The sequence below is a fragment of the Alnus glutinosa genome, chromosome 3 (genome assembly GCF_958979055.1).
Source record: "Alnus glutinosa chromosome 3, dhAlnGlut1.1, whole genome shotgun sequence".
NCBI lineage: Eukaryota > Viridiplantae > Streptophyta > Magnoliopsida > Fagales > Betulaceae > Alnus > Alnus glutinosa.
In genome coordinates, this window is record NC_084888.1 from 18,153,532 (window position 1) to 18,225,620 (window position 72,089).

At 38.6% G+C, this 72,089-nt stretch overlaps 1 protein-coding gene and 1 non-coding gene across 2 annotated transcripts; one reads left to right on the forward strand and one right to left on the reverse strand.

Annotated features, from left to right (window-relative positions):
- Positions 1-37,937: 37,937 nt before the first annotated feature.
- LOC133865085 (small nucleolar RNA R71) lies at positions 37,938-38,044 on the reverse strand. The gene has a single exon (XR_009899618.1). It is a non-coding gene; the product is annotated as a small nucleolar RNA R71 (small nucleolar RNA).
- Positions 38,045-52,708: 14,664 nt separating this feature from the next.
- LOC133864788 (protein SMALL AUXIN UP-REGULATED RNA 51-like) lies at positions 52,709-53,520 on the forward strand. The gene has a single exon (XM_062301200.1). It carries the CDS (start codon positions 52,763-52,765, stop codon positions 53,282-53,284), a length of 522 nt encoding a protein of 173 aa, XP_062157184.1. The 5' UTR covers positions 52,709-52,762; the 3' UTR covers positions 53,285-53,520.
- The last annotated feature ends 18,569 nt before the right edge of the window (positions 53,521-72,089 follow it).

Here is a 72,089-nt window from a genome sequence, read left to right on the forward strand (position 1 = left end):
AGTATGAATCAAGTGAATGAGTGCTTAGATGAAATATGTATATATGTATATGGCTAACATGTGTGTGTTTACTGTGTGGTATAAGTGAGTGGTGTTTGAATAAAAATAAGTAGGTGCATGTGTATGTTGAATGTATGTGAATGAAATGATTGTGTGTGAATTATTATATATATATGTGTGTAGAAGTGATTATTTTGGTTACAAGGTGTATATGTTATGTAAAGTGTATGTGCATGTGTGTGAGTTATATGTAAAAATATGTGTATATATATATATACTAGATGGAGCTAACGGTTAATAAAAAAGAAGATATTTGATTATATTAGTACCACTTCATTACTCAATAAACTAAAATGGCGATCAATATCATAATTAAAAGAACCAAATATTAATACCATTACGTCATCAAATTTATAAATAGAAGTATTAGAAGGATTGTTATAATAATTTCTTGAGAATAAATATAGTGATAATAATAATTGTTTTGTGGTACCTTTAATTAATCTATTATTGCATGATTATGATTATGCAGTTTTGAGGATAACCGTTGAAGCAAACTAGTAAGTATCTCTATACTTTCTGAGAATGAAGCTGGTTGACTTTTCCTATAATATATGTTTACTGCTTTATTTACTTATTTGCGCATGTGACTTTGCATGTTTTATTATTTTTAATAATCTGTCTAATAACAAGCTGCTAGATCTAGATCCACAGTGGGTACATGATGCTTCACATGAGTTCCTAGGTTCTCAATGAATGAGGAGGTACCTGAAAAGAGAATAATAAATACAAAACTAGTGTACCTAGGTCACTGGGGAAACCGAGGTTTCCAGGAGCCTAGGCTCCTAAAGAATATAATTAAAACTTAAGTGAGGAAGCCTAGGCTTCAAATAAGACGCTAACCATGCCTAGGCCAACAGAGGAGAGGAAAAATGGCAATACCTTAAACTTTGCTTTTAAAACTATCATATTATTGCTTTATGATTATGTTTATATTCAACTTATGTCTATGACTCGCGACCATAGATTGTATATTGCGTATACATGTAATCATGAAACCATTGCAATATGTTGCATTTATTTAATAAATCAGCATTCGTATTATTATGGAAAACTATGGACTCACTTTAGTATTTTATGTTGTTGTCTTCTCCCTGTATTGTGTGATAATTCAGGCTATGAAGAAGAAGAATATCAGAACTATCCAGACTCTTAGATGGTTCCTGATACTGGTTTTGTGAGACTAGATTGCCTTCTTTTTGGGAACTACCCTATTGTAGTTCATTAACCTAGCTCAAGACAATATTTATAATTCTATAGTTATGTAGATATTTTGGCTTGTATGACTATTATGCCCTGTGAGGCATGACTACTACTACTTTGTATAATTATACTGACTGACTTACTATATCTATTTTGAGGTATTTCAGTAGAAGCTCTGAAGTGTCATTCAGTCTGTATTATATCTATATATAATCTGTTGCCAATATTTAACTCTGATAAGTTAGCAATGTCAAGTGAAAATTTAAAAAAAAATAAAAAATTCACTTACGCTTTTTGTAAAAGCGGGGCGTTACAGGCCCTATGGTAAAGGATTCCATTGAAGACCCGTTTAAGTAAGAGACTTGGTTGGGAAGCGTTCACGATGGGTTTTGTGTAAGAGTCATAGGGACGATCGCTGCATCGGGCTATGTGAGTGTTAATTTCTATGTACTAGCTTTGTCTTCTAAATAGTGGATATCCTGGGTTTGGCTGCCCCAAGGTGGTTTTTCTCTTCACAGAGTTTCCACTTTGGCAACAAAATATTTGTCTCTTTTAAATTTTGCAATTTAAATATTTTGTTGCACGCTATCACACACTTGATAAATTAGAAGTCATAATTTATTTTTCAACATTATTTAACACGATCCCTAGCAACAATGCCAAAAACTTGTTCTGCAAATATGTACATAAATAAATAGGTAAATAATTGTACATTTTACTTACAAGTGCACAAGATCAAAAAAAAATTGTATGGAAGGCAAATACGAGATCATCCCATGGGGATTGGTATAAATTATGCTTAAAGAGAATTTCCTAAACAAATATCTTGAATGAGATGAGATAAAATATTCAATATAAATAACAAGAAGAAAAGCTAAGGCTTCAATATCCACTGCTAATCATACTCAATTAAGATTTACAATATGCACAATACTACAATCATAACATGATGCTTAATGTTTACCAGCTACAAGGGCACGGTATCTACTCTTAAAGCTATTGATTTCTCTAAGAAACGAGTTTAGCATGGTATCTACTCTAACTCTTTTCTTCCTTGAAGGATTTAGCATGGTATCTACTAAATTGTTCTTCAAGAAAGCATAAAAATGTGGAAATCGGTAAACACACTTAGGCTGGAATATGGTATCTATTCCAGTTATCTTCACGTTGATTAATCCAAGAACTTGTGATGGGGTTCTTTCATTACTCTATTATGCCCAGGACTCGATCATCGAAATTGACTTAAATAACAAATCCATACCACAAGCATATGCTGGCCAAACACAAATATGTGAGGAATTCAAGAAAACAGGAATTAATCAAGTTAAGCATTAATTTATCAATTGTAGCAAGGCAAATTGAAAACTTAAAGAGACATGATTACGCTTCAACCGAGTCCTAACTAAAGTATTAGTTAAACATAATTCGGATAAAAATCATCCTCATAAGAAATAAAAAATGATAAGAAAAACTAGAGAAAACCTTCTTATTGAAGTAGGCTTTAATTCTTCCCAAAGCTTGTGTATTTTTTTCTTCAATGGCTAGAGGCCTATTTATTAAAGGAACCCTAGAAGCCCTAGGAATCCTAAAAAAATCGTAAATAAGTATTCTAGTCTGAGTAGAATAAGAACAACTCTTGTCCTTCTTTTAAATTCCAATCCAAGTTGAAAAAAGACTCATGTCGTGTACTATACATCCGCATGCGCTCGAGCCCAAGGAAAGTGTGCTCGAGTGTATGTGCGCTCAAGCCTAGATGATGAGGCTCTCTAAAAAATTGAAATGACTTCTAAAAGTAAAGTGTGTGCATAAGTGTCAATAAAAATTAAGGCACAGCGGAAAGTAAATGACACAAGGATTTTTGTTGACGAAGTGGAAACTCAGTTAAGAGAAAAACCACTCCGTGGCAGCCAAACCCAAGAATTCCACTATTCAGAAGACAAAGCTAGATACAAGATAGTAACACTCACATGTACCGATGCAGTGGTCGTACCTTGATCTCTGACGTGTAACCCAACACGAACGATTCCCAACCAGGTTCACCTACCTGAAGGGGTCTTCAATGGAACTCCTTACCTTAGAACCGACCTCTAAGATAGACTTCGATTTATAGCACAGCACACTTGAAAAACTGCTCTAGAGGAAATAACACGTCTCTGAGCTCTAATGGAATTCACACCGAATTCTTGGAGCTCTAAGTGCCCAAGGACCCCTATTTCTAGTCTAGGGGTCAGAATGAGCGTCAGGCAAAATAAGCCTGTGAGCCGTCCGGACGGTGGACCATGACCGTCCGGACAGACAACTGTGCGACAGGATTTTCTGAAATTTTCGCGGAGAAATCTTTCCTGTATAAGAACATCGTCCAGACGGACGCACGTCCGCTACAAGTAATTTCCATAACAGGCTTCGCGCGTCCGGACCAAGCGGTAGAAGCGTCCGGACGGCTAAACTTCAGCACGCAATTTCCGTATCTGATGCGGGTGCGTCCGGACCATAAGGAGGAGACGTCCGGAAAGCTGAAGTCGAATCGTCAATTACCATATACGATGCACCAGCGTCCGGACCACAGCTGTCAGATGTCCGGACGGTTCATTTTGAACTGTGATTCTTGCCTTACGGAGATACACGTCCGGACGGTATACCACATCGTCCGGACGGTTGATTGATCCTCCCTTTCTTGGAACTTGGAAAGAATCAGTGAACCGTTCGAGAAATGATAGGCGTCCGGACGTGCTACAGAAACGTCCGGACGGAGCAAGCTGGCACAGAAGCTTCTCGATACAGTGAAGTGTCCGGACGGAAGAAGCACTTTGACCAGACGGATGATGCTGGAGTGTCTGGAGTCCGGACGGGATGACACATCTTCCGGATGGCTAACAGGGAACTTTGAAATTCTTCTGACTTCACTCTGAACAGTGGAATCCCTATTTGCAGCATCCTTACATATAAGTGATTTTGTCCAAACACAGAATGAGGCCAAAATACTAACAAACTCCCCCTTTGACCATTATGGGACAAAAATCACTTGAACGGTTTGGAAATACATTCCCGGTCCAAAATGAAAATTACTCCCTTTTTGTCACAAAGGGACAAAGGGTAAACAGAGTAATAAAAACTAACTGTCATAAAAATTACTCCCCCTAACGATCTCAGAAGGACCCGGGAAACATAGTAATATAGGTTCAACAGTTGTTCATTTACAAATACTGAAAAGAATTGCTGAAGAAAACCTCCGAAGAGCGGGAGATCAGCAGAGTTAGGACCGTCACAAGGAAAGTAGCACATGCAGTATTTGTCTGAAAAACTAATCATAGAGCAAGTCAATATTATGAGAACATGGAGGTGATCGATAAGCATACCATAGACAAAAGTTACCCTGCCAAAATAAAGAAGAAAGCCTACTCAGCTCATGTAAAGCGTGTGTGTGCATGAAGACTCTTTTCCATAAGGTTTGCATTTTACAAAAAATGACAAGAAACCACCAGATTTTTAAACAAGAGAGAAGGTCAAAGATATATAAGCCAAAAGTCAAACCTTATAACTTGCTAGGGCCTAAACACCCTCATCTGATACACTCCCCCTAAGTGACAGCACATATTCAGTTTTACTTGTACCATGAAGGACAAGGTAAAATTTTTACTTGCTCATAGAGGGCAAGGTAAAATGAAGCACATAAGTAGTGATTAAACAATTTAAAACACAAAACTTTTGATGAATTACTGCTTGTGACTTATGATACTGCAGTCTGTAGGGAGTGCCAGAATTTATAGGTGCTAGGTTCAACTAGCCTGTGGTCATTTTTGGCCAAGAACCTCTTCTCTTATCCAAAAAATCTAGGAGCAAAGAGTCAGAGAAGGAAAAATACGCACCTTCGGGGAGTCTAGGATAGTGCATGAGGTCATCACATGAGACAAGTTACTATCAAACAGAACAAAGAGCAGGAAAAACTTTTGCACAAGTCAGACTAATGTTCTCACCCACATGTAAGCATAATATATCAATGCTCAACAAACTAGTAAGGCAGAGAGTATACACGAAATAGCTGACATACCTTGTGAAAGACTTAACCTGCGACGAAAAACACCCTTTTTTTTTTCTTTTTTTTTTTTTAATACAACATCATGCTATCAGAGGACAAAGAGTTCATCCTAGCATGGAAACATCATGTCTAGGACATGGCACAAACACCAATGGCTTTTCGAAGAGACTCAAACCTGCTACCATCTAGAGGTTTGGTAAGAATGTCAGCCAATTGATTTTCAGTGGGGATGAATGAGAGTGATACTACCTTGGATTCCATAAGATCACACAAGAAATGATGCCTGATGTCAATGTGCTTGGTCTGAGAATGCTGAACAGGATTCTTGGAAATATTGATTGCACTAGTATTATCACAGTTGATAATCATAGTATCTTGAGAGAATCCGTAGTCCCCTAACAATGTCTTCATCCATAATAATTGGGTACAACAGCTACCCGCAGCAATGTACTTAGCCTCAGCAGTGGAGAGAGATATGGAGGCTTGTTTCTTGCTCATCCAAGCTACAAGATTGTTCCCCACATAGAAACATCCTCCTGAGGCTCTTTTGATCATCAACATTTCCAGTCCAATCTGCATCAGAGTATCCTGTAACAACAAGATTTGTTTCTCTAGAATACCAAATGCCATAAGAAAGGATATCATTTACATACCTGATGATACGCTTTACTGCAGTAAGGTGGGATTCCTTAGGATTGGCTTGAAAACGAGCACAAACTCCCACACTGAAAGCAATGCCTGGTCGGCTGGCTGTAAGATACAGGAGGCTCCCTATCAAGCTTCTGTAAAGGGATGGGTCAACTGATTTTCCTGCAAGATCACTGCTAATCTTGATACTGGTGCTCATGGGAGTGCGAGCATGACTCTTTCCATCCAATCCAAACCTTTTGACCAGATCCTTGGCATATTTAGATAGAGAGATGAAGATGCCCTCAGCACTCCCATGAGCATGATTGGTGAGAGATGAAGATGCCCTCAGCAGTTTGCTTGACTTGGAGACTAAGAAAGTAGTTCAGCTCACCAATCATGCTCATTTCAACTCTTGCTTCATTTCTTCAGAGAACTCATGTGCAAGAGAGTCTAAAGTAGCTTCAAAAATGTTAGTATTTTGGCCTCATTTTGTGTTTGGACAAAATCACTTACATGTAAGGATGCTGCAAACAGGGATTCCACTGTTCAGAGTGAAGTCAGAAGAATTTTAAAGTTCCCTGTCAGCCGTCCGGACAATGTGTCATCCCGTCCGGATGCCAGACACTCCAGCATCATCCGTCCGGACGACGTGCTTCTTCCGTCCGGACACTTCACTGTATAGAGAAGCTTCTATGCCAGCTTGCTCCGTCCGAACGTTTCAGTAGCATGTCTGGACGCCTATCAGTTCTCGAACGGTTCACTGATTCTTTCCAAGTTCCAAGAAAGGGAAGATCAATCAACCGTCCGGACGATGTGGTATACCGTCCGGAAGTGTATCTCCGTAAGGCAAGAATCGCAGTTCAAAATGAACCGTCTGGACATCTGAAAGCTGTGGTCCAGACGCTGGTGCATCGTATATGGTAATTGACGATTCGACTTCAGCTTTCCGGACGTCTCCTCCTTATGGTCCGGACGCACCCGCATCAGATATGGAAATTGCGTGCTGAAGTTTAGCCGTCCGGACGCTTCTGCCCCTTGGTCCGAACGCGCGAAGCCTGTTATAGAAATTACTTGCAGCGGACATGCGTCCGTCCGTCCGGACGATCGAGCCATCCCGTTCGGACGATATTCTTATACAGGAAAGATTTCTCCGTGAAAATTTAGGAAAATCCTGTCGCACAGTTGTCCGTCCGGACGGTCATGGTCCACCGTCCGGACGGCTCACAGGCTTATTTTGCCTGACGCTCATTCTGACCCCCAGACTATAAATAGGGGTCCTCGGGCACTTAGAGTTGCAAGAATTCGGTGTGAATTCCATTAGAGCTCAGAGACGTGTTATTTCCTCTAGAGCCGTTTTTCAAGTGTGCTGCACTATAAATTGAAGTCTATCTTAGAGGTCGGCTCTAAGGTAAGGAGTTCCATTGAAGACCCCTTCAGGTAGGTGAACCTGGTTGGGAAGCGTTCGTGTTGGGTTACACGTCAAAGATCAAGGTACGGCCATTGCATCGGTACATGTGAGTGTTACTATCTTGTATCTAGCTTTGTCTTCTGAATAGTGGAATTCCTGGGTTTGGCTGCCCCGGAGTGGTTTTTCTCTTAACTGAGTTTCCACTTCGTCAACAAAAATCCTTGTGTCATTTACTTTCCGCTGTGCCTTAATTTTTGTTGACACTTATGCACACACTTTACTTTTAGAAGTCATTTCAATTTTTCAATTGGTATCAGAGCTTGGTACACTCTGAGAAAATTAATTTCTTGAGTGTTTTTATTTTGACTTCTATCATGTCTGAATTTAGTATGGATAATGTTGTTTCTATCTCTCATGATATGAATTTGCATAGAACCATGTTTACTAAGCCTATCATGTCTCATACTCAATCTGGTCCTAAAGGAAAAAGGGTAAGTCAATCTATACCTACTTGTTGTAATCACTGTGGTATTATTGGTCATACTCGTTCAAATTGTTTTCAAATTAGGTCACAAAAACCTTGGAAAAAAACCCTGATCCTTAGAAGAGATGAACCAGGTTTGGAAGAACAAGTTAGAATGTTGAGTGATCAAATGAAACTCATTAGCGAGAAGTTAGCATCCCTCACCCCTAATGAGCTAAAATCTGTCCTGGTTAACAATCAAAAATCTTCCAAACAAGTCTGGGTTAAAAAGGAAGATAATCTGTGTTTAGTCTCTCATACTACACTAAAAATTCTTGATACTTGTTTGTGGTATTTGGATAGTGGTTGTTCTAAGCACATGACAGGTGATAAGACTCTGCTCAAAGAAGTTCATATGGGAAAAGGCGGGCGAATCACCTATGGAGATGGGAGCCAATCCAGAGTCATCGGTAAAGGGATCATCAACATCCCAGGCCTCGGAACATCTCAAGAAGCCTTGTATGTTGAAGGGCTCAAGGCGAATCTCCTCAGCATCAGCCAATTCTGTGATAATGACTTGGTCGTGCAATTCTCCAAGAAGGAATGTAATATATTTGACAGCAGTGGCAGATGGCTCATGGGAGGAGAAAGAACTACTGACAATTACTATGGCCTTGTTGGTTTGACTGCAGACCCTCAGATCTTCTGCAACAAAGCAACCATAGATGACAGTGAGCTATGGCACCAGAGGTTAGGGCATCTCAATTTCTCCGATATGTTCAAAATTGCAGGCAAAGATGTTGTTAAAGGCCTGACCAAAATGGAGAAAACTGAAAAAGGAGTCTGTGGGGTGTGTCAGCTAGGGAAACAGACTCGAGCTGCTCATAAGAGGACCTCAGGTATTTGTACTTCCAGAAATCTAGAATTACTGCACATGGATCTCATGGGTCCCATTAGAACTGCTAGTCTAGGTGGGAAAAGATATATTCTGGTTATTGTAGATGATTTCTCTCGATTTACTTGGGCCATTCCTATTCGAGAAAAATTTGATGCTTTTGATGTAGCTCAGCATTTGTTCAAGAAAATTCAGGTTGAGCGAAATTGCCAGATTATGAGAATCCACAGTAATCATGGAAGAGAGTTCGAAAATTCCAAGTTTGAAGAATTTTCTCTCTTATGGAATCAAGCAGGAATTTTCCTCACCTATTACTCCTCAGCAAAATGGAGTTGTTGAAAGGAAGAACAGGGTAATTTAGGAGATGGCTCGTGTAATGATCCACTCAAAGAATCTTGCTCAACACTTCTGGGGAGAAGCTGTAAACACTGCCTGCCATATCATCAACAGAGTCTACCTTAGGCCTGAAACAAACAAAACTCCCTATGAAATTTGGCGAGGTAAGAAACCCACAGTGAAGTATTTCAAAACTTTTGGGAGTAAATGTTATATATTTCGTGACAGGAAAAATCTGGGGAAATTTGATACCAAGAGTGATGAAGGTATCTTCTTGGGATATTCCACAAACAGTCGACCTTATCGGGTCTTCAACAAAAGAACAGAGACTGTGATGGAATCAATAAATGTGATTGTTGATGATGAAGAAGTTCAGAGATCTATCAACGGGGAAGAAAAACAGATTGATTCAGTTGATTCTTCAGCACCTCCAACTGGTATCATTGAACCCCCTTCAAAAGAATCTCTAGATGAATCTTCTCCAACCACTTTGGGTTCCACTCCCATTACTTCCCAAGATGAGGATATTCCAGCTAATCCTCCTAGGCAATCACGAGTGAGGCACAATCATCCTCCTCAGCAGCTTCTTGGGAATTTAGATGAAGGGCGCAGATTGAGAAGCAGAGTCATTCAGCCTGCAAATGAAGTAGCAAATCAAGTCTCCTACAGCTGCTATCTTACTCAAACAGAGCCCAAGAAAGTAGATGAAGCCCTACAAGATGAAGGATGGGTATCTGCAATGCATGAAGAGCTACATCAGTTTACTAGAAATGATGTCTGGACCTTAGTTCCCCACCCTGCAGAACGGAATATCATAGGAACGAAGTGGATCTTCAAAAATAAAACTGATGAGCATGGTACTGTGGTTAGAAATAAGGCCCGTCTTGTTGTACAGGGATATACTCAGATAGAGGGAGTAGACTTTGATGAAACATTTGCCCCGGTTGCTAGGTTAGAATCCATTCGAATTCTTCTCTCTGTTGCCTGTCACCTTGATTTCAAATTGTACCAGATGGATGTAAAGAGTGCATTTATGAACGGTGTTCTTCAAGAAGAAGTCTATGTGGAACAGCCGAAGGGTTTTCAAGATCCTCATCATCCCCATCATGTGTACAAGCTGAAGAAGGCTCTTTTTGGGCTTAAACAGGCGCCTCGAGCATGGTATGAGCGTTTCACCACTTATCTCTTAAGCAAAGGTTTTGCAAGGGGCAAGCTGATCGAACCTTGTTCATCAGAAATCAAGGTACTCATAAACTGATTGCTCAAATATATGTTGATGATATCATTTTTGAAGCTACTTTAGACTCTCTTGCACATGAGTTCTCTGAAGAAATGAAGCAAGAGTTGAAATGAGCATGATTGGTGAGAGATGAAGATGCCCTCAGCAGTTTGCTTGACTTGGAGACTAAGAAAGTAGTTCAGCTCACCAATCATGCTCATTTCAACTCTTGCTTCATTTCTTCAGAGAACTCATGTGCAAGAGAGTCTAAAGTAGCTTCAAAAATGATATCATCAACATATATTTGAGCAATCAGTTTATGAGTACCTTGATTTCTGATGAACAAGGTTCGATCAGCTTGCCCCTTGCAAAACCTTTGCTTAAGAGATAAGTGGTGAAACGCTCATACCATGCTCGAGGCGCCTGTTTAAGCCCAAAAAGAGCCTTCTTCAGCTTGTACACATGATGGGGATGATGAGGATCTTGAAAACCCTTCGGCTGTTCCACATAGACTTCTTCTTGAAGAACACCGTTCATAAATGCACTCTTTACATCCATCTGGTACAATTTGAAATCAAGGTGACAGGCAACAGAGAGAAGAATTCGAATGGATTCTAACCTAGCAACCGGGGCAAATGTTTCATCAAAGTCTACTCCCTCTATCTGAGTATATCCCTGTACAACAAGACGGGCCTTATTTCTAACCACAGTACCATGCTCATCAGTTTTATTTTTGAAGATCCACTTCGTTCCTATGATATTCCGTTCTGCAGGGTGGGGAACCAAGGTCCAGACATCATTTCTAGTAAACTGATGTAGCTCTTCATGCATTGCAGATACCCATCCTTCATCTTGTAGGGCTTCATCTACTTTCTTGGGCTCTGTTTGAGTAAGATAGCAGCTGTAGGAGACTTGATTTGCTACTTCATTTGCAGGCTGAATGACTCTGCTTCTCAATCTGCGCCCTTCATCTAAATTCCCAAGAAGCTGCTGAGGAGGATGATTGTGCCTCACTCGTGATTGCCTAGGAGGATTAGCTGGAATATCCTCATCTTGGGAAGTAATGGGAGTGGAACCCAAAGTGGTTGGAGAAGATTCATCTAGAGATTCTTTTGAAGGGGGTTCAATGATACCAGTTGGAGGTGCTGAAGAATCAACTGAATCAATCTGTTTTTCTTCCCCGTTGATAGATCTCTGAACTTCTTCATCATCAACAATCACATTTATTGATTCCATCACAGTCTCTGTTCTTTTGTTGAAGACCCGATAAGGTCGACTGTTTGTGGAATATCCCAAGAAGATACCTTCATCACTCTTGGTATCAAATTTCCCCAGATTTTTCCTGTCACGAAATATATAACATTTACTCCCAAAAGTTTTGAAATACTTCACTGTGGGTTTCTTACCTCGCCAAATTTCATAGGGAGTTTTGTTTGTTTCAGGCCTAAGGTAGACTCTGTTGATGATATGGCAGGCAGTGTTTACAGCTTCTCCCCAGAAGTGTTGAGCAAGATTCTTTGAGTGGATCATTACACGAGCCATCTCCTAAATTACCCTGTTCTTCCTTTCAACAACTCCATTTTGCTGAGGAGTAATAGGTGAGGAAAATTCCTGCTTGATTCCATAAGAGAGAAAATTCTTCAAACTTGGAATTTTCGAACTCTCTTCCATGATTACTGTGGATTCTCATAATCTGGCAATTTCGCTCAACCTGAATTTTCTTGAACAAATGCTGAGCTACATCAAAAGCATCAAATTTTTCTCGAATAGGAATGGCCCAAGTAAATCGAGAGAAATCATCTACAATAACCAGAATATATCTTTTCCCACCTAGACTAGCAGTTCTAATGGGACCCATGAGATCCATGTGCAGTAATTCTAGATTTCTGGAAGTACAAATACCTGAGGTCCTCTTATGAGCAGCTCGAGTCTGTTTCCCTAGCTGACACACCCCACAGACTCCTTTTTCAGTTTTCTCCATTTTGGTCAGGCCTTTAACAACATCTTTGCCTGCAATTTTGAACATATCGGAGAAATTGAGATGCCCTAACCTCTGGTGCCATAGCTCACTGTCATCTATGGTTGCTTTGTTGCAGAAGATCTGAGGGTCTGCAGTCAAACCAACAAGGCCATAGTAATTGTCAGTAGTTCTTTCTCCTCCCATGAGCCATCTGCCACTGCTGTCAAATATATTACATTCCTTCTTGGAGAATTGCACGACCAAGTCATTATCACAGAATTGGCTGATGCTGAGGAGATTCGCCTTGAGCCCTTCAACATACAAGGCTTCTTGAGATGTTCCGAGGCCTGGGATGTTGATGATCCCTTTACCGATGACTCTGGATTGGCTCCCATCTCCATAGGTGATTCGCCCGCCTTTTCCCATATGAACTTCTTTGAGCAGAGTCTTATCACCTGTCATGTGCTTAGAACAACCACTATCCAAATACCACAAACAAGTATCAAGAATTTTTAGTGTAGTATGAGAGACTAAACACAGATTATCTTCCTTTTTAACCCAGACTTGTTTGGAAGATTTTTGATTGTTAACCAGGACAGATTTTAGCTCATTAGGGGTGAGGGATGCTAACTTCTCGCTAATGAGTTTCATTTGATCACTCAACATTCTAACTTGTTCTTCCAAACCTGGTTCATCTCTTCTAAGGATCAGGGTTTTTTTCCAAGGTTTTTGTGACCTAATTTGAAAACAATTTGAACGAGTATGACCAATAATACCACAGTGATTACAACAAGTAGGTATAGATTGACTTACCCTTTTTCCTTTAGGACCAGATTGAGTATGAGACATGATAGGCTTAGTAAACATGGTTCTATGCAAATTCATATCATGAGAGATAGAAACAACATTATCCATACTAAATTCAGACATGATAGAAGTCAAAATAAAAACACTCAAGAAATTAATTTTCTCAGAGTGTACCAAGCTCTGATACCAATTGAAAAATTGAAATGACTTCTAAAAGTAAAGTGTGTGCATAAGTGTCAACAAAAATTAAGGCACAGCGGAAAGTAAATGACACAAGGATTTTTGTTGACGAAGTGGAAACTCAGTTAAGAGAAAAACCACTCCGGGGCAGCCAAACCCAGGAATTCCACTATTCAGAAGACAAAGCTAGATACAAGATAGTAACACTCACATGTACCGATGCAATGGCCGTACCTTGATCTTTGACGTGTAACCCAACACGAACGCTTCCCAACCAGGTTCACCTACCTGAAGGGGTCTTCAATGGAACTCCTTACCTTAGAGCCGACCTCTAAGATAGACTTCAATTTATAGTGCAGCACACTTGAAAAACGGCTCTAAAGGAAATAACACGTCTCTGAGCTCTAATGGAATTCACACCGAATTCTTGCAACTCTAAGTGCCCGAGGACCCCTATTTATAGTCTGGGGGTCAGAATGAGCGTCAGGCAAAATAAGCCTGTGAGCCGTCCGGACGGTGGACCATGACCGTCCGGACGGACAACTGTGCGACAGGATTTTCCTAAATTTTCACGGAGAAATCTTTCCTGTATAAGAATATCGTCCGAACGGGATGGCTCGATCGTCCGGACGGACGGACGCATGTCCGCTGCAAGTAATTTCTATAACAGGCTTCGCGCGTTCGGACCAAGGGGCAGAAGCGTCCGGACGGCTAAACTTCAGCACGCAATTTCCATATCTGATGCGGGTGCGTCCGGACCATAAGGAGGAGACGTCCGGAAAGCTGAAGTCGAATCGTCAATTACCATATACGATGCACCAGCGTCCGGACCACAGCTTTCAGATGTCCAGACGGTTCATTTTGAACTGCGATTCTTGCCTTACGGAGATACACTTCCGGACGGTATACCACATCGTCCGGACGGTTGATTGATCTTCCCTTTCTTGGAACTTGGAAAGAATCAGTGAACCGTTCGAGAACTGATAGGCGTCCAGACATGCTACTGAAACGTTCGAACGGAGCAAGCTGGCATAGAAGCTTCTCTATACAGTGAAGTGTCCGGACGGAAGAAGCACGTCGTCCGGACGGATGATGCTGGAGTGTCTGGCATCCGGACGGGATGACACATTGTCCGGACGGCTGACAGGGAACTTTAAAATTCTTCTGACTTCACTCTGAACAGTGGAATCCCTGTTTGCAGCATCCTTACATGTAAGTGATTTTGTCCAAACACAAAATGAGGCCAAAATACTAACACTCTCGAGCTCTGGTGCCCTCGAGCCCTTCTGCTAGTGTGTTCAATCCCATTGCCTTCAGCATGCTTCCAAAGTGTCTTTTAAATCCAATTTCCACTATAATTCTTGCATATAACATATAAAGCCTTGAAACATGAAAACAAAATAAAATTAAACAAATAACAACGCTAAGGAATTAACATATGAGAGTTAGGGAGGCCGAATGTCCAACATTCGGTGCTTATCGTTCGCCGGTCACAAAACAACCATTGGATCCAAGGCCAAACAAAAAAATAAATTACCTTTGCTATAGAGAATAACCTGTATAATGGTAAGCCTATGGCCGTTATCCTGCACGTACCGGTGTACCAAGTTATATGATACGATTTAATATTCATCGTCTTTTACATGCATGCTTTTCAAAAACTCATAATTTTTATTACCTTGTCATTAATCACTCGTTTTCACAAAATAGAGTTCAAAGTAATAGAAAAGTACATTTCATATGATTTGATGCATGTTTTGATACACAAAATAATTATGCAATGCAAGAAAAATGAAAATAACAAGTATCCTTGAGAGTTTTACTCACTTATATCGCACGGCTCCTCCAAAAAGTCTCATTGAACCTCAAAATCTTAGAAAAACCTAACATCAGCCTTAAACTCAAGCTAAAACAAGATTTAAGTCCTAAATAGCTTAAAATAGGCTTTCTATCCGTTTGCCGATCGTTCCATCAAGAGGATCGAACATTCTGCTTGGACACCGTTTGTTCGTCAAGTGAAGGTCGAACATTCGGTGTTCAGTCAAAATTCCAAATCCTAACCTGAAAGCCTCAAAACTAGTTCTAAGCAAGTCCTATGGTCTAAATATGATATCTAACAGAGTCCTAAGCCTCGATAACACCTCCATGCAGAACTTGGTACGTTAAACCTCACATAAACTACTAATCTACCGATAAACTAGTATTAAAGACAAAACTAAGCAAGGATGTAAAACTGACTAGAGATATTACCAAAAACATATGCTAGGTCACAAAATCTAAGCAGCGTAAGAACAACTTAAGAAATGAGTTAGGTTGAGGATCTTACCTCTGTTAAAACTAAAAAACTGAGTTCCTTCTCTTTCTACAAAACACTCTCTCACTCTCCCTCAGATTTACTAACGAAATGGGTGGAAATGAGACGAAAAGGGTAACAATGGGGGTGGGGGGATATTTATAGGAGAAGAAATCAAACTGGATAAGACTAAACTGATCTGGCTTTTAGCGAACATTTGCCAATCAAATCGCTAACGTTCGTTTGCCAATCAAATCACTAACATTCGTTTGCCAATCAAATCGCGAACGTTCGTGTAAAATTTAAGGTTAGGCGATCGTTTGGCATATGGCCGCGATCATTCGTGGTACGGTCTGATACACATACTGAAGGCGTGGGATGTACCCCAACACATAGTACAACACGTAAACGATTGTTCGTGGTGGGGACCGCGAATGTTCCTGATTCGATCAACTTAAAAATTTGAGGATCCAAAATTCCTAACTAAGACCTAATCAACCCTTGATAATAATCGAGGTCACTACATTAAGACACGTAGGCGCAGACTTCACATGCGCCGAGTTTTGAGGTTAATGGTTGGGCTCAGGAATCGAAGGTTTTCTCTGACAGCAAATTTATGGTGCTGCGAAACCCTAAGCGCCAATTTCCCAACCATAAGTGTTTCTTCCCACCACTTTTTAATGGCCCTTCTATTTATACCAGACATGTGGCTTCGACGCCTCTCCATTATGCATTCACTTTGTGCTTATTCTCTTCTTTATTTTGTACGAACTTTTGCTCCTTTGACAAATACTATGGATGCCAGTTCCAATTGCCATTTTGAGGTGGTTTAGGCCAAACACAACTGTTTGCAAGTGCAAGCCACGACCATTGAAGGCTGAGGCTTCTGTCGGGTGTAGAGGTTGGGGCGGATTGAAGGCGAATGGGAGAGGCTTGATTGGACCTCAGGGCAATAGAGATCTCAGCCACTAATAACCGCCGGGTGTTGGGGTGCATGGAGAGCATACTGGGCGGAAGCTATGGGCTGAAATTTTGTGGGTCCTTGGGCAACAAGACAGTGTCGTTAGAGTAGGGCAACGGTTTTCATTTCAACAAGTGGGGCATGATCCCTGTTACTGCCCTATCTTTTGTTCTTTTATTTTTTTCTTTGGACGGGCCTAAAATGGTGATCCCGCTTTGTAATGAACTTATCCATTTTAAATGAATCAGATATATTCTAAGTAAAGCCCATTTAGATTTACTTCTGAGTGTTGTGCAATCACTCCTCCGAAAGAGTTGCGTTCAACTCTTCCGTGGTCTTTAGCAAAGGAGTCTGTCAATACTTCCCTTCACTTCTTCATTTTAGGGACCTTTGGTTTTGCTTTGTCCGTAACTTCCACTATGACGACCCTTTTTTTTTTTTTCTTTTTAAACATACAAACGGATCTTTACCTGATAATCAGAGTTACATCTAACAGCGGAATATAATACTCAATGTGCAGCGGAACACATATATAAGCAGAAATACATATAATACATAACTGTTATCAACAACAAGAGCCATCAAACTGTCTATTTGGTTAAGTCTTACAAAGCATTAAACTCTAATCTTCATACCCAAAAATATATGCTCGCAAAATACATGTGCCATGTAGGACACAAGCCAATAAACTAAATTACCTAAAATACGGACTTCCCATGAGTCCATGACTTATGACTGTCGCGATATGCTCCAATCATAGCATCCCATAATGCTAAGTATGCCAGTCTTCATCTATCTCTGCTAAACCTGCAGCCACAACATTAGAGTCTGCACAGTTGCAGGGGTTGCCACATCTGCACAGGTGAAAGAATGAGTTCACCGTCTCAGCATGAAACATACCGAGACGCCAATGATATTAAACTGACTAAGTTTTCGCAATGAACTAACATTACCCTTTTAGTCTCGCGTGCATTATAACGGCTACCAATTTATAAACTTTTGTTTGAAAACCACCATAGTTGATATAGCAAACACTGACTATTAGAAAACATTTAAAACATACTATGTAGTTGGACACAAACGTAGAAGTTCCAATTACTCGGAAGCAACTACGTACACACCCATCTACAATAATACTTTTATGTTGGTAGCTCCAATGCACAGAGATCTAACGTTACCAACTGTGGTAACACCGTGCCTCAGGGCAATACGACTTCATGTCTATGGCACATAGTCGTTCATGCGGTTACTAGAGTAAAACTTCAATATCCAAGCATGTCTTACTGATGTACCAATGACAATCCATCTACCTACTCCCAAAACATCCAAGTGCACCAAACTTAAAACATGTCATTTCGCTCTCTAGTACGAGCATATCATTCCCCGAATACGGGTAACACCGAATCCTTGGGAATTATAACTTCATGTCAATAACAATCCATCTACCTACTCCAAGGACACTGTATTACTCATACCTGAACAATGAAAATAACCTTGTACATCCAAGGTCAATGTTCTTAATTCATGCAACCAGACGATAGAAGTATACATAACCTCTTTGCAATTAAAACCCTTAGGCATACTAATATGTCTAGCATAAAAAACTACAATATTCTATATCAAGAAAACATCACACAATTTAAACAATGATATGTATGCTGAAGATAATCTTATTGTTCTTTGCGAGGCTTACCCTCTCTTCATTATTATGAGGCTTACCCTCGAGTTAAATGCTCGTGCTTTATGCTTTGCTATTTAAACTCTATACTCCTATTCTTTGCAAATCATGCTTTCTTCAAATACAATAAACCAATCAAGATTCAATTTTATTATTCTACTTTGCGTAATTTAAATCCCATCTGCAGCACACATTCAAACACTTTAAATCAATTCAACACCCTTCATTCATGTATCATTTCATAAACAACATTGATATAATCTGAACATAGTCGAAACTAGTCAAATCATTCCAAAAGCATATATTCAACATACAGTTGGTTCAGATTTACAAAACAATAGATATATTTTGCAATTCTATAATACATAAAAATAATAGTTTCTCAGTGAGTAGAATATCACCTTGGTTGTGCAGATATTAAGCACTATATCTCCTAGACACCACCTTGCAATGTATCATTGTGGAATAACACATTGCACAATTTAGCACTTTAAATAATTACCACCCTAATTAGCATTTGAATCCCTCAAGGCTAAACCATTAGAAAACGCATAATATTTTTTAAGGGTTCCAAACGTCTACCCATAAATCCTTGACACTAACTAAAACTCAAACAATACTAACCCAAAGTATTTACTAAGGGTTAGATCTTACAATCACTATTTAATTAATCACTAACCTGCAATTAATTTCACTAACCCATAAATTATTTTCACCAACACTTATAATAATATTAGCCCTAAATTATATTCACTAATCTTTTTTTACAAAACTTATAGCTAATTTGGGATTAATCATCACAATAACCACAAGTTAACAATCTAGGTTTTAAACACTTTTAAACCCCCAATTTAATTTAACCCATCAAATTAGGGTTTTCAGACTTAAACCCATAATTAAAAAACATTACCCCAATCCCAATATTATTAACCCAATAGCATTTACTAAAGGTTAATCACATAAAAATACAACTAAAATTAAATACCCAAAAGTTAGGGTTTGAGGAAAACTTACCAAAATTTCACCAAACCAAAACCCAAGGTTTGGGTAGTTTCAAGTAAGTTCCAAGTAACCCAATACCTAAAGAAAACACTAGATTAAACTCACATATCAAGATTTTAACCCAAAAATCTCAAGAACACGAGTTTAGTTGTTTTACCTCAAAATGATCAGTGAAAACATATATCTAAGTGCAATGATCATGTTTCCGAAGATAGATTGAAAATCAAACCGTTGGATCTTCCTGGATCACGGTTTTTGTATGAGAAATCTTAAGGAAAATCCTCCCCTTTTTTTGTTTCTTTTCTCACAGGTCAGTTGACCCTTTTCATTTTAAGTGAGGTGCATACACTTCACTTTATTTATTTATTTTATTTGTTTGTGAAGGGCAAGGTGTGGCCCTTCATTTTACTGCATGTGGGGAGTAGGTGTGCACCCTCACCTGCACCCCACACCCTTTTTTTTTTTTATAATTTTTTTTTCTTTTCTTCTTCTTTTGACTTTTCTTTTAATGATTCTTCTCTTTATTTTTCTTTTTATTTTCTATTTCTTTTCTATCATTTCTATGTCCTATTTTCTTTTCTTTTTTTTATTTTATTTGGACTTTAAAAAATATTCCTTTTACTTTCTTTTCATGGCTACCATTTACGAGTCCATAGGATAAAAATAAAACACTTTGTTTTATTTTACCACATTAAATAGACTTGTTTTTATTTAATCCTAATAATCCCATTGAATATTTTCTTGGACATTACATCCCTCCCACGTTATAAAAATTTCGTCCTCAAAATTTGGACTCTAAATCGTTATATATATATATATACACATACATACATACAAGCATGCATTTTTAATAGAACACACATGCAAGCATGCGCTTTGCTCGTGACAAACGTACGAAAGTGGTATGACAAAGCAATCATACTTGGGTTTACTCGAATAAATGGGGAATCACTCCCGCATTTAATTATCAAGTATACATGTGGCTTCCTCATTACCATGATTTCACCATAAAGTTTTTCACTAACATAATGGTTTTCAATTCCTAGTTGGTGTCTCATGCAATCCGTCACCCATTTTACACCTTTTTATAACTTAATTTCCTTAAGTACAAAGAAGCGCATCACAAGTAAAGAGTCGTAAACACGTTTGCAACGAAGATGCACGGGGAAATGTCATGAATGCCCACTAGAATTAGGAGACATCATGACCGATTACATGACGAACTCATGGACAACTCAATATACCTAAAATTGAGCGCACATCCATATTGCCCAAAGCGTTACATGTTTCACATTGGCAACGCCTTGCAATTCACAAGATCATCAATTTGAAACACAGACTTGCGGCGATGTTTATCCACATAGCTTATCATCACTATGTAGTGAATATCCACTTTGAACGAGTGCAATCTTCCCTAGAATCATGTACCACTACAAAGCTCATTGATCGTTTCACTCCAACTTCATACTAAATGAAGTGGCATTCATCGTTCGCGTCCATACGACATTACGTGCGATACAACGTCAGTAGTTGTAAACTACCATAACTAGTAGTCACAACCAATGGCGGGTATCATAACCAACTCCATGGATTCCCACACGCATAACTTAGGCGTATCCTTAACTGTCTAAATAGATCTCTCGATTCAGCCGTCCGCTTGTGGAGGGTACGATGAGCTAGCATTCCGAATACACTTTGAGTCAATCTCGCCATCATGAGATCTCTACTTAGTGTTTTAGCCATGACAGTGGCTTCAGTTGCATGACAAGACATCTTGGCATTAAGATCTCCTAGCACTTCAAGCCATCACAGTTGCCTCATACGTTAGTCTCTCAATCAAAAGAGTGAATTAAGACTTGGGTGATAAGTGTGAATTCCACACACTTCACCATAGACATTGCTCAAAAATTAGTAGGGCATAGACCACTGCTACTAACTCTGATTCATAGTTGACAAGTAGCATAGGCTACATCCCTGCGATACACAAGGGTGCATCCCCACCCTACAGTGATGTATCTGTGCAAGCCACATACCCAATAATCTCAACTGGTAGTTTAAGCATAGGTCCAATTGTGTGTTCACGTTCTAACGTGTTGACTATGAACCCATTCTTGTTCATTACATGAACCAAGAAGGACACTTCCTCAACCAAAGCTCACCTCTCATGAGCTTGGCAAAGAATCCCTTTTACTAAGCACTTCCAACACTGACACCAAGTGTCTTCCATGCTTGACACGACTAGTTGAATAGACTAACATGTCAACGGTACACTCGGCTACTCAGATGACTAGGTACCCATGGAACACTTGATTCATCAAGTCCATAAATACCAACAGTGTATTTGTCAATCCAAATAGCATCACCAAGAACTCGTAATGGTCATACCATATATGGATCACTGACTTTGGCACATTTCCTTTTTGCACCGTGTGTGTATGGTATCTCGAAAGAAAGTCAATCTCTGAGAATACCGAAGCTCCCACGAGTTGACTAAACAAGTCGTCAGTTCTCTTATGGAACACACATCCTAGATCGCCACTAGGTTTAGTACACGATAACCTATGCATCCTCGCATAGACTCGCAACTAAAGTGGAAACATCTGCACTATCCAGATGTTCCGAACTCGGACTCGATATGAGCTTGGCTTAGGCATAAGTTACAAGTATACACTCTCAAACATTCATCATTGTTGAACATTGGAGAGGAATTGCAGAGTAAGTCGCCAACGAGACATGCAAAGTTCGAACTCTATATACCATAGGGTAGAAATACAATTACCCACTTGTGCTCACCTACAATCACTCCTACTCTTTGATTGTCAATCCATTCTGAATTGACACCGAGTCCAATATGCATGGCATTAAAGCTCACATACTACATGTTGAAGCTACACATGCCAAGCACTAGAGTTCCACACGCATAACACTACTAGCTTTGCTGGAAGAGTCTTTTCTCTAATACCGATGGCACACTTGTCCACACGCTTCCTACAAGTGAATGCGTCACCAACATGAATGGCCACGCATGAGTTCTATTCTATGGGTTTGACGCTCAATTTGCATTACTTACAAATGCAGATGAGACAAAGGTGGAAAACTTAACAATTCAAACTAATGAGTTAGACACTGTAACTCATCACATCAAACATTAGAGCTAACAATGTCACCACCTGTACAATGCTAAGGCGACCACCTATACGTTTACCATGGCAAATGCGTCACCAATGGAAATGGTCACGCACGTTGATTTTAAAGGTTTGGTGCCCATTATGCATGTAACTATGCATAGTGAGACATACGAATGGATAAAACTCAAATAAGCCAAATACACACAATGCTACAACATAAAGGTATAATACTCGTGGCAGCATCGGCAGCATTTTCGGTGGTTGGACGGACTTTAGCATTGCTCGGTGTGAGTGGGCACACCATACTTGAGCAAACTGTCTTGGCTGATAGTTGCCCGCTAAAGGTACTTCACTTTGGCAGCAACAAGTTGGCGACCTCTCGTGAAATGGCCTCCTTGACCATATTTACAACGTGCCCTAGATGTTTTACGACATATATCTGAGTGTAGCTCCCACACTCTACCTTGGGCAACACTAGAGCTGCTTTGAGTCAAAGTGGCTAATAAGGGACATAGCTTTACGAGGTGGCCAAGTCTACCACATCAAAAGCATACTCATGATTCTACACGACACATAGACGAAAGTGTGGTTTCCCATAATTGGTGCACCGCGTGACATTGAAGCGGCTCGAAAAGGCATCCTCTTCTCCAAGGAACTTAGGGCCACAACTAATAAGTTGCATCTTCGGCGGTGAGGAAGCATGAGCTCCCAATGGAAATGATCATTTTCTACTCAAATGATTCGTGGTCAAAGGTTCGGCAACGAGGGATGCCAAAAACCACTACTAATGAACTATGTCCTCAACAAAGGGAAGGGGGAGGTAACGATGTCTAAAATCCCTTCAACCCTTATCACCACAGAGGAATCCTCTTCCTCATTGTGTATTGACATTGCTTGTCTAGGCGGCATGACTTTGTCTGCACAGAGCTATGCCACATAAACAACACGGCGGTAGAAAGATTACATGCATCACATTACCCATGCAATGCACATAATAAAACTATTTTAAATTGCTTCCCCATCCAAGCGATACACTCTACGTAATCACATTAAAGTTAGTCTGCAATGTGAAAGTGAGAGGAAGCTACCTAAACACTTATATCAAATCATATGCATCAAAAATCCATGTAATGCTTATGGAGTATTACATTTTAATTTCCTATCTTTGTTGAAGCTTTTAAGACTTCCTACGACTCTTTTGTTACACTTAAAATCTGACACAACCCTAGGTTTCCGCTTTCCACTTTTCCTAGCCAAACCTAGAGCTAACTGCTCTGATACCATTTACTATGATGACACTTTTTTTTTTTAAACATACAAACGGATCTTCACAGTGGCACGACTACATGTCGCTCAACCAACATATGGCACATGCCCCATAACATGCACCTGATAATCTGAGTCACATCTAACTGCGGACTATAATACTCAATGTGTAAGCGAAAATACATCTAATACATAATTGTTATCAACAACAAGAGCCACCAAACTGTCTATTTGGTTAAGTCTTACAAAGCATTAAACTCTAATTTTCATACCCAAAAATACAGGCTCGTAAAATACATGTACCACGTAGGACATGAGCCAATAAACTAAATTACCCAAAATGCGTACTACCCATGAGTCCTGACTTATGACCATCGGGATATGCCCCAATCATAGTATCTCATACGCTAAGTATGCCAATTTTCATCTATCTTCGCTAAACTTGTAGCCACAACATTAGAGTCTGCATGGTTGCGGGGGTTGCCACTGTAACGCCCCGCTTTTGCAAAAAGCGTAAGTGAAAATTTTTCAATTTCCATGTGACATTACTAACTCATCAGAGTTATAAATTAGCGGCGGAATATAATTTTTCTTTTAAATGACATATCAGAGCTGACTGAATAACCTTAAAAATAATAACCTTTTGTTCTAATATAATAATCACATTCCAAAATAATACAATATGTGCCACATGCGGCACTTAATAAATACATGACTACTGTTCCTCCAAATAATGATTATATGCTAATAGTCTCGTCTTTAAGCTGCTTCCTTTATCCCTGCAAAAACTCGCATGTGATTGTGGTTAACACTACAATCTCATGCTGTGGTCGGGTGAGTCAACGGTCCTTAACCACAGTGATACACTGATTTATTTAACCATATACAATGCAATCAAATGATGACAGTTATATCCTCATACATTTAATCACCTTCATTTATCTAATTTAATTCTTTATTTACTTAAGTCATATACTTGCTTATTGGTTCTTAGGGCCTTGTACCTCGACTGTGAACCTTGTGCTCGCCAGTCTGCTATGGGGCTTTGTGCTCCCACTGTGGGCCTCGTGCCCACCAGCTTATCATCTTTATGGGGCCTTGTGCTTCCTCCGTGGGCCTTATGCCCGCCAGCTTATTATCATTAATCCTTCAACCTTTGGTTTATCCGTCGATCTTATCAGTGTATTGATGGTTTGGTACCTAAACTTTGGTTTACCCGTTGGTCTAGTCAATTGCTTAACGCCTTGGTACGTAAACCTCAGTTCATCCGTTGGTCTCCTCAATTCATTGACGCCTTGGTACCTAAACCTCCAGTCTTTTTATTAACCCATTCATAACTCATAATATGATCATGCAAACAACATCATATACATAATTCTAACCAGAGCATGTTAAACATATCAAATGCCAAACCATATGCATACAATTAAATAAAATAGCAATCACTAGTCATTAAAGACTAAACCACACGTATCATCCTCAGTGAGTAAGAAATACTCACAGTAATTCTTCTGGCTTCAAGAAAACGTTCACATATATAATCATTGCAATATAAACATATATAATACAAGCAAATAGTGAATTAGTATAATTCACTAAAATTGCATTTCAATCCTATTTTCATTATTGACTTTTAAACCTTAATATAATTTCCTAATTATCTCCACATTTACAATTTTTCCAATTACATTTTATTACTATTCTTTTATGCAGAATTTATTATGGCATTTATTAAGGTCCTTAAGCATAATATTTCTTTTTCCATTATTGATCTTTAATTAATATAATGTTGTTTGGACATTATAACGGCATATAAAATTGATTTATTATAATGCCACAAATTTTCATGTGGGGATTATAACAACATTTATAAATAATAACAAAAATATCAATCTTAGTTAAAATGGCATTATAAAAGCTTTAACATTAAAAAGCATATATATTTATTTTTATATCAAATAAACATAATAACTTACCAAATATAAATAATGGGCTTTATGTTTTAAAACAAGTGAATAGAATAATAACCTTATTTTATTCTTATAAAATTCGGGCAGCATAACGGCATTAGTATTAATAACGCCTAAAATACTTTAGAATATTTGGGCAGCGTAACAGCCCTTTTGTAAAATAGTGGCTCTTTACTCGGGCATTATAACGACGTATTTTTATATTTCAATACTCCATTTGAAATACCCTGTTTAAAACACATCTTAAAAACGTTAGATTACTTAAAATAATAAAAACTATAAAATCACCAAAATATTAAAATAACACTTTATTTAAAACCAAATATTCTTTTTCTTTTCTTCTTTTTCTTTCTTCCTTTCTTCTTATTTTTCTTATTCTTCTTCTTCCTTCACAGTAGGTAGAGCCGAGAGAGAGATAGAGAAATAGAGAAGGAGAGAAGAGCTTGGGTCAAAGAGACTTACAGTAAGGATCCTCCTAATTTCTTCTTCTTCTTTGTTGGACTGACCCAAGAGATAGAGACAGAATTTGAGAAAGATCGAGAGAGATTTTGGAAAGAATTCAAGCGTGAATTGAATGTGAGGGGTGGTTCCGTTTTATAGTGGTTTGGAAGGCCAAGATCGTCCAAAAACGATCGTATCCAACGGCTAGGACGAAGATTCAAGTAGATTTTGTAATAAAAATCGAATCCCAGGTGATTCGATGCATGAATCTGTTTTTTGCAGAAAGTCGATCAATCGACTTTTTTGGTGAATCGACTGTTCACCCTTGATCAATCAACTATTTGTGTCGATCGATCAACAGTTTTGGTGGATCGATCAACATACTGTTCATCCGAATTTTCTTTTATTTAAATCTCTTAACAAATTAGACCCATTATTATACTTCTAGTAAATATTTAATCTTACAAACATTTATACTCAAAATTGATGAATAAAAAGATTGACGAATATTTATCTAATAAATATTCATATTTATTCTATTTATATTATTAGGTCTTAAATCTTATTTTAAGATATTTTATTTAATATCTTAAAATACGGGGTATTACAGCCGCATCTGCACAGGTGAACAAATGAGTTCACCATCTTAGCATAACACATACTGAGACCTCAATGATATTAAACTGACTGAGTTTTCGTAATGAACCAACTTTTCCTTTTTAGTCCTGCGTACACTATAACGGCTACCAATTTATAAACTTTTGTTTGAAAACCCCCATAGCTGATATAGCAAACACCGAGTATTAGAAAATATTTAAAACATACTATGTAGTTGGACCCATACGTAGAAGTTTCAATTACTCGGAAGCAACTACGTACACACCCATCTACAATAATACTTTTATACTGGTAGCTCAAATGCACAGAGATCTAACGTTACCAACTGTGATAACACTATGCCTCAGGGCATTACAACTTCATGTATATAGGCTCATGCAGTTACTAGAGTAAAACTCCAATATCCAAGCACGTCTTACTGATGTACCAATGGCAATCCATCTACCTACTCCCAAAATACACTAATACCCCAACCAATAGCGTCACATCCAAGTACACTAAGCTTAAAACATGTCATTTCGCCCTTTAGTACGAGCATACTATCATTTCCCGAATACGGGTGACACCGAATCCTAGGGCATTACAATTTCATATCAATGACAATCCATCTACCTAATCCCAGAATACTGTATTACTCATACCCAAACAATGAAAATACCCTTGTACATCCAAGCTCAATGTTCTTAAATCATGCAACCAGACAATAGAAGTATACATAAGCTCTTTGCCATTAAAAATCTTAGGCATACTAATACGTCTAGCATAAAAAAACTACAATATTCTATATCATGAAAACATCACATAATTTAAACAATGATATGCATGCTCATGATAGTCTTTTTGTTCTTTACGAGGCTTACCCTCTCTTCATTATTATGAGGCTTACCCTCAAGTTCAATGCTCGTGCTTTATGCTTTGCTATTCAAACTCTATACTCCTACTCTTTGCAAATCATGCTTTCTTCAAATACAATAAACCAATCAACATTCAATTTTATTATTCTACTTTGCGTAATTTAAATCTCATCCGCAGCACACATTCAAACACTTTAAATCAATTCAACACCCTTCATTCATGTATCATTTCATAAACAACATTGATATAATTTGAACATAGTCGAAACTACTCAAATCATTCTAAAAGCATATATTCAACATACAGTTGGTTCGGATTTACAAAACAATATATATATATATATATATATATATATATATATATTGCAATTCTATAATACATAAAAATAATAGTTTCCCAGTGAGTAGAATATCACCTTGGCTACGCGGATATTAAACACTAGGTCTCCTAGACACCACCTTGCAATGTATCATTGTGTAATAACACATTGCACTTGATGTGTGTTTTAATGAGTACTCGCAAGCGCACAAATCGTTTGCAATATAGTGTGTGCAAGTGCGAGGTCGAATCCACAGGGAAATGGTCAAATATTGGTGTCTTGTTTAATCACCCTCATTTTAACCTAATTCCAATGGTTTGAGAATTGATTCAAGAACAAAAGACTAAATAAATGAAATGAAATATGCAAATTAAAAGGAACTAAGGCTAAGGAATCTACCAAACCAAATCCAACAACTCACACTCTTGGTTTCCACTTGAACACCCAAAGAACATTAAGCTTAGGGTGTCATTCAAGTTTCTCAACCACATACTCTAGAACCATTAAATGAATCCAACTCAAAGATAAATCACAAAGAGTACCCATTTGAAATCAAATCATCCAATGTATCCATTCAATGAACAAATCACAATGGATATCATCATTCAAACCGATAAAACAATGTATCCATCGTTGAAACACATTAAATGTCCTATATCTACCAACAACCACATTCATTGCAAAAGATAAAGCATTTAAATGAATGGAACTTGAATAACAAATATGATATATCATCAAATGTGCAAGTATTATAACAAGAGTGTGAGTGTCATCAATGGAAAGGTTTCATCCTCAACCTTAGTTGAGGTTACTAGCCTTCCATGACTAAGAACACCACATGAAAATGAAGAACAACCATGGAAATAAAAGGAAAGCTTTACAAAAAGAAAGTGTCTAAGAACAAAAGCTACTGGAATACACTACAAAATGCACGAAATTAAAACCTATCTACTGTTCTCTGAACTCTCCAACAAGGAGGCATGGCTATGGCTTTTATAGAAGGAAATTAGGGCTAGAAACCCATGTAAAATGACTCCTCTAGCCCCCTCTAGGGTTCCTCTCTTGCTAGAGACAACCAAGAACACGAAACCAGCGTGTTCTGCTGCGAAAATCAGAAGGAGAACTGCTTTTTGTCATGGAGAAGCTCCTGATTGGGTGTTCTGGCGCGCTTCTGCAAAAGTAAGTTCTGAGAAATTTCGATCGATCGATTAACATTCGATCGATCGACTTCGGGCAAAATTCGATCGATCAAATTTAAGTTCGATCAATCAATTTCTTCAGAACTTCCGAATTTTCCAAGCAATTCCACATGAATTTTGCCATTTCTCACTTATTGACCTACAAAACATAAAAAACACAAAAACTAACCAAAGCATCAGAAAATAACAAGGCTAAAGGTCTAACTAATGTAAATCAAGGGGTCCAAATACACAATATTTGGCACTCATCAGCACTGTTTAGCACTTTAAATAATTACCACCCTAATTAGTACTTGAATCGCTCAAGGCTAAACCATAGGAAAACGCATACTATTTTTTAAGGGTTCTCAATGTCTACTCATAAATCCTTGACACTAACTAAAACTCAAAAATACTAACCCAAAGTATTTAGTAAGGGTTAGATATTACAATCACTATTTAATTCATTACTTTTGCAATCAATTTCACTAACCCATAAATTATTTTCACTAACACTTATAATAATATTAGCCCTAAAATTATATTCACTAATCTCTTTTTACAAAACTTATAGCTCATTTGGGATTAATTATCACAATAACCACAAATTAAGAATCTAGGTTTTAAACACTTTAAAACCCCCAAATTAATTTAACCCATCAAATTAGGGTTTTCAAACTTAAACCCATAATTACAAAACATTACCCCAATCCCAATATTATTAACCCAATAGCATTTAATAAAGGTTAATCACATAAAAATACAACTAAAATTAAATACCCAAAAGTTAGGGTTTGAGGAAAACTTACCAAAATTTCACCAAATCAAAACCCAAGGTTTGGGTAGTTTCAAGTAAGTTCCAAGTAACCCAATACCTAATGAAAACACTAGATTAAACTCACATTTCAAGATTTTAATCCAAAAATCTCAAGAACACGAGTTTAGTGCTTTACCTCAAAATGATTAGTGAAAACATAGATCCGAGTGCAAGGATCACGTTTCCGAAGACGGATTGAAGATCAAACCGTTAGATCTTCATGGATCAGGGTTTTTGTATGAAAAATCTTAAGGAAAACCCTCCCCTTTTTTTTTTGTTTTTTTTCTCACGGGTTAGATGACCCTTTTCGTTTTAAGTGTGGCGCATACAGTTCACTTTATTATTATTATTTTTTATTTGTTTGTGAAGGGCCGGGTGTGGCCCACACCCTTTTTTTTTTGTTTTTATAATTTTTTTTTTCTTTTCTTCATCTTTTGACTTTTCTTTTAATGATTCTTTTTTTTTTCTCTTTATTTTCCATCATTTCTATTTCCTATTTTCTTTCTTTTTTCTTTTTTTTTTTGGACTTTAAAAAATATTCCTTATACTTTCTTTTCATGGCTACCATTTAAAATCCATATGATAAAAATAAAACACTTTTTACCACATTAAATAGACTTATTTTTATTTAATCCTAATGAACCCATTAAATATTTTCTTGGACATTACATCCACCAACTTCTGTTTCATTTCTTCTTGTACAACGGCCTCAACTAGACCTTCCATGGAACTCTACATGGGTACTAGCGGGTCGCTAGCGCTCCCAAGTAATGAGGGGCCCTGGGCATCATGTTCCACTGGGGGCAATAACCAAGGCTTGTCCTCCACTTGCTTATTCAATGATTAGTCACTCCTCGCTAAACCTAGTAGGTTTAGTCCATGTGGTAGTTGGAACCATCTTGCTCCGGTTCAACCGACTCGATAGCAGTCTTCCATGTCTCCGACCCACACAAATCGTGGTTCAAGACTCCTTAGCCAGATTGTCAAGACTACCTACTGAATTAGAGGTGATGAACATTGAACATTGCATGTTAAAGCCCCTTAGCTCACATAAATTAGCCTCTTAGCCTTATTGTGATATGATGTTTTACATTGTTTTTATGTTAACAGTATTCTCATGAACCAAGGAAAGGCTAAAATCCATCTGAAAATCAAAATGACTTCTAATATAAACAAGTGTGTTCAAAGATGTGTGCAACAAAATATCAGCAAACAGAAATAAAAGAGACAGATATTTTGCTAACGAAGTGGAAACTCAGTCAAGAGAAAAACCACTCCGAGGCAGCCAAACCCAGGATATCCACTATTCAGAAGACAAGACTAGTTACACAGTAGTAGCACTCACATATCCCTAATGCAGTGGTCGTACCTTGAACTCTAACGTGTAACCCAACACGAACACCTCTCGAAAAGGTCTCCTACCTGAAGGGGTCTTCAATAGAATCCTTTACCTTAGGGCCAACCCCTAAGATGGACTTCAAATTAGCGCAGCAACAGCACACACATCAACAACTTAAGAGAGACTAACTCAACAGAATAACTCTCTAAAGTAACTCTCTAAGCACTCAGGAATTCAATACTGAATTCTTGCAGTTCTCAAGCCTAGGGACCTCTATTTCTAGGCTGCAAGTTCAAATGAGTGTCTGGCTTGATAAACCTGGCGCCGTCCGAACGGTAGACATAAAGCATCCGGACAGACAACTGTACGATCGACTTTCCAAAATTTTGCTGAAATTCTTTCCTGATTTGAGCTGTGTCTAGACGATATTGCCCTGTCGTCCAGACGGTCGCACTTCAGTCGCACGCAATTTCCATATCAAGGCTTTAAGCGTCTGGACCAAGGGAATAGTCGTCCGAACGGTTGATCAGATGCATGCAATTTCCATATAAGTAGCTCAAGTGTCCGGACCATCGAGGCTGACGTCCGGACGTCTGAATTTTGAATGCGAAACTTGCCTTATGGATGAGTGCGTCTGGACGGGAATCAACATCGTCCGGACGTTTGCAAAGATCTTCCCATATCTGTGTTTTGGAAAGAAATCTTGTAGCTGGTCAAACACTAAGTGTTGTCCGGACGTGCTGTTGAAACGTCTAGAGGGATGCAAGCTGGAACAATTCGAAGCTTCTTGACACAGAGGAAGGTCCGGATGGAAAGTTCTCGTCGCCTGGACAAATGATGCTTTGGACAGTTGGGCGTCCGGACGATATATCACGTCATCCGGACGGCTGCAAGGGGTCCGATTTTTCTAACTTGTAGACTGTGCAGAATCTTCTAGAAGACCTCTGAATAGCAGAATCCCTGTTTAAATGCATCATTACATAGAAGTGATTTTGTCCAACAGAATGTAGCCAATTACAAACTAACACCATCAAAAGTCAAAATTCAGTATTTTGCAAGGCTATGCTCGAGTGCACATCAACTAGGCTTGAGCGCATCAAAAGCAACTATGCTAGCGCGCAAAAGGAACTAGGCTCAAGCGTAAAACTAAGCTCGAACGTACACGAGCAGTAGAATTGCCAACAAGACATCAAATTCATTTATGAGTTGTTTTATAATTTATGTTTGGATTAGATGTTCCAATATGCACAAATCCGTCTAGGAAGAATAAAATGGTTTACACCTTAGTAGTTTAATTTAAGTAAATCAAATTGTTCTTCCCGAAATATGAGTTATGCTTATTCCTTGATTAGGTGTATGCTAATTAATTTATTTGACAATTTATACCAAGGGAAGAATGGATCGTTCCATATCTTAATTGTTAGGTGGGTGATCCATTCCAACCAATGATGGATTATTCTTATTTCTTAATACAAGTATTTTCTTTATGACATCGTTGGGTGCTTAATACACACTCACGAGTCCTAATATTCATGTTCATGTTATTGCCTTGATGATCGCAAGTTACCATTATTATGAGGTTAGTGGTGAAATCAATACTCTATACTTCTCCTTACTATGTTACACTTCCTTTTACATATTTACTTTAGAGAGATTTGATACAAACCAATCAACTCTTTTTCTAGATTATAGTACAATTAATCTTGATAAATTAACGATACAAAACCAATAATCCTTGATGTTCGACACCTTCACATAGACCCTATCTTATAAGAATTTGTTCTATTGCGAATGGTTTTATTATTAGTACACTCCACACCACATCAGGAGATACCGACCCCTAGAGCATCCCTTCGAGGCGAGAGGGCATTCTTGGTGGGCAGTTTTGCCAAGTGATCGAGGGAGAATGAGATAAGGAGGACAAATCTCACTTTCCTTTCCTTCCCGCCTCAGGGGTTTCTATTATCAGATCTTTAGAAAGGCTTGTTGCCACAGTTCGAGATGTTATTTAGGCATGAGGGAGTGTGTTTGCGCCAAACAGTGGGTCATAGTCTAGTTTCTAGACTCTCGAAATGTCCCATCGCAGCTTGAGAAGTCCTCTTTATTTTCTTTCCCATTTCTTGGAGCGAAGGGGCAATTCAGTCGCGAGCACCGGAACCACTCTTGCCCTCTGGGTCCTTCGTCAACCAAGAACGCACACATTGGTGTTGTAAAGGCTCATCAAACCCATATTGGAGGTGCTCTGGTGTACATGAAGTGAGCTTCTTAAACATTTTTGCGAAAACAAAACTTGTGAATAAAGTCGTTTCCAACAAATGCCTCCAAACTGTTGGAACAATTTTTCGGACAATTCTCCCACAAAGATCTGGGGCCGCAATAGTTATTGCATGACAGTGTTGAGAATAAAATTCTTTCTTACACTATTGATAATGTCTCTGCGAAACAAAAAAAAATAAATAAAAATTGTCCAAGGGTCCTTGGCCGAGTGATTAAGTTAGCACAACTTTTTTTCTTTTTTTTTTTTGGTACCTCAATGAGGATTTTTCCTCCTTTTTACAACGATGCCTCGCCTTTATATTGTGTTCATATTGCAAATGGAGTTGATTCCCCCCGTCCTACGAGTCTCAAAATCGGGAACAAGATGCAGACGTTGATGTGACTAGATGCCACATATCGCCAAAGAGGGAGATTCCTGTACCCTGTGCGTAAGGCTTTGGGTGGGCTTGAGGTCTACTTAGACTGATGTGACGTGTACCTTCCCTAACATTTGGTGGGTCAAGGAGGGGTGGTTTGAGTGCATCGGGCCCCACTCACTGGCGTTTAGTTAGAGTTGATAGATAATGGCGATCATGAGAGATGGAATCGAGAGTTAATTGCATTGTTCTATTGTGACTATCGATCGGCGATCTGCTGATGGGCACAATCTCGGAATATCAGCAGATTGCTTGACCAAGTGATAAGAACACTGTTAGTATTTTATATTGGCAATATTCTGGTTGACAAAAACACTTTATGTAATGGTTGCTTTTTAACAAGATTATCGATTCTATTCAAAGTCTTCAAGTAATATGGATAGTGTCTCATTTCATGCCATGTATATGGTCACAAGTTTCTAAGAAGATGTCCATGAAGATTCCATGCAATTTTCAAGTCAGAACAGCCGGTTCCTGTGCAACTGTCTGGACGAGCCTTTGATCCGGACACCCCCCAGTGTCTAGCAGATTATGTTGAAGTCATCCAGACAACAGAGCAACATCGTCCGGACGTTAGGTCAATTATTATTCTACACTAAGTTGGATTTCAGAATTAGGGAAGTCTCTGCAAGTCGTCCGGATGACGTGGCAACACGCCCAGACGTTGTCCAGCATTTCAGATTATTCCAGTGTTCCGTTCGAACGCAGAAAGGAGTTATAGCGAAGACCTTCCGGACGCTCGACCAAGCCGTCCAGACGTGGACCTGATAAGGAAAGAATTGCGCTGTTTCTAAAAGGCGGTCGCAGAAGACCGTCCGGATATGGCTATCTTCTGTCTGGACGCTCGACAGCCAGAGTTTGAATTTCAGCAGATTTTGGTTTTATGTAAGCCTGTAAATAGAGGGCCCTAGGCTTGTAAATTGTATGAATTCTGTATCGAATTCCATAGTGCTTAGAGAGGGTGTTTAGGGAGAATCGAAGATCCACAAGCTTTCAAGCTGTTGCTGGTGTGTGCTCAACATTTCGTGTGAAGTCTATCTTAGGGATCAGCCCTAAGGTAAAGAAATCTATTAAAGACCCCTTCAAGTAGGAGACTTGGTTGGGAAGCATTCATGATAGGCTTCGTGTCAGAGTTAAAGGTATGACTACTGCATAAGGGTATGTGAGTGGGAGTTTCTTGTAACTAGCTTTGTTTTCGGTATAGTGGATATCCTGGGTTTGGCTGCCCCGAAGTGGTTTTTCTCTTCACAGAGTTTCCACTTCGTTAACAAATATCTTGTCTTCTTTATATTCCGCATTTAAGATATTTTGTTGCGCACAAACACACTTTGTTGTTAGAAGTCAATATTTATTTTCAATTGGTATCAGAGCGGGTACACTTGTGTTTGGATTTATTTCCTAAGTGTGATCCATGATTTCTTTTTACATAAATCTTCCTGAGTTCTCTGAAGATGATTTTTATGATTTCTCTAAAGATACCCTTTTGATAAGTAAACTCTTTAAGAAATCCAATAAAGAACTCAAGAAGATTAAGCAAGAAAAAGAGTCTTTGATTTAACAATTATCTGAATCACATGTTTTGATTGACTCTTTGAAATCAGAGAATACCATGCTTTTTGATACTGTTGATGCACTAGAGAATAAATTTAAAGAATCAGAGGATCTCTTGAAAAAAATTCTCTAGTAATAATTTGAAAATCATGCTTTGTATTCATACAGATATTTCTAATAAGCCTAATTTAATTGTTAATGATCTAAATACTTCTACTTCACATGCTTCTAATTCTGAATTAGATTCTATTGATATTAAGTCTGTGATAGAAGATACAGCTTGTTTAGATAATTCTTGCTTAACTAAACATGTGATGCCTAACTCCAAGGAATCAGGAATACAAGGTAAGTTTATTTCCAAATGTCATAATTGTGGGAAGATTGGTCATATTAGGCCAATTGTTATTTGTTGAAGTCCCACAGGCCTTGGATTAAGCAGGATGCTCTGAGGAAAAGTGAAGTTGAAGATCCTTCATCATCAAAACATGTCCCTCCGCATAGGAGACATATAAAAGGTAAGGGCAATATTGTTTGTAGGAATGCTAACCATATTTCTGCAGAGAAAGTCAAGCAGCATTCCAACAAAAGAAGCCTGCCCACCTGTCATCACTGCAGCATCACTGGTCACATCTGACCCAAATGTCCACAGCTCCAAGTGATAAGTGTTGAATGTTATACATTCAAGCCCCTTAATTTACATATGTTAAGCTCATAGTTTTGTTATAGTTTGATGTTTTGTGTTGTTTTTGTGTTTTCTTGTATTTACAGGTTTTGGAAGAAAATCCATCAAATTCCAAGATTATAATGAAGTCAGAAAACTCACTTTTAGATAGATTCAAATCCAATCAATTTTGAATTTAAGGAAAGAGAAGTTGGCAAAAATTCGTTATTTTCGGAAAGAATCCAGAATGAGCACGTCTCAGTAATTTAATCATAACTTTCCGCTCAAATATCAGATTGCAACAAAATATGTGGCATTAGAAAGCTAAGAGAAAATTAAAAAAATATGTACGAAATAGGTTTTTCCTAATTCGGATGTTTACCATGCCAAAATCGCCCCGAAATAAGAGACTGCAAATCTATATGAATTTTGGAATCCTTTTCCTACTTGGATAGAAATTTCAGAAAAGGAAAAGACTTGTAATTATTCTATTTGGACTAGAAGACCTACTTAGAATTGTAATAGGAATTCTAGAGCTTCTAGAGCTTCTCTCATCCCTATAAATAGGCCTCTAGCTTTTGAAGAAAGGACACATAAGCTTTGGAGAAGAATCAAAGGTTCCATCAAGAAAGAGGTTCTTCCTAATTTTTATTTTATTTATTTATTTATTTTCTGTATGTATATAATTTTAGTTTATATTAGTTGTAACTAATACTTTAGTTAGGGCTCGATTGAAGCCCTAATTATGTCTCGTTAAGGTTTTCAATTGGCGCCTTTGCTACAATTCATATATTGATGCTTAACTTGATTATTTCCTATTTTCTTGAATTCCTCTCATATTTATGCTTGATCATCATATACATGTGGTATGGATTTGTTATTTATGTCAATTTGGATGACCGAGTCCTGGGCATAATAAAGTAACAAAAGAACTCCATCACAGGTTCTTGGATTAATCAACGTAAAGACAACTGGAATAGATATCATATTCCAATCTGAGTGTGTTTACCGATTTCCATAGATTTATGCTTCCTTGAAGAACAACTTAGTAGATACCGTGCTAAATCCTTCAAGGAAGAAAAGAGTTAGAGTAGATACTATGCCTAACTCGTTGCTTAGGGAAATCAATAGCTTTAGGAGAAGATACCATTCCCTTGTGGCTGGTAAACATTAAGCATCATGTTATGATTGTAGTATTGTGCATATTGCGAATCTTATTTGAGTATGATTAGCGGTAGATATCGAAAGTCTACCTTTTCTTCATAGTATTTTTAATTCAATCTTTTATCCCGTCTTATTCAACGTATCGCTTTTAGGAATTTCTCTTTAAATACAATTTATACCAATCATCGTGGGAATGATCTCGTATTTGCCTACTATACTATCGTTTTGATCTTGTGCACTTGCGCGTAAAACGTACAAAAATTTATCTATTTATTTAGGTAGATATTTGCACAATAAGTTTTTGGCGCCGTTGCCGGGGATTGTGTTAAATTGTGTTTTTAAAGTTTTTCCTTTTATTTTAGTTATTTCTGTTTATGATAATCTAAAAAAAAGCCTTATTCAAAGTTGAGGAAGACATGGCAGAAGTACGGGTAGAGAATCTACGCGAGCGGAAGCCAATGAAGAGTTCATTCATACCACAAAATCCAAATCAGCCCTCTTGCATTGCTTTTCAACCAAATGTGCAAAGCAATTTTGATTTGTCTTCGTTGCTCTATATGGTTCCACACTATAGAGGCACACCTACAGAGGATCCATATCTACACATTCGGGACTTCTTTGATCTTTACAAAACTCAAAATGTCCTTGGCTTAAATGCGGAAGGAATCAGGTTAATTCTCTTCCCTTTTTCCTTAAAAGATAATGCTAAATTATGGTTGAATTCTTTGGCTGCAAGGTCTATTCAAAATTGGGATGAGTTGGCCACAAAGTTCTTGAAAAAGTTCTTTCCAGCCCAACGGACTAGGCAATTGAGGAGGGAAATTCAAACCTTCCAACAAAAAGATGGAGACCTATTCTTTGAGGCATGGGAACACTTCAAGGAGCTACTTCTAAAATGCCCACATCACAATCTATCTCAGGACGATCAGGTACAAGCTTTCTATGAAGGTTTAAATGATTCTAACAAAAGTCTTGTAGATTCAGCTTGTGGAGGTGTACTAATGGAAAAGAATAGTGAGGAGGCAATAGAACTGTTTGAGACTTTAAGCGAAAACTCCCAACAATTCTTATCCCGAAGGAGGCAAGGACTCAAAAGAAAAGGCGTCTTTGAAGTGAATGGCAATAATGGAGTTCAAACTCAGATGGCTACCTTGGAGAGGAAACTGGATATGCTAGTGAAAGTCATGACTACTCATAACATCTCTCACATTCAACAGATTGCTCAAGTGGAGAATACACAATGGCAGCAAAGGAATTTCCAGCAAGGAAATAATTATCAAGCTCCTCCACCACAAGCGGTCCAACCAAATCCAGAGCCAAAGAAGAATGACCTCGAAAGTGCTCTACTCCAATTTATGACTGCACAACAACAGAGCAACACTCAGACCAGTCAAGCTATCAAAAAATTGGAGGCCAATACAAGTCAAGCTATTCAAAGATTGGAAACACAAGTGGGGCAGTTGGCCAAAGAGCTAAGTGAGAGAAAGAGGGGCGAATTCCCAATGGAAGCTGACTCTGAACAAATCATCAACCACCTTAAAAGAGAAAGAGAAGAAGAGCTTCAAAGTCAATTGGTGGCTGATCCTAATGGGTATTACGTGGAGGATTGGAGTTCTTCCTGTCATGAGCAAGCTATCACCACATTGAGGAGTGAAGAAGTGGTAGAAAACCAGGAGGAAGATGGGAACGATAAGCAAATTGAGGTCACACATGATCTACATTAGGAAAAAGGCAAAGAAGTAAGCACTGAGGCTTCTTCAGCATTAACTCCTATTCCCGAATTACCAAGATGCCATGAGAGAAGTCTGTTAGGACCATTAGACGAGCAAACTGAGGTCATCAAAGTAGAAAAACTCTCTAAGTATTCTCCTCATAGAATTTCAGTTCATGATTCCCTTCCGGATGAGAAACTGTTTGAGAATTCTCAGAGTGATTTACCCCGATCTGTGAAAATTAGGAACTACCTTTTTGTAGGTAGAATTCATTCTGTATGGTCCAAGAGAAGAACAGATTGGTGCTTCAAGTTTAAACTCAAAAGCTACTACCAAAAGCGCTCGAGCAATCCAGGAGCTCAAGCACATCTGCCCAAATTAGTGGTACTGAGGCCACTGCATGCACTAAAAATTCATATCCTTTAAAGAATTATAGTTTTGTTTTTAATTATTGTTCATTTTTTTTTTGGTTAATTTTATTTTTATTGTGGTTAATTTTAGTTTCTATTCTTTTTTATTTTTAGTTTTCCTTTCCTTGGTTTTGTTTTACTAGTTTTGTTTTTCATGGACAAGTGTTTTTTCATTCAAGTTTGGGGGTATGCTACGAGCCATACCTAGTCCAACCAATTTTCTCATCTCCCGGGTATGATCTTTCCATTCTATCTACACATTGAGGACAATGTGTAATTTAAGTTTGGGGGTATGGGACACACACTTTTTGTAAAAAAAAAAAAAAAATTGAAATTGCATGTTCATGTTATTTTTAAGACTTTGGTTGATCTAAAAATTGTGATTTGAATTTCATTGGTGAGCTTATAATGTTGAAAACATGATCATTTGAAATTGATTCTAAAGTCCTACTACTTACTTTTGGCATCTAAGGTTCATTTGTTTCAATCTAAACTATCACAAGCATATTAGCATATAATTTGTGAGGTATGATATATGAACCTAATTGTGTATTTTTTTCAATGTCTTGAGTGAAGCTGGGTGACTTGTTGAATGGATACCTTGGCATATTTATAATAATAAAAAGAAAAAAAAAAAAAAAAAAAAGGAAAAGAAAACCATTTTTGAAGCTTTCACCGAGTAACTGGACTTCTTGCCTCATTAAGCAGTGAATGTTCGCACCAAAAAGTGAGAAATTCAGATTGGTTAAAGTCATGACTAGTTTAGTTCTGTAGCCTTTTTGACTTGAGTTAGTAAGCTCTTAGGGGTGTCTCCACCCCTAGTGCCCTAAAGCCATCTGGTTTGGGTGCATTAGCCTAACACTCGTTACATGGGTCAATTAGAAAGCTTAAGATAACTAAGCATTGCACAGCCTGACCAAAAAAAAAAAAAAAAGGAAAAAGAAAAAAGAAAATAAAGCTCTTGCTATTATGCCTTGGTCATTCAATTTGATGGGGATCCCAGTGAATTTTGAGATATTGAGTCATTGCACATTGGAATTAATTTGAAGCCTCATGATTATGTGTTAGTTCACCTTACAATGAATTGAACTTGTGATGCCTCAGCTTGTCGTTTGTAAGTGGTTAAACTTTGGAATTCTGTTTTATATTGAAGATGGAGTTTATCTTTCTAAGCTTGCTAATGAATGAGAATCATAATTTTGGTGACACTTAACTCTTTGGAATAAACATGAATTTTGGCATAATGTTTGTGGGTATCATTCATGGAAAACCCTCACGAGACTTTACTCGTCCACTAGGGAGTCCTAGGGCTTTAAAAGGCTTATTGCATAGCTAAATGTAATCGTTTTTCCCGCGACAGAGGAGGTAGAGTAGTTATTGTTTTGGTTTTCATTTTATTTTCAATTCTGCATTGCTAAGGGACTAGCAATATGTAAGTTTGGGGGTGTGATAAGTGTTGAATGTTATACATTCAAGCCCCTTAATTTACATATGTTAAGCTCATAGTTTTGTTATAGTTTGATGTTTTGTGTTGTTTTTGTGTTTTCTTGTATTTTACAGTTTTTGAAAGAAAATCCATCAAATTCCAAGATTATAATGAAGTCAGCAAACTCACTTTTGGATAGATTCAATTCCAATCAATTTTGAATTTAAGGAAAGAGAAGTTGGCAAAAATTCGTTATTTTCGGAAAGAATCCAGAATGAGCACGTCTCAGTAATTTAATCATAACTTTCGGCTCAAATATTAGATTGCAACAAAATATTATATGTGGTGTTAGAAAGCTAAGTGAAAATTAAACAATATGTAAGAAATAGGTTTTTCCTGATTGGGACGTTTACCATGCCAAAATTGCCCCGAAATAAGACACTGCAAATCTGTATGAATTTTGGAATCCTTTTCCTACTTGGATAGAAATTTCAGAAAAGGAAAAGACTTGTAATTATTCTATTTGGACTAGAAGACCTACTTAGAATTGTAATAGGAATTTTAGAGCTTCTAGAGCTTCTCTAATCCCTATAAATAGGCCTCTAGCTTTTGAAGAAAGGACACACAAGCTTTGGAGAAGAATCAAAGGTTCCATCAAGCTTTGGAGGTTCTTCCTAGTTTTTATTTTATTTATTTATTTATTTTCTGTATGTATATAATTTTAGTTTATATTAGTTGTAACTAATACTTTAGTTAGGGCTCGATTGAAGCCCTAATTATGTCTCGTTAAGGTATTCAATTGGCGCCTTTGCTACAATTCATATATTGATGCTTAACTTGATTATTTCCTATTTTCTTGAATTCCTCTCATGTTTATGCATGGTCATCATATACATGTGGTATGGATTTGTTATTTATGTCAATTTGGATGACCGAGTCCTGCGCATAATAAAGTAACAAAAGAACCCCATCACAGGTTCTTGGATTAATCAACATAAAGACAACTGGAATAGATATCATATTCTAATCTGAGTGTGTTTACCGATTTCCATAGATTTATGCTTCCTTGAAGAACAACTTAGTAGATACCATGCTAGATCCTTCAAGGAAGAAAAGAGTTAGAGTAGATACCATGCCTAACTCATTGCTTAGGGAAATCAATAGCTTTAGGAGAAGATACCATTCCCTTGTGGCTGATAAACATTAAGCATCATGTTATGATTGTAGTATTGTGCATATTGCGAATCTTATTTGAGTATGATTAGCTGTGGATATCGAAGCCCTACCTTTTCTTCATAGTATTTTTAATTCAATCTTTTATCCCGTCTTATTCAACGTATCGCTTTTAGGAATTTCTCTTTAAATACAATTTATACCAATCCTCGTGGGAATGATCTCGTATTTGCCTACTATACTATCGTTTTGATCTTGTGCACTTGCGAGTAAAACGTACAAATATTTATCTATTTATTTAGGTAGATATTTGCACAACACCAAGCTCAGAAGAAAGATCAGAGGAAGTTGCCTACTAAGACCGCATCAAGTACTCTACCTTCGGCGGGACATCAAGTTCCATGGCATCAGCGGCAACAACAGCGGTCTGTTCTGAAGAACACATCAAGGCACTACAAGAAAAAGCCGCAAAAGTCCAATAGCAACCATGCCTATGAAGGGTTGCTGAGCTTGTTACAAGGGATGCTGAGGAGAATGGACAATATGAGCAACACCCGATCACATCTACCACGGGTACACCAAGGTTGAGTCAGAGAGAGTGAGACCATTCACCCCTTGAGGGGGAGTGGACTCACCTAGTATAGGTGCAGTCTCACCATACCTAAGATTTTGGTTCCTAAATCCTAGTGCATATCAGGTATGTTTGTATTGCATTGATTGTCATATCTTATATATCCTATTTTTGCCTTGCATTCTGTTTCAGGAACCACATTTTCTATCCCTAGATTTTCTATTGGTTGCTTTGAGAATTTTCGGCAGGTACATTCTAAGGATGACAGAGAAAGCATGTCATTGCTTTTCTGTCTTGGTATAGTCAAACCACTCTCCCTAAGGACAGGTTTGCTCTTACTCACAATTTATGTAATGATTGCTTTTTAACAGGATTATCGATTCTATTCAGATTCTTCAAGTAATATGGACAGTGTCTTATTTCATGCCATGTGTATAGTCACAAGTTTCTAAGAAGATGTCCATAAAGATTCAATGCAATTTCCAAGTCTGAATAGCCGGTTCCTGTGTAACCGTTCGGACGAGCCTTTGAAGGGGTTCGGACGCCCCGTAGTGTCTAGTAGATTACGTTGAAGTCGTCCGGACAATAGAGCAACACCGTCCGGATGCTAGGTCAATCATTATTCTACATTGAGTTGGATTTCAGAAGTCGACACTGTTAGGGAAGTCTCTGCAAGTCGTCCGGACGCTGTCCAGCGTTTCAGAATATTCCAGTGTTCCGTTCAAGCGCAGAAAGGAGTTATAGCGAAGACCGTCCGAACGGTCGGCCAAGCCGTTCGAACGTGGACCTGATAAGGAAAGAATTGCACTCTTTTTGAAAGGCGATCGCAGAAGAACGTTCCGACGTGGCTATCTTCCGTCCGGACACTCGACAGCCAGAGTCCGAATTTCAGCAGATTTTGGTTTTATGTAAGCCTATAAATAGAGGGCCCTAAGCTTGTAAATTGTATGAATTCTGTATCGAATTCCATAGTGCTTAGAGAGGGTGTTTAGGGAGAATCGAAGATCCGCTAGCTTTCAAGCCGTTGCTGGTGTGTGCTCAACATTTCGTGTGAAGTCTATCTTAGGGATCAGCCCTAAGGTAAAGAAATCTATTGAAGACCCCTTCAAGTAGGAGATTTGGGTGGGAAGCATTCACGATGGTCTTCATGTCAGAGTTAAAGGTATGACTACTGCATAAGGGTATGTGAGTGGGAGTTTCTTGTAACTAGCTTTGTTTTCGGTATAGTGGATATCCTGGGTTTCGCTGTCCCGAAGTAGTTTTTCTCTTTACAAAATTTCCACTTCGTTAACAAATATCTTGTCTTCTTTATATTCCGCATTTAAGATATTTTGTTGCGCACAAACACACACTTTGTTGTTAGAAGTCAATATTTATTTTCAAACACTGATATCAAGTCCCGTCCGCTAGGAGGGCTATAGATCCAGTCTCGAAGTGCTAATGGGACATCGATCTTATCTGTGTATTGTTACTCGTCAAAAGGAGCAATGCGAACACTGGTGATAGCTGAATATGAAACAGGGTCCGTAGATATCTTGCTTATGTGGGACTAATCAACTTGATGAGACTTCGGAGAACGTGGCATGGGCTCATCCTCCCACTATGATCGAGATTGAAGGTAAACTGTTGGATACGGACTCAAATTACTGATCGGTTCTAAAGGGCTGGGCGTGGGGCTCGGCCCTAATGCTCCCAATGAGCCTGAATCACATTGGGGTATAATGATGACTTGGGTTTGCTTGGCGGCCCCATTCCCTAAAATAGATTATTCTGGTTGTAACCATAAATTCAGTCTGTCACAACAAATCCACGTTGAGAGAGAGAGAGAGTGAGAAGATTTGTAATTATTTATATACTAGTATAGCTTATTATAATGTCGATATGCAAGATGTCATGTGAGCGAGAAACCAACTTTAATAAAAATGTAGAGCAAACCCTTTAGGAAACCCATAATAGCGAAAGATAAATTCTCCATACTCTCGTAGCTAACTTCATGTGCTAAGCAATAATCTACGATTAAGATAATGACCCTAATTTAAAGTGCTCTTAAATCGAAGTGTACGATTTGTCCATCTTCAACGACCTTTGACCAAATCAGCATCAACTTCATTATTACTTTCTATTTTAATACAACCAGGCCAACTGAACCTATCTTCTTGAATAATTTAAAAAAGAAAAATCATAAATGCATGTATGTGTACAATGTAACAATGTTAATGTACATGCATGCGTGGAACTCATTTAGACCACAAATGCATGAGTTCCTCTTAGACCATAAAGAAATCCAAATCCTGAAATCCTGAAATCCTGAAAATTATAACAAGTACTGGCCAGGGGGCATGGTTTTCAAAAATTATCTCAAAAAAATTTATTAAGTTAATATAAAGATTGAAGCTTAAAAATTAGGCTCTGCCCTTATTAGTTTTTGGCCCTCATGGATAAGAAATTCTGATTCCAATCCTGGTAACAGGATTATTAGAATTTGTTGTTCCCAACTTCCCATCCCCTCATGACCATTGAGACGAGTATATGGCCGTGCACTAACTACCTTAATTTTAATGACTATGCACACCGCTTAAGATATATATAATATTCTAGAGATCAGGATTCCTTACATTTCTTATGGAATTTCACCTTGTAGATTTTTTGAAACCATAATTATTATTTTCAAAATTTGTTCACCTCAGTGTTTATCACATCCATGCATGTAATAAGCAATGATTTTTTTTTTTTTTTTAACAATGAAAAAACTAAAAACATTTTAGAACATAGACCTCTGTATATCACATGTACGATATATACTGAGGTCGTTAATTTGAACTATTTATTTTAAAATTAATGGTTACCATTTAAAATGTTCTTTAAAATAGATTCTTTTATGAATTCTAAAAGATCTTGATCCATATTTATATTTAATAAAGAACTTTAATTAGTTCTAACTCTAGTACCCTTTATTCATTTTATCTCTAGGGAATAATGAAAACTTCAGCCCCTGCGGTTTGGATTTTATAGAGTAGATCTTGTGGTTTGCTTTTGCATAAAAATTGTCGTCTCAGTAGCATTTCTAATGGAAGTTAATCCCACATGGCTACTTAGATACATCACCACCAATGACATACTGGGACATGTCAATCAAATTTAAATTAAAAATCTTACCTAAATAAAAACTAAAAAGCCAAAACAAGTTTTATTTATTTATTTATTTTTTTAAAAAAGACAAAAACAGAGGGATGACAACTGGCCTCCCCTCACAAAGGGGTGACTGGCCACCCCTCTCATGCAAGGCCAGTTGCCTCTCGTTTGGGGTAGCCATGGCAGGTGAGGGACAACTATTAAATTTCTTGTTTGTCCTATTTTAGGTGGCTCGGAGGTGGTCAAGGGATTGCTGCCCTTCACAGGAGAGGGGTAGCCTTGTGAGGGGCAAGTAAGGAGTGGTTGCCCTTATCTAGGATGGTCAAGGAATGATCGCACCTAAAAAGAAAGGGGCAACCAGCTCTTAGTTGCCCCAAACGAGGGGCGATTGCCTCTCACAAGAAAGGGGTAGTCGACTACCCCCTATTTTTTATTTAATTTTTTTTTAATTTATATTTTTAATTTAGTTAGGTTGCAACATACCAATATATCATTAGTGCCGATGTGTCTAAGTGGCGTCCTGACACTACCTTTTGTTAGAATTTCTAAGTGTTGAGATCATGTACATAATTTGCACAACGGAAAGACACTAAGATCGACTTTATGAAAGCATGGCAAGATCATGTTATTTTAAAAAATAAACAAGGGAGGACTACATACTTGTTTCGACGGCCACTTCTAAAGATTTCTTTCTCTTGCTCCTCCAAAGAACACAGCTGCCTTGGGGATTTTTGGGACCTTTATGGTGCGTTTGGGTATTGAATATTTCGAATATGAATAATATTCTGAATCTGTTTGTGAATTTCGAGGTAATGAAAATGTGTTTGGATGTTGAATAAAATTCAGATTCTTTTTGAATATGTGTTTGGGTGTTGAATTTTGAGATTGGAAAAAAAATATTTTTTAATGATAGAAAGTGATTGGAAATGATTGGATTGTATGAAAAGTTGTGTATAATGATTAGTGTTATGAAAATAAGTGTTAAATTTTTGAAATTGAAAAAAAATAATATTGAAAAATTGTAAATAATGATTGGTATGATGAAAATTAATCTTGGGAAAAATACCATTTTAGCCTTACAAACTGCCAACACTTCGACTCCGGTCCCCCAAACTACCAAAACCTTTGAAAAATGCCATATTTGACGAAAGATTCTCATATTACCCCTGCCACGTGACACTTTTCAATTAAAAAAATAAAACTAATAATAAAAAAAACTCAAAAAAAAGTTTAAAAATTAAAAATTAAAAACTCAAAAAACTAAATTTTTATTTTTATTTTTATTTTTGACCTAAAAAAAAAAAAAAAAAAAAAAAGAGGTTTGGGTTAATAGCAAAAATCTGGGTTAATAAAAAAAAAAAAAAAGCTGCTACACTCACGAGAGCAACATGGGGGACGGTTTCACAAATCATTTCTGCTACACTCACACCCAAAAGCTTACTCCCATCTTTATTTTTTGTGTTTTTTGGTTTTCTTCTCAGGCACAATAGGAAGATCGGTGCCCTCGAACCACCCACCCAAAACACGAACCACTCGGCACCACCACCCCGGAACACGTCGGCATCACCACCTCCAAGACAGTCACCACTGAGCGTCCATTTCCGAAGGCCATGGACGGGCGGCGACTGAGCTCGGGAAAGATCCGGCAGGAACCCACGCACACCGGCGTGGGTTTGAGAGATCCAGCTGGAAATCCAAATCCGGCCGGAAAATCATGCCATCCAAAGCCCGAACCGCCCAAATCCGTCCATGCGTCCCGATCCAAACCCAGATCTGACCAGAAAACCGCCTAGATCCGACCGAGCGTCCCGACCCGTCATCCCGATCCCGCCGGCCTTCCAAATCCCGTCGTCTTGAGCTTCTTCGCCAGCCGGAGAGAACGAGAGAGAGAGAGTTTTGTTTTTAAAAAGAAGAAAACAAAAGAAGGAAAAAAGCTGGTTTGAGAGTAGCAATCAATGCTACGAGTCTGAAAAGCAGGTCCACCATGTCATCATTTCACCTCAAAATTCAAACCATATTCAAGCATCATTCAAGCATCATTCGGGTTTTATTCGGATTGGTTCCGGGTTCCGGGTTTTTGAAAAAATACCCGATTCGAATGTTGAAAAACATTCGAACCAAACACACCATTAGGTCTTCTCCCCAATGTCTTAATATGACCAGACAATGGGCATACAAAGTTGCTTTTTCAATTACACTACAATAACTTTCAGGCACCTCTATTTATAGGCTTACATAATTTGAAGAGGTGAGAGTTTTAGTACTAGTAGAAAACTACAAGGCGGCGGCTAGGGTTAGAAGAAAACCCAAAACCTCTTGCCCTATGTAATACACAGCTAGGGTTGGGTATAAATCCCAAGCCCAAGTGCCTATTCATATGGCTTTGGCTTGGTTTTATCCCAACACCAGTCCCCTAAATGCATGCCCCATGCACCATGTCTCTAGCCATGTTTTAACAATTAAAACATGCAATCTAATTAAATAGAAGCCTGTCAATATTGTCAATTTACATTAGGAGCTTAAAGAGAAAAATAAAAAAGTAGCTTCAAATAAGCTTGTGACACTTATTATCTCCTCAATTGATTCAACTAAAACAATTGTAATTGCACTCTACTTTATATTTTTGATTAATTCAATTAATTCCTTACACAATTCTTAATATTGACTTTTGATTCTTATATGAAATATTCTGGAGACGAATTAAACTCAATTAGACTATTTAAATTCACTACAATTTATCTTCAAGTACCCAATTTAATCACATAATTATTCTCCTACTCGTGAAATATCATTTCACTATGTACATAATTATTTTGAAAAGCTTTACTTACCACCCTTGATATTTCATCACTTTTACAATCATATCATTTAACTTTAAGAAGTGTCAATTTAATTATCAATCTTTCAAATTTTTTTTTTTTTCAATTTCAACTATCCATTAGGATTTTCTGTTAAATGCTAATGTAGGGATGTCAAAATTCCCAAACCAACCCTCTTTTTTTTTTAGGAAGAAAAAGAAAAAAATTGCAAAGATTTAGACATTGGTGAGGATTTAAATAAACTTGCAAAAATACCCATGTCGGGATCTTTGAAAAAAAAATTAATTTTTTTAAAAAGAAACAGGAGTATTTTGAAAATTTTGACAAGATTTAACGGAAAATCCTATTGAAATGTTGAAATTAAAAAAATTGAAAGATGAATACACTATATTTACATTTTTTAAAGTTTAAAGGTATGATTGCAAAAATGATGAAATATTAGGAGTAGCAAGTGAAGGTTTTCCTAATTATTTTAGTAACTCTTACCAAAATGCCCTGACCAGGGATTGAGAATAATTACTCTATTAAATTTATTTCAAGTAGTTTTTTTCTTATCCTTAAAACAATTGACTTGGATTCTTTCTTGAGCATAGTGTTCCTTCAATGGCTACATGTGATTACCCAACACATCAATAAATTTTGACTACAATAAATATCTCACTATAAATCAAAGTGATCTTTAATTTACATCTGAATTCACAATCCTCTTATGATTTAGAATCAATATCATAAGAAGCCTGAGAGTTACAATCATTCATTTCGACTGTGTTTTAAAGGAATGACAACTCTCGTGGTTCGTTTAGTGTATTGTATCTGCATGCACCAACATATCAATCTGAAGTCACCACTTCACATGATCAAGATATATCATCATGATCGATATGTTGTACTATTCGCAAATGGAATGCCAAATTTCATTACTAATTGTAAACATTAAATTATGGATTGTAAGGTTTATGATTTAATATCTTCGGTGCGATAATCTCATTACTCGCACTATAGACAATAGTCAATGCAATTCATGGACTACTTACATGTGCGTAATAATCAATAAAAATAAACATGTAAACAAGTTATTTGTCATATGCACAAATAATGTAAATACAAAATTTACATTTCAAAACCATGTAAATAATTTTTTTATTTTTTTTTAATTTTCTTTTCCAGTCTTATTCTTTGAGCATATAATACCCGCCCAAGTTACGTTAAAGGTGAAGGGGAAAAGTCTGTAATCAATCTAGGGGTGGGCAAAACCCACCCAAACCCGCCACGCCTCGAAAAAGCCAGTTTTTAGGCTAAAAATCACGGGTACGGGTCTAGTTTTTGCAAAAATGTGTGGGGTGGGTTGGGTCTCAGGTTTAGCATTTTAAAAACCCTGAGTATCCGACCTGCCCCACCCCGCACAAAATCTAAAACACATAAAACACCCTAACACCTACGCCGCTCTTCATTTCCTCTTCAACCCTCAAACGAAATCGCCTATAAACACAGGCACTTAGGGTTTTCTAGCCCTGGCTCATATCAACGCCGCTCTTCATCTTCTTCACCCTTCACTCTTGCTTTCCCTACTCGAAGTCGAAGACCCCTCTTCGTAAGTAGGTCGCAAGAACCCTCTCGATCCATCTCTTTGTGGGTTCCTTCCGGCCGAGCAGACGTTTACTGGAAGCATCGAGAAGACCGCTGAATTTGGGTTCCTTCGTTCTAGTATCGCTGAATCTAACGATTACTGGAAGCACCGTGCAGATGATTCCGAATAGGGGATGGAGTAGATCTTGACTTTGTTCACCTCTCACGCCGAGCAAAAGAGCGGCCGTCACCCTCACCAATAGGAAAGCGTAAACTTCTTTTCCTTCTTTTCTTTTTGGTATGTTAGGATTAGGAACCCCAAATACCTGCCCGCCCCGTCCAACCAAACTGGCGAAACCTGCCCCAGCAAAACCCATGACCCTATGACTACAATGAACAATAGCCGAGCCATGAGCAGGGATTTTGAAACCCACAAGATCGGGTTCGGGGGCAAAAATAACAAAAATCCGCTCTTCCTACCTTGTGCCCACCTCTACGGCTCTACCCACCTCTAAATTAATCATTCAAATGTTAGTCAAACAAATGTAAAAAGTGATTTCATGATTGAATGGAAAGGCCGTCCATGTTCTCACTTCGTACTGCGATGTCATCTTGTGGGATTATTATTTTACACATTTTTTTCTCTTTCAGGTTAGAAAAAGAAAAAGAAAAAAACAATTATTGGCATTTCACATGGAATTTCTTTAATGCCCACTTCCACGATCCTCCAAGCACCCCAAAGTTCAATAAATAAAAGCAACAACTGAATAAAGAACATTAAAGAGGGATCAAAGTACAGATATCAAGACAAAGCTTAATATATTTGATAATTTTGGAGATCGAACCTCCCTAGCTTGTGGGTTTTGACTGTCAAAACAGTTGTTTCAAAACCACTTGCAATAAATTACACTAGATGTAAAGAAAGGATTTAGCTTCCAAACACACATATGAGATCAATATTTTAAAAAATAAGATAATAATTAAGCACTTACATCAGGACAAGAAACAAAAGAAATTACTCTGAATCTCTTACACCAAGTTGCATCATATGAAACCGCTGTAAAGATCGCGTAAATATAACTTATATATGTACTAGCTAGTGAATATTTTTAGGTGGATTCCATGAAATGATGCCTTGGATTTTGTATTTAGAATGGTAGTGAATACTTGAGGATATGCATTTCTCTTTCTCTAAAGAAGGGAAAATTTGTATAGACAAAAATTTTCAAAAAATTGGGATAGTAAAATTTTCTTTAAATTGAGTTAAAAGAATTTCTTTCAATCTAATTTTTAAAGTGTCACATGTTTTTTAGTATATGAGAAACATATATTTTTTTTTTTAATGGTATGTGTTTTTTATCACTTGTTTTTTTAATACTATTAATAAAAAATAGAAATGCTATTTATTAGACTATCAATTATCATACAACTGAGATGATATATATGTGCGCCGGTGAAAATTGGCTTTTGATTTTTTCTTTTTACAAGTTCTTATTATCCAAATGCTAATTTTTACAACCACGTTATCCTATTTATATAACGGTCTACTAAATCATATTAGTCAATTAAAGAAACATGAACTTTTTGCATACTCAAACGAAAGGGAATACATTTTAGAGACTGGCGGGGTTATATCAAATTAGTGTTAGAACTCTTAAGCTCTCACTATCGGGAAATTGTCTTCTTTCACGTCATCTTCTGTGCCCGTCTTCTTTCAGTCTATTATGGTAGAAGATGCGGGGATGCGTAAAGGCCAACCCATATAGGCTGGCAGAGTGTCGGCAGGTAGAATCACAAGAGTACGATCAATGGAGGCAGTAAGACTTGGGAGGGGAACTCATTCTTTGTATTACTTACGAATACTCCTTAGTTTAGCCTTTCCCACTAGGCTATGAACTAACTTGCCTCATTAGTCCGGAGTATATAAGCCATTAAGAGCTATCCCAAACAGAGTGGGTCATTTTTCGGTTTTAAGACATTCGTCAATTCCTAAATCAGCAGTTACAATAGGTGATTCCGTCCTTTCGGCAGGAAGTACTACATAAGATAGCAGTGGTTTCCTACTGTCCATTCGGCAAGAAGAATTTAGAACATAGCGATTTCCTCCCTTTAAAACAAAAGTATATCTTCCTCCCCGGTAGCAGCAGTAGCTTGATATTGGTGCAATTCCCAATTCACACACAGAGGTGAGAAAGCTGATGTGTGCCCTTATAGCCGCATAGTTGTTGCAAGGTGTGTTAAATAATGGATATAATAAATCACCCACCCCGTCATCATTCAGTCTCATGTATTTATTATATATAGCTGGTTTTTACACAAAATAAGGATGTTAAGCTGAGAAAGTAAGTGCAGAATCCAAGAGAGTCGGGATGAAATCTAGAAACTACTCACCTAAGAATTAAGTCACTGAACAAACAAAAACCCCTTGATGGGTTTTGATTCCTGAAAGCTGAGAGTCAGTTGCACCTGTAACCACCGTATCTTAATTTTCAAGGGAAATGATCAAATTACAACAAGTGCATTACAAGTACACTACAAGTGCACAATATATTGCAAGGTATATTGGGGGATCTACATGTATGGGCTCCACCTCAATGTGCATTAGTGTTGTATACTTGTAGTGCATGTATTATCTCCCAATTTTCAATATGTGATATATACATATTTAATATAATATAAATAAAAAATAAATTAATGATTAACTTGGAACAGCATCTTAAACTTTGTCTTTAAATTCTCGCACCATCCCCCGCTTGTGATTGGGAGCATCTGAAGGAGATCGAAAAGTCACAGCAGCTCTCTTTGCAGAAAGCAACTTCGTGATGGATTCAAAGAAGTCTAACAAGATCAGAGAGATTGTAAGGCTTCAACAGATCCTCAAGAAGTGGAAAAAGCTTGCAAATGCTCAAAAGAACGGCTCCAACGCCACTTCTACCAGCGCCAACATTAGCAGTACTGGCAGTAAGAGCATCAACTTCCTTAAGAGAACACTATCCTTTTCAGATGTTTCGGCGGCCTCCAACGATGTCGTCCCGAAAGGCTTTCTCGCCGTTTGTGTAGGGAAGGAGCTTAAGAGATTCGTTATCCCAACTGAATACTTGGGTCACCAAGCATTCGGGATTTTACTGCGGGAAGCCGAAGAAGAATTTGGCTTCCAACAGGAGGGTGTGCTCAAGATTCCGTGTCAAGTGTCGGTGTTCGAGAAAATATTGAAGGTGGTTGAAGAGAAAAGAGAGGCAGTCTACTTAAATGAGTTTGGTTTCAATGCAGACAACGAAAAGATTGGGTGCTACTCACCGGATTGCGAGCTTACAACCTCTCATCATCCTCAAATGTGTAGATGACTACTTCAATATTTTTCTTCTTCACCAAATCTTTTCCGTTTTCTTTTTCTTTTTGAAACTTTATGTTGCGAATGCAATGTACGAGGGAGAGGAGTAAGATCAGAGCACATTTATAGATAATAAGGTTGATATCTTTTTATGAAGGAAAGTAGTATTAGTTGGATATCTACTATGATCCTGGTTTTATTGTATCTGACATTAATTACTTTGGTGCAAATTAAGGGCATTAGATTTTCCTTTTCCTTTTCATATATATATATATATATATTTTAAGTTAGGGCATTAGATTTTGTTGATCTTTTGAAGAAAAGCGTTGAGTTTCGTCTCAGATATAGATGTAGTAGCCAATGCTGCCAGACCATGCACTGTGATAATGGCATATGTAAGGGTAAGATGAGATTTAGATCCACTCTGGTTATAGCAATATATGTAAAAGAGAGAATAGCTGAGATTTCAGATAAAATAAATAAATAAAGGAAAAAAAGAGATTTTTCTGAAAATATTTTCGACATTTGGCTCGTACAAAAAAAAAAAAAAAAAAAAAGGTAAAAAATCACTGGTGACGAGATTTCGTCACTGGCTGGCAGGATTCCGGCCACATTTATCGGATTCTAGCTACTTTTGTTGGATTCCAGCGATGAAGGCCGGAAGTATGGTCGGATTTGAAAGAAACTAGCCAGATTCCGACCGTATTGGTGTAACGCCCCGCCTTTTACAAAAAGGCATAAGTGAAAATTTTTCAATTTACACGTGACATTACTACAACATCATCAGAGTTAAGATTTGGCAGCAGAATATAATATATCCAATTGGCTTGGAATAACACGACAGAGCTTCTAACTGAAATACTTCTAGACATTTATAAAGAAAATACTTAGAACAAATACATGGAAACAAGTGTCGATAGTGATACAAAAGAATACATGGAAATCATTAGCAATCTTGTCAACATAAAATGTTATAAACACAGAAGACTACAAACAAAATACAAACTATGTATCCTTAGCTTTAAGACCTTTTGAGCTCTAATCTTTGTCTATAAACTTGCACTAATATATATATAGAAACAAAAACACAAAACACTAAAGTGAGGTCACTGTTTTCCATAATATAATGAATTCTGATTTATTTATGAAATGCAACACAATGTATATGACTTTATAATCACATGTATATGCAATAAATAATTCATGTCGCGAATCATAGATATAAATTGAATATAGACATAATTATAAAGCAGTAGAATGATAGTCTTAAATGCAAAGTTTAATTATCATCTTTTGCACTCCTCTCGTGATGAAACCAACGGTCCGGATTAGCGTGTTGTGGGAGCCAACGGTCCTAGCTGGCAATACCATCACCCCCCCGCTGTATTAGCCAACTCTCACTTAAAACTTATTTGTTTGTTACTGGAATCCAAAGGTCCCAGCAAACTATGAGCCAATGGTCATAACCCGTTTATTTATTAAGTGTCACGGAAGCCAAAGGTTCCACTGGCAGCCATCAACCCCCCTGCTGCATACCAGCTTTGTTATTAACCAATTTAATTAAAAATAGAGAATATGTAAAATCACATGCACAAACAAATAAATAAAGCAGTAAACACAATATTATAGAAAAGTCCACCAGCTTCGTCCTCAGTAAGTATAGAGATACTTACAGCCTTTTTGTGCAGTTTTCATAATAGCTCATTTTCTGCAATAAATATATATTTATATATAGAGAGTGTTAATATTATTATTCAAGGATCATAATTGTATACATACAGATACAATTACCCATTTTTACTCGGAAATCATTTATATATATTAACATGAGTTTAAGGAACTCAATATTATTGTCATGATTTTTAATTAAAACATATAACAATCTTAATTGATTATCTTGGAAGCTAATTTACAGTTCTTTTAAAACCCAAAATCATTTTACTCGAAAATCATCAACAAACCCGAACACTTCTCAATACACCATAAATTAGTACCCAAAACCCATATCATTCGGCCAACTACAAAAACCACAACCCAACTCAGCTAATACCCATCAAAATATAACCACAAGGAATCAATACCCATATGTCCAGAATACTACCCGAACACACATGACTAGCCACAATTGGTCCAGAACAGGGAATGCACAAACAGGGGAATTACCTGCTCAACTACAACACACACACATAAAGGCCGAAAACACTGCAAAACAAAGAACACAACCATTGACAACCGAACACGCACACACTCACATGTCTAGCCTAAACAGGGAACCCAAAACAGAGGCAAAGCCAGTCATCCACACACACGGGTTCTACCCAAAAATACACACAATCGGGTCAATCCAAATACACAGCTAAGCTTCACCCATACAAACACACAAAATACACCCACTGGCCGGAACAGGAACAACACCAAAACACCCACGATCAGAATCATCATCACTGAAACAGGGACAAACACCACATACACGAACATCACAGTATTCAGCCGATCAAAGGAAAAACAGGGGAATTAGTTCAACTTGGCAAAAGTCCATAAAACCTCAATTTCCAATTTATCTATCAATTTCACTACATTACAGGAAATTACTGGAATTTACCTTTGGGGATTTTTCAGAAAAATCCATCGGGAAAACGTTGAAATGGGTCATGGAATGCGAAGCCGGAAATCGCTACTGGAAGTCGCCGGATTTCCGGCCAGAACCGCCAGAAACCGCTACTGGGACCGTCACCGGCGATGACCCATGGAGGATCGGGTCTAGGTCTCGTCGGAGGGTCGGCTTTCTGCTCCGGTTCTCCTGGGTTTCGGATCCTTCTAGGTCCGTCGGTCCACTCCTCTCTCTGTTGGTTTCTCGAGCAACGACCACCAAAAATCGGACCTTCGGTGGTCTTCTCCCTCTCTCGGCTCTCCCTCTCTGATTCACTCTCTCTCTCTCTCTCTCTCTCTCTCAAGTCTCTCGGGTGAGAGATTGAAAAGAAGAACAGAAAAATAGAGAAGAAAGAAGAAGAAAATAAACAAGGAGAGTGATCTCTCTCTCTCTGTTTTACTCGGACCCAGCCCAAAATAAACAGAGAGGAAAAAGAAAGAACAAATAGAGAAGAAAGAAGAGCTTCAGTTAATTGAGAGGTGCAAGTTTTTGATGAAAAAGGGAGTTCGGATTTATAGAAGAGAAACTGTGGGCAGCAAGGGTGATTCACAGGAGATGATGCACAGGGATTACGCAGAAGATTCCTTCACCCAGATTCAATTAATCCGCAGATTCAATTAATCTACATATAAAATATTTTCTGTGTATTTTTATATCGGGTCTTTACCATTTAATAACTCACTAGGGTATAATTTTAAACCTGTTTTGAGTCTAGTTCGTTTCATAAATAATGTTAATTTTTGAATAACATTATTACACTAATAATATTATTATACAAAATAATATTAGATCAAAATAATATCTTGTACAATAAATATTTCAAAATAATATTATATATTAATAATATTATTCTACAAAATATTCTCGTATAATAATATTAGAGATATTATTATTCCAACCAATTCACTAAATATTTAGGTTTTGGAATAGATAGCACATAAATATGCAATTTATCAGAATAATGTCGATCGAGTAATTAAAAGTGTGAATTGATCGCCATAGATCTTAAATTCTATTTAAGACACCATGTCTTAAAATCTAAGGTGTTACATCGCTCCCCACTTAACGGAATTTCGTCCCCGAAATTCGAAAACTGTAAAGTTTTCCTTAACGAAGATTTAGATTTCTAAATCTAAAGTCAAGGGTTAGATTTTAAGACGGGGAACTTAATTGTTGAATATGAACTATTCTAACTATCACCACTTAAAAGTATTCTAAGGAAGGAAAAATAATGCATATTTTCTATCATCTTGCCATAACATCTTAACTAATATGATCTTCTATCTAACCTTCACCATCCACATCATTTTCATTTTCATTTCCATTTCTCTGCTTCAACGTAAAGGTCTGTTCTTATCGTAGACCTTTATCTACTTTGTTCGTCTATGTTAGCAGTACCTGATCAGATCATTGTATTTTCAAATACCTCAAGTAATATACTGGAATTTCATCTTATCTTCTTGTTGTTAAAATTCCATCTTATGTTATTGAAATTCCACCTCCCAATCCTAGGGAAGAAACTCATTCAAGGTCCAACGTCTCGATTAAAGGTTCGTCCTTTAGTTATTCCTTAGGGGTTGGAATTTCTTTCCATTAGAAAATCCTTTAAAATAAATCCGGTCTAACTATTTCTATTCCTCAAATAAGAATTAGTCTTTAATTCTTCAGACCTCGAAACATAAATCATATCATGATAATAGATCACGCTAAGCAAGAATTTCGAATCAAGGCATCACTTACCTCAATCATTCTCAAGTGGGGCTTAGTGGGAAACTAAGGTATTTCTCTTTTTGTCCGATGAATCAAATTGTCATACATCTCTAAGTTTACCTCGAACTCAGATTGTATTAGTCCATAAGTATTTTGATCTATGCAATCACAACTATCTTTAAAATTCATAATATCCTTAACTGGGGTGTAAGGCCACAAATAACCCTTATTCAACTAATTCTTGCTCCTCTTTATCCACAAAAAGGGTGTAAGAAAATAATGTCTCTTAATTCTATCTTCAAATTAGTCCATAGACCTCAATTTATAATTTAAACACCCTCCTTGCATTCCATTGCAAGGTTTAACCTCGATATAGATAAGCTACTAATCAAACATTTACTTAATAGACAATTCAAGAATCAGTCATTCCAAAATCAATAAAGTATCACATCAAACACTTAAGTCCTTTTCTACAAGGTACTCAAAATCCTTTCAGTAACTCGAATCATATTTCATAACTTTGAAATTAAAGATTACCTCAAAAATATCAACTCATCATCGAATCTTCAATATTTCATGACTACCATATTTAATCTTTGTAAATCCTCAAGTTTAGCCAATGAAAAGTCAATGTGTAAATTATCTATCTCAGATTATCTAAAATATCACCATGGAATTCCTCAATTCATTTGGCTAAGATTCATACTTACCATAATCTTAACTCAGTAGCCAAAGCAACTAAAACTCATCACTAAGGCTAAGCATCAATTCAAAATTACTATGAAGCGGAATAAATGCTAACTCATCCACAAATTTATCATAACTAAAATTTGGGAATCAAGAGTTCCAAAATTAAATCAACTTCATAGCTCAACATATATTCAAAAGTCTTGGTGAGTACTAACCCTATATGAATAAGGCTATCATGCTAATATTGTACTTCTTAAGAATATAAATTCTTAATCCAAAAAGTTGAGTACTAGCTCTACTCAATTTTAAATATAACCAAGAGGGTTTACGAACTTACCTTGTATACTTAAACGATAGCAAACTTGCCTCATATCGACTCTTGGTCTTCTTGGTGTGAGCGTATGTATTCGCATTAAAGATGCGTGGTTCTGATCTTGCTGTCCACTGCTTCCTTTCGGTATTTCCTTAGGCTAGCCTTTAACCCATTGATTAAGACAAGATCACCCTTTTCAAGGCGCGGCTTATCAAGACGTAAGGGTTTCCATTATCCATCAATGGTGTGAAAAATCTTTCTTGGTTCTGAACGTTGCAAGCCTTTGTCGACGTTGTTCTCCTTGTCATCGTTGTTCAATTGTGGAAGAACAATCAATTAGTCAATCAAACAAACACAGTGGCAAGGATAATCAATCGAGCATTCAAGTGATAAGAAAGAAGACAATGAATATAATGTCAGTTATAATATAAGACCATCATCTAGCTATTCTTATGACTTAGGATTAAAAGCAAATCAATCTTAGTCATTCTATGCCACATACATCAATCTATACCTCAAAAGGAATGGATTGGATATCAATATCTCTTCGAATGATTAATTCCTTAATTATCACAAAATTCCTATTTCAAAAATTAAATCAGCAACCCATTGCCTTTATAACTTCAAAAATTCACAGATCCAAATATCCTCCGAGGTATCATATGCCATTATTCTTATCAGAACTTTAGCAATGTAAATCTAAAAATACCTGGATGATCAATAATCCATACCTCAAAGAATTGCAGTCCTCTTTTGGAGTTCATTACATTTCCTCAATCACATTAAATCAATCTTATCAAGAGGCTGTAAGGAAATAATAATTTTCTATGTACCGTTCTATCTCCCAATATCAAAAGATCTCCTAAGATTGCCATAATCCGGCCAACCCAAATTCGGCGAAGGTGGCAGGAATCTGGCCACTTATGTCGGATTCTTGGGAAACTGGTCAGAATCTAGCTTAGTACAGTCGAATTCCGGCTAGTTTTGCCAGAATCCAGCCAACCCAGATTTCGGCCAGTTTCATCGAAATTTGGTCGCCAGAATTCGACGACGGTGCCGGACGTCACCAGATTCCTCCGTACCAGTGCCAGATTCCAACCTATTTTGCCGGAATCCAAAGGCGGTTGCGGGCACCGGAATCCAATGATCGGATACCAAAATTCGAGGATCTTTGGCGGTAGATTCGGGCTATCAACAAACTCCAATGCCCAGCAGTACCGGATTCCCATAAACGTGCCTACAAAACTAAAGTGTATAAATCCAGAAAACGATTTACGGTTTTTAAACCGTAAATCGTTTTGCACAAATTAAAGAGGTTTTTACAGTCAAATTGAAAATGATTTTCGTTGACCATCATTTTCGATTGCATCAAACATCGAAAAATATAGAAAATACGTCCAAACAAACGGAGCATAAGAAATTTTAATTCTGAGCAAAAGGAGAATTTTTGACAATTGGTAAGTGGAGTAATGATTTTGCTGAATTTTTCCTTCTAATATGAACTTATTTTTAGGAAAATCAAACAATAATTTTTTATTAGGATGCGTGAGATTTATAATATTTTGAGAAAATGAACATTGTTATCATGGTATATTTAGTTTGGTGAATAATATTTTATAGGTTTCGATTTTGATTAATCAAATTATGGAGTCAATTGGAATAATTGTTAAATGATTTTATTGTGGATTAAGAAATGCTTTCAGAGTTTCTTTTTTTGAGTTTTCAATAATTAAGAGATGAGATAAAGTAAAAATACATAATACGAATGGAGAGTAGGAGTAAGCCAATAATGAGAAAATAGACGCGTAGGCATTTGATCATTAAGGTAGATGATGTTTTGACTAAATAAAATAATTATAGTAGACTTCTATCAATCAAAGCTAGATTTTGGTCGATCAAATTTGTTGGGGATAAAATTAACCCCGAGGACACGTGGATCCTAATCTTGAAACATCTCGGAGTTACATCTCGGACATTTGTTACGACCCAGTAGAAGAAGATCGTCTAGGTATGATGACACCTCGGTCCTATTGAACTCAGAAATGGTAAGAAATATCCCGAGATCTCCTAGTCCGATCGGAGCGAACATATCTCGGATATTTATGCCTTGGAGGATTGACAGAAGCTACGACACCGTCCAGGAAGTTTTCATCACAACCCGGTATAAAAAGATTGTCTCGGTATGGTAATACCTCGGACTTTCTACAACCCTGTTACGGTGCGATAATATTCCGAGATCTCCTAGTCCGATCAGAGCGAACATGTCTCGAATATCATCACCTCGGGAGGTTGGTCAAAGTATACTACAATTGTCTTAGAGTGAGAGAAGGCCAGTATCCCGGAAGACCAGGGATAAGCCTCTATCCCATAATCAATGGGATAAGACTGCTAATAACGTGGAATTAAGATTGAAGAGGCATGAGTGCTATCTAATTTGGACTCTGTCACCTTATTCAAATTCCTGATGATAAGGTTAAGACTCGAACAGACTAGGACTCAAACTCCTAATTCAACTGGGCTTTAAGAATCCCAGTAGAACTGCAACTACAAGCCTATAAATAAGACCACTACGCCAGGTATTAAAAAACAGATATTCTCTGAGCTTTTGAGATTACAAATATTCTCCAGGAAATTGATTTGAACTGACTTAGGCATTGGAGTGGGCGTAGTCGGCACCCCCGACTAGTCGTTTGTTATTTTGCAGGGATCGAGGTAGTTCTGTTGAAGGAGGAAGCGAATCACCAGGCGACACGTCACCATACCGGAAACTGTACCAACAATTTGGCGCCGTCTGTGGGAACGAAGAGTTGTTCTTACGAAAAATAAATCCGTGATGGTGACTACGAGACGTTCTAATCCGGTTCAAAACGAAACCCAAGAAGAAGCGCGACGCCCTAATCTAGGTCGAGATGATGTCTGCGGAGAAGTAGAGTCTGCCGGTCCAGAGGCCAAAATAACCCAGCTGAGCCAACAGTTGGCTCAGGTGTAGAAGAATGTGGAGGACTTGCTGGCTTAGAATACTTTGCTGATAGCTGCTCAAACTCCACCACCATTGAATCACGATGCGGTTGAAGGAACAAATCCTAATGGAAACCTGGAAGGGTCAGGGGAGAAAGGCGAGCCACATACCGAGGACCGTGTCGAGCCCATTAACCCGGTTTGAACCCCACCAACGGATGTTGAAAAAAGGCTGCAATAGATGGTACTGGACCTGGACACGAAGTATGATGCACTATCGAGAACTATGGATCAGAAGCGCGACGGGAAAGACTCTCTTGTGTATAACCTCTTCCAGCATAAGGAGTCTATATTTACCGAGGAAGTATCCAACTTCGACCTGCCTGGAAGGTTTAAGGTACCCGAAATCTCTCTTTTTTCAGGTAGTGAAGATCCAGTTGAGCACTTGGATAATTTTTGGTCTCGCGTGTCCTTGCACAAGACACCTGACGTTGTGGCGTGCCGAGCTTTTCCCCTCACCTTGTCAGGAAAGGCCCGAGACTGGCTCAGAAACCTTCCCCCAAGGTCAATTGATAATTTCGACACCCTTGGAAGGAAGTTCCTGGCCCAATTTGTGTCCGGGAGGACCAGAAGGAAACCCAGAGGGTATCTACTCTCTATACTACAGGGACCAAACGAATCTTTGAAAGATTATCTATGGAGATTCAACTAGGAAAAGTTGGAGACAGAAAGTGCACCAGACGACTTCATTTACGGCGCGATTTTCCAAGGATTGAAGAAAGACGGACCGTTGATGGCTGACTTGGCGTTGAAACCACCGAAGGATCTCCATACTTTTATGGTGAAGATGGACAGGTACATTAATCAGGAGGAAACACTCCGAGCCCTTCTCGGTAATTATTAGCAGTAACAACAGCCTTCCACCGAGAAACCCAAGAAAAAAAAGAATCCCGAGGCCATACAGGATGCCGGTCTCGGGGAGTACAAGAAGACAAAGAAGAATTTCAGAGATTACAAGTGGACTCCATTAAATGCCTCCCTCAGCGAGGTGCTTATGGAACTCAAAAAAGATCCGAATTACCAGAGGCCGAGGCCCATTCAAGGAGATCCGCCTCCACGTTTGGCTCACAAATACTGTGCCTTCCATAATTCATATGGTCACCTGACCGAGCAGTGTGTATCACTGAGACAATTGATTGAGAAGTTCATCGAAAATGGGAAGCTAGTCCGATTTCTCGTTAACAAGAGAAATCAACAGGAGTGGGACCAATACCCGCGGCCTAGAAGAGAAGAAGATCGGAATGAAAGGAGAAACTATCAACCGAGGTAGGAAGAGAGAAGAGGAAGAAGCAGAGAACCAGCACCTCGGCCTCGGGGGGAAGAAAGAAGGGAAAGAAGAAGGAGTAGAGCTCGGGTGGAGCAGCAAGGCAGCCTTCCCATCATTCACACCATCTCGGGAGGGTTTGGAGGAGGAGGAGAGTCCAATTCGGCTCGGAAGGCATATGCCAGGCAGCTGGATGATTTCGAAGTGTATTCGGTCCAAAAGCCCCCCAAGTCTCAGAAATATAACCCTCTGATTGTAGGGTTCTCGGATGATGATTATGCTGGAGTCTCACTTCCACACACAGACGCCCTTGTAGTCACCCTAACAGTAGCAAATTATCAGACTCGATGGATCCTTGTTGACACAGGGAGCTCGGACGATATTCTGTTTAAGCCAGCCTCTGACTACATGGGAGTCCCACGGGAGAAAGTGGTCCCAGTCTCATGCCACTTACAAGGTTTCGCTGGAGAGAAGGTGCTGCCTCTCGGTTCGATCGATCTCCCTGTGATGGCAAGGACTTCTCTGAGGCAAAAGGTCATCATGGTGAAATTCTTGATAGTTGACAGAGTTTCAGCCTATAACGCCATTATCGGAAGGACAACTCTCAACGACTTAAAAGCTGTGACCTCAACACCGCATCTCAGTATGAAGTTCCCGACAGAAGAAGGAGTTGGAGTGGTTAAGGGAGACCAGAAGGAAGCTAGACGTTGTTACAACTTGTCCCTAAAAAGCACCCCGAGGCAGCACAATCTGGGTGAGAAAGCTAAGGAGGACAGGAAATAGCAATCACCATTGGGGGAGCCTGTGGAAGGCTTGGAGGAGTTCAAAATAGGGGATCCGGGAAAGAAAGTTCGTACAGGCTCACAACTCCCCCAAATCGTGAAGGAAGATCTGGTGGCGTTCTTAAGGCTCAATAGTGATGTATTTGCCTGGAGCCATGAAGATATGCCAGGGATTGATCCCTCGGTCATTGTGCATAAGCTGAATGTGGACCCATATCATCGGCCAGTGAAACAGAGAAGAAGGACTTTTGCTGTCGAACGAAATCAAGCTGTTGCAGAAGAGGTAGAGAAGTTATTGAAAGCAAGATTTATCCGGGAGGTGGATTACCCCGAGTGGCTGGCCAATGTGGAATTGGTGAAGAAGTCTAATGGTAAGTGGAGGATGTGCGTAGATTTCACTGACTTGAATAAGGCATTCCCAAAGGATAGTTTTCCTTTGCCTTGGATTGATTTGTTGGTTGACTCAATGTTTGGACATGAGCTCCTAAGCTTTATGGATGCTTTCTCGGGATACAACTAGATCTACATGGAAGAAGCAGATCAAGAGAAAACTGCTTTCATCACAGACTGAGGACTCTACTGTTATAAGATGATGCCCTTCGGTTTGAAGAATGCGGGAGCCACTTATTAGCGACTGGTGAACAGGATGTTTCAGAATCAAATTGGCAGAAACGTTGAGGTATACGTAGATGATATGCTGGTTAAAAGTATTCGGGCAACCAGACACATAGAAGACCTCCGAGAAACTTTTCAGACTCTGAGAAAATACAAGATGAAGCTTAACCCTATGATGTGTGCCTTCGAAGTTTCTTTAGGAAAATTTTTGGGGTTCATGGTATCACAGAGGGGTATCGAAGCAAACCCAGAGAAGGTCAAGGCTATCCTTGAGATGGAAGCACCGAGAATGACAAAACAACTCCAATGGCTAACAGGAAGGATTGCGGCCCTAAACCATTTCATTACACGGTCAACAGATAAGTACCTTCCCTTCTTTAAAATTTTGAGAAAAGCATTTACGTGGAGTGAGGAATGTGAGGAAGCTTTCGGAAAGTTGAAGGAATACTTAACGAACCCTCCATTGTTGAGCAGCCCTACTGAAGGGGAGATACTCTATCTCTATATGGCAGTATCCCCCTCAGCGGTAAGCTCGGCTCTAGTCAAAGAAGATACAGGTATTCAAAAACCCGTCTACTTTACAAGTAAAGCACTTCATGGAGCAGAGGAAAGATATCCTCGGATCGAAAAAATTGGCGTTCACTTTGGTTATCTCAGCCAGGAGATTTAGACCATACTTTCAGGCTCATGCTATTCAAGTCTTAACCGAGTATCCGATGAAGAAGGTTCTACAAAAGACTGATCTCTCGGGAAGGTTAGTCAACTGGGCAGTGGAACTCGGACAATTTGATATCGAGTTTCATCCTCAGACGGCTATCAAGGGATAGGTTCTAGCAGATTTCTTGGTGGAATTTTGCAACATCCCCGAAGCGGAAGAACTTCCAAAAGAATTAACCTGGGTCGTGTATGTGGATGGCTCCTCAACACTGGGCAGAAGCGGGGTAGGTGTTCTCCTCAGGAATCCTGAAGGTCAAGAGTTCGGTTTTGCTATAAAACTGGACTTTGTCACAACGAATAATGAAGCCGAGTATGAAGCCATAATAGCAGGTTTGGCATTGTCCTGAGAGGTGGGAGCAACTATGTTGAAATCCGAAGTGACTCTCAAGTAGTGGTGGGCCAAGTTCAAGGACAATTTGAAGCACAAGAAGATCGAATGGCCAGATATTTGGAACAGGTGCGCCAATTCCAATCTGATTTCGAAAAGGTCGTCATCACAAAGATACCTTGGGATGAAAATATCCGAGCAGATGAATTCTTGAAGATTGCATCAGAAACAAATGAAGAGATTGAAGCGTCTAGACGGCAGATTATCGTTTTGACTGAGCCATCGATAACCCCGAAGGTTAACGTTATGGAAGCAGATACAATGCCGAATGAACCAGAATGGGCTACAGAGATTATTCAGTTTCTAAGAAATGGGTTGCTACCTGAAGACAAGGTTGCGGCTCGGAAGGTAAAGATACAAGCAACACGGTTTTGCCTCCTCGGAGAAGTACTATATAAAAGAGGATACTTCGAACCCCTGCTCAAATGCCTCTCTAAGACTGAGGCGGATTATGTTCTTAAGGAAATCCATGAAGGTGTTTGTGGAAACAACTATGGAGGAAGGATGCTGGCACAAAAGACCATCCGAGCAGGTTTTTATTGGCCTACAATTAGTAGGGATTCAGCTCTTCTTGTAAAGCATTGTGACAAATGCCAGAGGTTCTCAAGAATTATGAAAACAAGTCCCGAGAATCTTACTCCTCTCACTTCTCCATAGCCATTTGCAAAATGGGGGGTAGATATTGTCAGCCCAATGCTTGTAGGGAAAGGGAGTCGGAAGTTCTTAGTTGTAGTTGTAGACTATTTTACTAAATGGGCAGAAGCAGAAGCGTTAGCCACTATAACTACAACAAATATCACAAGTTTCCTTTGGAAGTCGGTGGTGTGTCGGTTTGGGATCCCTCATGCTTTTGTCACAGACAATGGTAAGCAGTTTGACTGTGAAACATTTCGGAAGTGGTGTTCAGAACTTCGTATCCGAAACTATTATAGCTCGGTACTGAAAAATAAATGGACTTCTAAGTTTAACAAGTGTGTGTGAATAGTGTGCAACAAAATATTAAATGCGGAATTTAAAGGAGACAAATATTTTGTTGATGAAGTGGAAACTCAATTAAGAGAAAACCACTCCGGGGTAGCAAAACCTAGGATATCCATTATTCAGAAGACAAAGCTAGATACAAAGCAGTAACACTCACATACCCCTGATGCAGTGGTCGTACCTTGCTCTCTAACATGTAACCCAACACGAACGCTTTCCAACCAGGTCTCTTACCTGAAGGGGTCTTCAATGGAATCCTTTACCTTAGGGCCAACCCCTAAGATAGACTTCACAGCTGATCAAATCACACACTTGGCAAGGCTTTAGGGGAAATATCACATCTCTAAGCTGTAGAGAATTCACCACCGAATTCTCTATTGAAATCATGCCTCAAGCCTTTTACTTATAAGCTTAGGAAACCCAAAATCGACTCAAAAAAGGATTCTGAGACAGGTGCGCCCGGACGGGAGCGAAGGCCGTCCGGACAGGCCAAGTTTTTCTTGTCCGGAAAGTAATTCTGGAATTTTCTACAGGGCCGTCCGTAAGCTCAAATTACAGCATTTTTTCTAAGCTTTCCAACGACTCAAATTTCGTCCCAATCCGATATTTGAGTAAAAGTTATGACCAAAACACCGGAAGGTGTCCGGACAGCTTGACCGAGCGTCCGGACGGTGAATTGCAACCGCCTCTCCAAGATAGCGCTGAAAGCTTCCATAACAAGGCCACGTCCAGATGGTGTTGCCCTAGTGTCCGGACGGTTGCACTTTGACAGCACGTAATTACCATAATAAGGCTTTGGAGCGTCCGAACCTTGAAGGCTAACGTCCGAATGGTTGAACTGGTGCACGCAATTTCCATATATGAAGCTTGATCGTCCGGACCATGAAGGCTGACGTCCGGACGGTTGAACTTGGTATGCACATTCTTGCCTTATAGAGGTCATCGTCCGGACGGGATCATACATCGTCCGGACGGTAGCAGCCGTCTTCCCATAACTGTGTCTTAAGGCAGAAACCCTAATTCTTGTCAAACACTGAATGGCATCCGGACTGTATAACCACGTCGTCCGGACGGATGCAATTTTGAACTGTTCGAAGCTTCTAGACACTGATGGGCATCCGGACGGAAATATCTCGTCGTTCGGACAGATGTTGCTGACTGATGAGCGTCCGGACGGAATACCACGTCGTCCGGACGGCTGACATGGAACCGAAATAAATCCTTGAAAACTTCACAGAATCTTCTCGAAGAACATAGCTGAAGAGTAGACTCTGGATAAAGCAGCATCCCTGTGAAAGCAGCAACATTACATAAAAGTGATTTTGTCCAACAAAATGCAGCCAACACAAAAACTAACAAACTCCCCCTTCGGCCATTCTGGGACAAAAATAACTTGACTGGTTAAAAATACCATCCCGGTCCAAATAAAAATTTACTCCCCCTTTTTGTCACAAAGGGACAAAGGGTAAAATGGAGTAATGAGAAAAACCATACAACAATTACTCCCCCTCAATGTCTCAGAAGGACAAGGGTAAACGGAGTAATAATTTCCACAGACAAAAACATTCTAAAATCCAAAACAAATAGGAAAGTAGAGAAACGTCTGCAAATGGCCCAAAAAGAGGAATAAAAATCCTCCAAGTATCAAATCCCAAGACTTTTGGAAATTGAACATCCGACTTCAACAATAGTTAGTTTTCCAAAGGATGCATCTGTCAAACATTGTGTTGGGTGCCGCTGGATGTCATATTCATGAATCAAAACCAACTAGAAATACTTCCAAAAATACCATTAGATCCTATTAGTTCCAAAAATAATGTAGTATTCAAGACGGCTGTCAAATGGATGCCAAAGAGAAATATAAGCAATGCAACTATTCATAAGGCATAAAAGATCAGCCCAGCACACAGACAGAAAAGGATTTTCATGCACAATATCTCAAGAAAATATCCCAACAAATATTCCAATATTCTAAAAGCACAGAGACTTAAAAGAATAACGAAAGACACAAAGAAGATCATGGGATGAGAAGAGATGTGCAACAAATGCCACAATCTCGGGAGAAACCCATGAGAAAAACACACAACATGCCATGATAAATAAAGAAATGCATAGATGTGTGTATGGCAAAAAAAACAGACGCTAGTCTTAAACCTGTAGAGATCCTGTCCGGATGTGTTACTTAACCATCCGGATGACAACTGCTAGATCAGCATATGGCAAGACTGCGCTCTTCCAGATGTAAGAGTAGGTCCATCTAGAAGCTTCACACTGAAAATTTGAAACTGGAAAAAAATTTGCAGAAAAATATTTTTCTCAAAAGTTAGCTTCAGAACACGCATGTATAATCAACTGATAAAACAGTCAAATAGCATTGCAAAAATATGCAAAGATATAAATGAGAGTTAAGTATTCAATAAGCACAAATTTCCCTGTAGATAGAAATTTTAAATAGATTACTCAACTCATGCAATGCGTGTGTGTGTGAAGACTTTTCCCAATAAGGTATGAAATTCACTGATATGACAAAAAGCAACCAGATTTTCCAAACAAGAGAGAAAATCAATGAAAGATCAGCCAAAAGTCAAACCTTATCTTACTAGGGCCTAGCCACCCTTATCTGATACACTCCCCCTAAGATGCAGCACCTAATTGTTTTACTTGTACCATGAAGGACAAAGTAAAATTTTTACTTGCACGTAGAGGGCAAGGCATATAGCAAATTCAGCATATAAGCAGTGAATATACAATTTAAAAGCGCATAATGCATGTGATTTACTGCTTGATTCTTATGGTGCTGCAACCTAGAGAGTGCCAGAATTTTTAGGCTCTAGGTTCAACTAGCATGTGGTCAATTTGACCATCTTAATCAAAGACCTCTTCTCTTATCTAGAATTTCTAGAAGCAAAAAGTCAGAGAAGGAAAAGATGTACCTTAGGGGAGTCTTAGATAGTGCACATTTGCATTGCATGAGGAAAGTTACTATCTATCATTAAGATGCAACAGAAAAACTTAGCAGATATCATGCATAAAATCTCAATCATATATAAGCATATTTAATCAATGCACAATAAACTGAGATATCAGGAAAAAACACATGCAATATCGAAAGGCTATCAAAAGAAAGAAATAAAGTTCCGCATCTTCTCCCCAATTTTTTTTATTTTTTTATTGAAAGCCGATAAACAGAAAAACAACAAACACATGCTCAGAGAAGGAAATTGTTAGTTTTTGTGTTGGCTGCATTCTGTTGACAAAATCACTTCTATGTAATGTTGCTGTTTTCATCAGGGAAGCTGCCTTATCCAGAGTCTACTCTTCAGCCATGTCCTTCAAGATGATTCTGTGAAGTTTGGAAGCAAGTTTATTTTGGTTCCCTGCTAGCCATCCGAATGACGTGGTATTCCGTTCAAACACTCATCAATCAACAACATCCATCTGGACGACAAGATCTTTTCCGTCCAGACATCCATCAGTGTCTAGAAGCTCATCAGAGTTCGAGAAGATCCCAATGTTCCAGTGCATCTGTCTGGATGACGTGGTTATACCATTCGGACGCCATTCAAGGTTTGACAAGCATTAGAGTTTCTGCCTCAAGACACAATTATGGGAAGACGGCTGCTACCGTCTGGACGATATGTGATCCCGTCCAGAAGATGTATTCTATAAGGCAAGATGTGCACCAGTTCAACCGTCCGGACATCAGTCTTTAGGGTCCAAATGCTTCAAGCCTTATTATGGTAATTACGTGCAGCCGAGATGCTGTAAACAGGGATTCCACTATTTAGAGTGAAGTCAGAAGAAATTCAAGTTCCCTGTTAGCCGTCTGGACGATCGTGCCATCCTGTCCGGACGCCTACTGTTCTTTCTTCTTCCGTCCGGACGATGTGCCATCCCGTCCGGACACAATCAGTCAAGAATCATCTGTCCGGACAATGTGATTCTTCCGTCCAGACACCTACACTGTATCGAGAAGTTTCTATGCCAGCTTGCTTCCGTCCGGACGTTTCGGCAGCATGTCCGGATGCCTATCAGTTCTCGAACGGTTCACTGATTCTTTCCAAGTTCAAGGAAGGGAAGATCAATCAACCGTTCGGACGATGTGGTATTCTGTCCGGACGCGTATCTCCGTAAGGCAAGAATCGCAGTTCAAAATAAACCATCCGGACATCTGACAGCTGTGGTCCAGACGCTGGTGCATCGTATATGGTAACTGACGATTCGACTTCAACCGTCCGGACGTCTCCCTCTTATGGTCCGGACGCACATGCATCAGATATGGAAATTGTGTGTTGAAGTTTAGCCGTCCGGACAATCGAGCCATCCCGTCCGGACGATGTTCTTATACAGGAAAGATTTCTCCGCGGAATTTTCGAAAAACCCTGTCGCATAGTTGTCCGTCCGGACGGTCATGGTCCACCGTCCGGACGATTCACAGGCTTATTTTGCCTGACGCCCATTCTGACCCCCAGACTATAAATAGGGGTCCTTGGGCACTTAGAGGTGCAAGAATTCGAAGTGAATTCCTCCAGAGCTCAGAGAAGTTAGAAATTCCTCTGAAGCCATTCAAAAGAATTCGGTGGTGAATTCTCTACAGCTTAGAGAAGTGATATTTCCTCTAAAGCCTTGCCAAGGGTGTGAATTCCATTAGAGCTCAGAGAAGTCATCAATCCCTCTGAAGCCGTTTTACAAGTGTGTTGTGTTGTAAAACCGAAGTCTATCTTAGAGGTCGGCTCTAAGGTAAGGAGTTCCATTGAAGACCCCTTCAGGTAGGTGAACCTGGTTGGGAAGCGTTCGTGTTGGGTTACACGTCAGAGATCAAGGTACGACCACTACATCGGTACATGTGAGTGTTTCTGTCTTGTATCTATCTATGTCTTCTGAATAGTGGAATTCCTGGGTTTGGCTGCCCCGGAGTGGTTTTTCTCTTAACTGAGTTTCCACTTCGTCAACAAAAATCTCTGTGTCATTTACTTTCCACTGTGCTTTAATTTTTGTTGACACTTATGCACACACTTTACTTTTAGAAGTCATTTCAATTTTTCAGAAAATGACATCTAATCCCAGCATGTTAGGTAAACCAAACCTGTCTTCATGGAGAGAGGTTTAAGAAATACCTAGACAGAAAAGCAGCTGCCCGACGTGCTTCAATTGTCATCCCCAAAAGAAAATATCTACAGATGTTTCTCAAGACAACAAGAGAAAATATGGGGATAAAATAAATGGTTCCTCAAACAGAATGCAAGGCATGAGTACGATATCACAAGATAAACAATGCAATGCAAACATACCTGACATGCACTAGGATTTAGGAACCAAAATCCTAGGCATGGGAGACCTCACCTACTAGGTGAGTCCACTCCCCCTTAAGGGGTGAATTGTCTCATCCTTCCTCACCCATACCTTCTTTACCTGTGAGGCAGGGGTGTGAGCCAAGTCCCAATTGATCAGTCTGACTAGGACATTCTTCATCATGTTGACAAGCCCTTCATTGGTCTGATTCTTCTTGGGCTTGTGAGGCTTCACTTTGAAGCATTCGGCTTTGATGTGGCCATACTTACCACAATGATAGCATGAGGGAGAATCCCTTTGAGGATAATGCCATTGTTGCCGAAAAACATGATGAGGCTTAGAAGGTTTAGAGCTAGACTTACCTGTCTTTCGCTCTGTTTTCCTGATCCGAGGTTGCT

Bases quoted from the DNA above. Each gene is read 5' to 3' on its own strand.
- LOC133864788 (XM_062301200.1), top strand. From the start codon at position 52,763: ATGGATTCAAAGAAGTCTAACAAGATCAGAGAGATTGTAAGGCTTCAA.